The following is a 72,089-nucleotide window of genomic DNA, read 5'->3' on the forward strand; positions in this document are numbered from 1 at the left end:
TATTCCTAGTTAGTTCATCATTACTAAAGTAAAAAGATAAGGACTCAAAGTAAAACCTTGATACACACCAATTGTGATTGGAAACTCTCTAAAATCTCCTCCTGCAGTCCTAACGCTAGTCACTTCGCTATTGTACCTATCCTTATTGACCTCCGTATATCTACTACGAACTCCCTTCTTTTCTAAAACCCACCAAAAAACTTCCCTAGATACTCTATCATAAGCTTTCTCTAGGTCAATAAAAATCATATACAAATCCCAATTCTTGTCCCTAAACTTCTTCTCAAAAGATAAATAGCTTCTATTGTTGATCTCCTAAACATAAACCAAATTGATTTTCTGAAATCTTCATTTCTAATCTTATTCTATGTTCAATTACCCTTTCCCATAATTTCATCATATGACTCCTAATTATAATTCCACGATAGTTATTACAACTTTTAATATCGCTTTTGTTTTTGCACAAACGTACTAACATTCTTTTCCTCCATTCTTCTAACATGTTCTTGATTTTTATAATAGTATTGAATAGATTAGTTAACCTAATAATTCTTTTATCTCCTAAACATTTCCAAACTTTAATTTGTATTTTATCCAATTCTATAGATTTCCCACTCTTCGTATTTTTTAATGTCATCTTAACTTCAAAGACTTTAATTTTGCAAATAAATCTCCTATTTTTAACCTTCTCCTCATTTGCCACTTCCAAGTTCAATATTTCATTTTGGTTTTCATTAAACAACTTATCAAAGTATCTCCGTCGCCTCTCTTTCATATCTTATTCTCTAATTAAGATATTATCATTCTCATCCTTTATACATTTTACATCACCTAAATCTTTACATTTTCTTTCTCTAGCGGTAGCAAATTTATAAATATCTTTTTCTCCTTCTTTTGTATCAAGTTTAGTATATAAAGTATCATAAGCACTATGTTTAGCTTCATTGATAACCTTTTTTACATTTTTTCTCACTTCTATGTGTCTTTCAAGATTTTCTATATTTCTACAATTTTTCCATATTTTATACCAATTTCTTTTTGTCTTAACAGCTTTTTGGACTTCTTGATCCCACCACTAACTTTCTTTAGTACCCAAGTATCTCCCATTGGATTCACCTAAAACCTCATTTGCTATCATTTTGATAGAATTTGCTATTTTATTCCAAACAGTATTTGCATCAACCTTATCCCCTACAGTCCAATAACACTCACTGTTCATTTTATCTTTGAATTTTACTATATTATCTCCCTTCAAGTTCCACCATCTAGTCCTCTTGTGCTGATTTATACTACTTCTTATCTTCCATTTTTTAATATGCATATCTAGTACTAAAACTCTATGTAGTGTAGCCAAATTTTTATCTGGAATAACTTTACAATCCTTGCAAGATAGACGATCCCCATTCTTAGTTAAGAAGAAATTTATTTGACTTTTATTATACCTACTCTTAAAAGCTATTAAGTGTTCTCCTCTTTTTATAAACCAAGTATTCAATATAACCAAATTGAGAGACATGCAAAATCTAAGATTGTATCACCGGCTTCATTTTTATCTCTATATCCATGGCCTCTATGTATCTTCTCCTATATTATCCTTGTCAATGTGACCATTCAAAGCAGCTCCTATGAATGTCTTTTTAGACATTGGTATCCCCTGTAAAATACTATCCATATCTTCCCAAAATTATCTTTTCAGATTTTCTGCTAAACCTATTTGGGGATCATATGCACTAATGGCATTCATCAATCTATCCTGATTTTAATGATCCATCCCCTATTCTTATAACACCTACTACATTATCTTTTATGTCTTTATCTACAATAATACACACCCCGTTTTTATGTTTCTCTTTACAAGTGTACTATAGTTTAAATCCTGATTTTTCAATTTCTTTTTCTCCTACCCATTTCATCTCTCGAAGACAGATTAAGTTAATTTTTATCCCAAACATTATTTCCACTAATTCCATATTTTTTTTCCCATAAGAAGCCCTATATTCCAAATTGCTAATCTCATCTTAGTTTCTTGAGCTACCCTCTTCCTTTTATACTGACCCATTTTACTCCCTTGAACCAAGTGAATTTGGTAAGAACTCATGATAATAAGATCTGATAAAGTTTTATGCTAACTGTCAACTACCTAACACAACCCTACTCCTTTATCCCGGCTTAAGACCAGCTGTGTGTACAAAGAATTTGTGTTACATGGGCAAAGTACACATTTGTGGTTTTTTTTTTTTTTTTTTTTTTTTTGCAAACTTATTTCACATAGACAACTTTCTAAGTCTCACCCTACAACTAATAGAAACCACACACAAAATACGGTGGATTAAAAAAAAATTATAGCGTACAATTTTGGGTGTTAACCAAGCTAGACTAAAATTAAAAACCATGCAATAGTACTTTTTGAAAAAATTTGTATATTCTAATACTTGCAAATGAAAAACACAAAAATGCATATACTAAGCCTACAAATCAAAAACACAAATCTCCACTACTAACCAACTATTGGAAAAAAATTTAATAATTGTAATAAGAAAAAAAATAACAAGAGAGGAGAAGATCTCACTGGTGGCTGAAACTAAAAAAGGTAACGACAACTGCTTAAAAAATACTATCATAAGTACCTTTGATGCAAGAAATTTGATGCTGCTAACAAAAATCAATTCGAATAATATTAAAGCAACAAGGGATTGCAAGAATTCTTCAAACCTAAATTCAATTCAAATCCAAGAAAACTGAAGAAACAAGATTCTTCAACCCATAAATCTTTATTGCTTCTTCGTGATTTTAAGGCTGAAGAAACAAGAATCTTTGGATTTGTTTGAGTCTTTAGGAGAAAAGAAAGGAAAGGAAAGGAAAGGAAAGGAAAAGGAAAGAAAGGAAGTTCAGAAAGCAGATCTGTTTGATTGGTGAGAAACAAAACCAGAAAAGAGAATAGGATACAAGAAAATCTTGTTTCGAAAAATGGAAACTACTGGAATTTTCTGAAAAGCTCAGAAACTGCAGAACTACTTTTTGGTTTTTCTTTTTTTAACAGAAATTTCGGAACAGAGATGATGAGATGAAATGCTCAAAGCGAAGGAGAGATTAATGAAGAGACTGGAAGATGATGAAGAGGAAGAAAGGAGAAAGACAGAACAGAGGAGAAGGGAGGATTGATACAGAACATAATAGTGAAAGAATAGAACAGGGGCAGAACAGAAAACTAGAGAAGAAGAAGAGAAGAAAGAAGTAGCAGCAGCAGAGAGGGAGCGAGAAGTAAAAGAACAGAGGAGAGAAGGAAAGAAGAAGAAGAGAGTTTTTGGTTGGAAAAGACCAGAAAAAGAAACAAAGGTTGAAAATAAAAGAAAGTCTTAAGGTTGCCATGATGGAAGATTCAATAGTAGATTCAATTTCATATGTGAGTCTGCTATGGCATGATCAGGTTGGGCTGTCATGAATGACATAGCTGCCAATAGATTTTAAATATGTAGCTCCAGCCTAGACTGTCCAATAAGAGTCACTGATCATGCAATTGGAAATTCAAATAGAAACAAGTGAATAAGGTCAATAGCTTATTAGCTCACGGCATGTGTTTCCACTGTTCAAGGGCATTGTGGTAAGAATTTTTAAGCCTCAAAAGATAAACACCTTCTTAAATCTGATAATGTTAGGATGCCTCAAAGATCATAATGTTAGGATGCCTCAAAGATCTATGGTTTATTATTTCCCTCAGAATATTCTCATCAATCTGGAGCCAGAAACAGAATTTTTATTAATAACACTATCAACCAAAAGAAATTATAAATAAAATAGTTCTGAGTTTTGTCGATGATACGTAAAATATAGAAAAAGGAACTGATTTAAACTAACTCAATCCCTGGTCTTAACATGATATAACACACGTTCTTTGATGTATAACACAGAATGTGTCAAAAATCCCAAAATGCAATCAAGTATGAAATTGAAGATTTGACTGTCAATAAAGACACTCTTGTTTTCAAAAAATCTGCACATCCAATATAAATTGAAAATAAAAGACTCTTTAATAATGGTCAAGTACCACAACTTCCAAGGACACGACCAATTGATTTCACTTTGTATGCAGGAGCTTTGTGCACTGAGCCATCCTTTTTTTTTTTTTAATATATATAATTATGGAGAAAGGTTGAATAACTTGGGGCCTTGATGGCCCAGAATTCAGCCACTAGTTTAGTGGATTCAGTATGTGAATGTGATGGTGGCTTGGGTTGAAATCCATGTCTATATATAATCATTAGTGCATATTTAAGGAACCTTTGATTGATCATATTTGTTCTTATTCTTATATATGCAGGCATGAAAAAGGAAATTTCGAAGGGAAAGGCAGAATACATAAAAGAAGTAAATAAGATTAAGTATACGAGAAGTATATAGGTCCAGGAAGAGAGCACCTAATACTCATAAACACTGTGACTTATTATGCACATACTAAGTATAATTGCATAGATTTGAAAGATATTATTGGGAATGTTCATATCATAGAAGAAGGACGGGCCATATAATTGCATTGCGTAGATTTAAAAGATATCATTGGGAACGTTCATATCATATAAGAACAAGCCATTGGCAAGTTCTACAAGATTCTGTTCAAAGAGACCTCCAACTTCAGACCAAGACTTCATGATCTGGAAATTGAGGTAATCCATGGAAAGTAAGCTGGTAGGACATGGATCCTATTTTTCGCTTGTTGGAATGGATATGGAAGGTTAAAATTGGAGTTAGAAAATTGAAATAACTCGCCATCAGGAAACAAAAAAAAAATGAACAGAAAACTGAGAATCAAATTAGCTCTTTGATGATTGATTAAAGCCAAACCCTCAGTACCTCTTGTTTCAAGCAATACAGATTTAACAAACATGCTTCATAATATAAGGCATATATTATTTGAGAATGATATAGTAAGTATTGGAAATTTTTATATAAAGGTATGCAAAGAATTATATGAGAATGATAGTGAGTACTGGTTTCAAGAAATATGCTACTATTCAAGTATTAGGATAACACCCAGCAAGGGGGCAAACAGCAAGCATAAAATGAAGCAAAGAGTACTCTTCTTTCTGCAATAACAAACAGTAAGATTACATGAATCAAGCAGAAAAATTTATAGATAATATAAACTTAAAGAAAGCCACTCTCCAACAATTTTTGCAAATTAGATAGGCAACAAGTAAGGAAATAGTTTATCTATTAAACAGAATCAAGCAGGATATCAGAATCAGAAGGCATAAACAAAGAACATTTCTGCCATGTACCTCGGAAACACTCATGTTGCTACACTGCGTTTCCTCTGAATGATTTTTTTGGGTATTTAATTAGTGAATATGGATTCCTGCAATTTCACTCAAGTAGAAACTGTAGCCTCTTGCAAACGCTGAAATACCAATGCTTTTCAATATGATTTTCCTCATTGATATTTCACAGAGTCATGTTGAAGTAGTTCATAAGAACCACAAAGTTCTGAATAAAAATATAAGAGATAACAATTTGGGGAATTTTTTAAAATAAAGAAGCTAATGGTTGTGCATAAATTAGAATAAAATAATCCAAAAATTAAAAAATAAAAACATAAACATGCACACAGCCATAGTCTCCAAACCAGATCTGTCAGAGAGAGAGAGAGAGAGAGACCCAAGGCTCCTTAGTGTCTCGAGATTTCCAGAGTATTGACCTAATTCCCACACACAACCTTGTGCAACTAGGGTTTGTAGAGAAATCTGAAGAATTTGGGTTTGGAGATGCAAAGGGAGTTGTGTGGAGAGAGGGATTTGAGAGGGAATTGGATACTCAAATACATGGGGAGAGAATGATTTTTGAATACATGAATTTGGGTGAATGAAATTCACCGTGAATTTTACTCAAATGCAAATACACACTCTCAAATGTTATCCCAAACAGTGTATTTGAATTTCAACTTCCCAAATTCAAATACACAGCACCAAATTCAAGTTCCCAAACAGACCAAAAACAACATCTCTAATGAGAAATTTGAACTTCTATAGGAGTAAATGTAACACAACTAGATTCTAACGTATATGTAATAAAATGGCACATCTATGTTGTGCACACTCTATTAAAACTTTTGATAAAAGAAAGGTTGAGGAGAATAATAAGAAAACTTAAAAAAAAGTCTCTTCACAAACTCTACAACAAAATACTTATCAAACTAAGAACTCATAAAAATTCAACCAACATCACTAAAAGAGCCACTGCTCTCACCAATATGCTCTTTTGCCTCTTTTCTAGATGCATGATGTTTTTCCTTTTTTAACAACACACTTCACTCATAAATGGATGTCAACTGCAATTTTGGAATTTGTAAGATATTTTCTCTAGCTTTTCTTAACAATGAAAATGACAATAACAACACAAACCAAAGTAATTCTATATCTACTCCCTTTCTACCATTAAGAACAACTCACACCTCCACACACATGCATTATTCGGTATCTTATCTTCTATAGATTTTATGCTGAGTCCATTCCTTTATCTTTTATGTCATGCTTGACTCGCTAAATGGAATGTGATGGGAATGGATTGGAATATAAAATTAGATAGAAAGCATGAAAAATCAAGTGAAAGCACAAAAAATACAAACTCTATTAGATTCCATTTGATTTCACTTCATTCCTATGCATCAATCATATAGTTCGAGTAAAACCATTCATGCATCTTAGCATTCGCTTTTCTATAATTTCTAACTTATGGCTATTTTGTGTCTTAGTTGCCCAACATTGTAATCCACATGCATAATAGGTCTTATAGTTGTCCGAACATTTTTTTAAGAAAACTTTAATGGCATTCTGCAATCACCACAACACACCTAAAGCACTTCTCCATTTTTCCAAACCTATTTTAATTCGATGTATTACATCTTCAATTTTTCCTTCAACTTGCACAGTGGATCCAAGATATCAAAATCACTAGTACATAGTTTCTTAACAAATAACAATTAAATATTTTCTTCATTATTCTTCTTAGAATGATCCAACTTGCATTTGTGTAGTTGGTCTCGCTTCCACTTGTCTTTAAATCCCTAAGTTCTAAAAATTCTCTCCATAAATTCAACCTAAATTCTACTTCACTTCTAGTACCATCAACCAAGATAATATCTAGGCATCTACAAACAACATTCGCCATGAACTTTGCATATACCCATTAGGTTCATCCATAACTAAAGCAAAAATATTATGAATCAAGGCAGGATTTTGTGTATATCTATCGCAATTGGAAATTATTTAGACTATCAACTAATCATTGTGTGCGAGGCTACCTTCTTTTCCCTAAATCTTCTAGTCATAAAAACCAAACTGACCATCATTTCTACAGTTTCTAATCTTAGTCTCTGTCCAATTATCCTCTCCTAGCTGCTTATGTTCATCCTTTCTTTGTTTGTATTTTGGAAAGATATGATGATATGATATTACATTTGAAGCGGACGCATTTCCATTGGTAAAGACAAAGTCTGATAGACAAGCTATAATGACATGTTTTCATTCAGAAAAAGCAATTGAGCAACAATCTAAGCTCATCAAGGCAACATTTTTTAAAACCATGTAATCAAAATAGCTAAGTTCTAATTTCTTTTATTCCTCTCTAACATGAAAAAAGTTTCAACTCACCTTTTAGTATTGCAATAGTTCTTCCAAACACTCCACCTCTAAACACAGTAACGCTTCTTCAGACTCCGTTTTTTTTCTGCAGATAAACAAAGTAAAAGAAAAGTTATGCATGGAGACCGAAATCCCATCAAACCCATCTTCTTATCACATCATAAACAGAGAGAATTCAACTACCTTGAAGCTTCTGGCCCATCGAGATCCCTAAATCAACCAAAGTTCAAATAAAGATTATTAGAAAACTGATAAACCCAAATATTAAAGAAAATTTTAACAAACCAGAAACAGAAATAGAAATCAAAGGATCAGACCTTTAGGTTTCAGGGCCGTCATGATCTTTTCCTTACCAATCTTGCATGATCGAGTAAGTTATAAATTATGTCTCCCCCAAAACATTTCCGCTAGCAATAAGAATTAAACCAATAAGCAGCAAAAATAACTGGGAAAACAAGAGATTTCTACATTGGATGTTGTGATTGGTGAGCAGGATGGAGCAAGCCATGCGAAGATCTAGAAGAAAAAAAAAAGCGGATAAAGTTAAAATTTGGAATATCTGAGCCGAGAACGATAAAAAAAAAAAATTAATAAAAATTAATATATTTTGTAAAAATAAATAATCCATAAAATATGTATATTTTCTATTGTTTTAAATTGTATTAAATCTATTTTTTTTTATTTTCAAAACTTTTATCAAATCAAGATATTCGTAAAAGAAAATTTGGGTTCTTTTATTAAAAAAATTTTAAAATAAGAGCTTGATATTTGAATTGATTGATTTTGATTGTTTATAATTGAATAACTAATTCATATAAGTTATTCTTATGGGGTAATTTTTAATGGTTTTGCGCAATTTTTTAGTCTCCATTTTTAATTTATTTTTGAAATATTTATAAATCAAACTTAAATTTTAATTGGAAATTATTATTATCACTTTGCGATAATTTTCTAACAACTTAAAGAATTAATGATATAAACAAGCATAGAATCTAATGAAAATTTCTTATACTATTTGATAATTTTATTTAATAATTTACAATAATTTAAGATGAAAAACACTTAACCTCGCAAAATTTGTTAAAAATATGTGAACTCTTCTCGAGGTTTTAAAATTTTCATACATATCTAAAGAAATGATAGAGCTTTTCTATGGATTTTAAAAATCTTATAAAAGTTTATTGAGATTTGGTGAAAAGACAATTTTGTCATAATTTTTTTTGTAAAAATGAACATCTAAAAGGGGGTATAATTGTCTCAAATCAAATGTTAAATTAAGTGTGACTTGTGAAATTTTTGAAATTATCATAAAAGTTCAGTCTTTTTTATTGTACTAGTAAGCATTACAAAATTTAATAAAGCATAATATTTTCCTAAAAGAAATGCACATAAATTTATCAAGCTATGAATTATATCAAAGACTTCAAAGCTGTGAATTATTATTTTCAAGATTAATTCATCACAATAAAGGCTTTGTGAACTATATCAAACTATGAGAACTATTTAAATTAATTTAATGCATGAAACAAAATAGATTTTAATCCAACCATTTGATTCTAGTAAATGGCACACTCTTCTTTTGTTAAATATATGGAGAGGCTTTCCGTTCATTTGAAATCATTTGAAAAATCTAAAAGTAATGCCCCGTGGATGATAATACCTTTGATGACATTCAAGAAATAGCTAAGACCAAAAACACTTTCTTCTCAATATTCATATAGTCGACATAATGGAGGGTGTGTGAGAGAGAGCAAAGAGTAGAGAGGGAGAGGAAGAGAAAGGGCAAGGGTTGAGATGACACCGTTTGTGTGACGCCTCGACTTTCGTATCAATTTTATAAAAGTATAGAAAAAAAAATTCAAGAAACTAGTTTTAGAAAAGGAGTTTAGCCATAAAAATACAAAATTAATGGTGCAAAAATAGCCATTTATTCACTTCAAATTAGGGTTTGACTCAAAAGCTCTCAAAACTTTCCAAAATTTTCATAACTTTAGGAATATTAATTCAAATTCCACAAAATTATCAAAAACAAATGACAAAAAGAGCATTTTATATTGTACATGAGGGCTAAATTTTTGCAAAATTGAAATCAAATTTGAATAGATAATGAATCTGAGGACAAATGTAACATGTAGTCGTGCATGTGAGGTCGTGAGTGAAAGGGACTATCATAGTAAAGGTAAATATGAAGAAGAAGAAGACAAGATGGAGATGGTAAAGATATGAGAAAAAGAAAGAATGTTGTTCAAACTTTAGCTTTGCCTTTCCAAATTACTTCTTTTAATTTTTTAGAATTCTAAAATACACCCTACAAGTATAACTGTCTCAAAAATTTTGAAACCAATCATATAAAAGTATTTTTTTTAAATAATCTTTTTTAGAAAAAAAAATTATTTAAAAAAAGTAATTTAAGAAGTAAGTACTTATTAAGTGTAAACCAAATACTACTTATCATTAACATAAATACTTATAAAAAATACATTTAAAAAAATCCTATTTTTTAAGACATTCCAAACTGTGAGAGGAGGTTTGTGTAATTTTTCACAATCTGAAAAAGGTCTGTATTTTTATACAAACTTCAAAAAATAAAAATAAATAAATAATCTGTCTTCTGTCTTATTTTATTAGCTCACTTGTTTAACATTAATTGCCGGTTTACAGTAGAAATAAGGCTTAATTTGTATAATTACCACTCGAATATTTTCAGCTTGTAGAAAGGATTGAAAAACATGCTTATCCGAACGGCCCGTGCAGGAGCTCACCCTCGCCATTGCCGCTCCAGGGGTGTGGCAATGGCTGCAGCACTTGCTCAATGCATTTTCTTCTCTAAGCCCTCAGTCTTCCTTCGGACCAATAACTCGAGAGGCTTCACTTTCTCTGTACGTTTCTCTTCCTCTTCTCCCTGCTCTTCTACTCTCTCTGCAGATAAGCTTCACCGCCAGAAATGGAGACAACCGGCGGTTTCGGTACTGGATATTGGCGGAGTCAAGATTTCTAAAGAAGGTAACTTACCCGCCTCACAAAATCGCACTTTAAGAGCTGGGTCGGTCTTATTTTCACATCGCGAGTGTTTAAAATGTTGCAATTTGTTGGTATAATTTGAAATACTAGCGTTGGATTTGCATTTTTCCAATTTATGTGTTGGTTCATTTTGTATCGTTTTATTCTATTGCTATAAGCTATTTGGCGAAATTGCAGTTCTCTGTAATGGTTCCGCATTTTTTTACTATCGTGGGTGTTTGAATTTCCACGTTTTGTAGGTTAAATTAATCGGGGTTTATCGGGCAATAGAAGTCATGTGCTGGTTATTTTGAATTTTAGTTATTAATTGATATATTTGGATAGCGGGTTTAGAATGTCTTCTAGCTTAATTTTCTTTAGGAAGTTTGAATTTATCCTGTAAAATTGTCTGGGTTTTGGTTTAGTTAAATTTCATTATTAGTTGGTTAAATTTAATGGAATGGCTTAGTGTATTTGGATAATGGGGCTTTTAGGAGGTGGAATGACACGCAGTGTATGAGATGCTGGTCCTTGGAACTTGGAGCGGTGTGTTTGCACGTGCGTGTGTATGTTGTCTGTATTTTCAAGATCTGCGGACTAGTTTTGATGAATTTTTCTAGGATGGGCCAAGTGAGCAATGCGGTAGATGCAGATTTCACGAAATATGTCAGCTTTGCATTTTTATTTTTTATTTTTGGTTTAAGCAAAGTATAGATTTTCCAAAATATGTCAGCTTTGTATTTTATTTTATTTTTGTTTAAACAGAGAATTATGCTGAGAGAAAAGACAACATCAGATAATTGCCTTTTTTGTTTTTTTAAGTTTTGTATATTTTGTGAATTTGGAATCCATGTACTGGTTTTCATTGGTTTAGTAATGGGTTTGTAGATTTGGTGAGGGATGACCCAACAAACAATGTACCAGATGCTATTTTTTCAAAACTAGGGATGCAACTTCACATGAGGGATCGACATCCAATCGGGATTTTGAAGAATGCGATATATGACTATTTTGATAAAAATTACTCCAACAAATTTGATAAGTTCGATGATCTCTGCCCAATTGTATCTGTAAAAGAGGTGCGATCATCAGTTCATTCTAGAATGTGTAACAATTCCATGCTTGTTTCATTGTTGTGCTCTAATGTGCCTGTGCCTGTTCCACTCATGGGTAAGTGCATATCCTTGTCAATTTTTTGATCTATTTCTCAGTGTGCTGTCTGCATATAGTTACCCTTTTGATATTTACTCCTTGATGGCGTAGTCCTTATGTTTGGTGTTGAACATTGAAAATCAAATTAGGGTTTGCATGTGATACCAATTTATGTTAGGGCAGCATAAGAGTCTATGAGCCAAGCATAAGCAAAGAGAGCCACTAAAGCCGCCGAATCTCTCAGCTTGGTTAAATTATTGACTTTCTAGTTTTTATCTGACACATTTTTTGCTAGTTCTTGATAGTGCACAGTAAATTAGAAAATCATTTTGAACAATAGGATTTGGCTCTTTTAGAGGTTATCTTAGTTGTAGATTTTTCTTTGAACTAGATTTCATGGAGACAAAGGGGGATTGTATGACAGGGCTCACTATTTTCTAATTTAATTAAGAAACTCTAAACCAAGCATTTTTCCCCTGAAATTCCGTGGGATTATTTCATATAAAATTTAATAATGGCTTGTAAAGAAGCAGGTCATGTGGTGCGTAAGGTTCCCATGCCACATTAAGGATTGGGGAGAGCATGATGCGTGCTGCCTTAACCCTACATTATGGAGAGGCTGTTTTCATGGTTTCAACATGTGACCTGTAGATTTTGTTGCAGCACCCTTACCATTAGGACAAGGTTGGCAGATGGCCTCTAAAACAGTGAAAAGAAAGGGAAGAGAGATTCTTCTATTTTGAGCCTCCAAATAAGCCATGAGGAGATCAATTAAGAACCATTAAGAAGGATATAAAGGTTCTGACAGTTCCACTAAATTTCTCTTTGGAACCTATTCTTTTGAGAAGTTATGGGAGTATTCAAATAAGATGGTAACTCTTACGGCTCTGACAAATTGGTATGCTGTTCTGATATGCAGCCTCGTTATGCTTGAGTTACCTAGACTACAACTTTTAACGGTGCATGAAATTGGAAGAGACTCATTGAACTCTATTTAGCCTAAAGTAAATGGGGTAGCTTATCCATACATATGACACATACGTATGCATGTATGTGAATACATGCACAACAGCACAAGTGTTAAGAAATGCCTTTGATTTAGTTTAGCTGGTGGTTTTCAAGAATTTGGAATGATTGCAAGAGAAGGAATAAAGAAATAATCTATGATGTGCAGACTCAAACATGCATGAGATGGAAGATGCCCTTTGTCAACGACTTGTAACGACCCCCGTAATCCCCAGTCCATTCTCTCTTGCTTGGAAGAAAAGAAAAAATAAACCGAGAGAGTAGATGCACAGGCACATGATTTATTTGTGGGGCCTGACTGCACTTATGCATGCTTGAGTTTGGTTGGTGTGTATATGTATGTGAAAGAACAATGGAAGGGAATAACACAGTGTTATCTCCACAATGGAAATACATAATATATTTATTTTTATTTGCACATTGAAATAAATAAAGATAGGCACCTTGCCAGTTTCCAGGCAAGTAATAAGATGGAGGTGGACACAGTTGGTGTGTCAACTAGGCTGAACACCCCAATAGTTGATAAGAGGTGTACATAGCAAGCAATTTACTTAATATAATGGTAAAACATTGCATTTCTCAGCACATTTATTGAATATTTATGTATTTACAAAATATGAAACAGAAGGAAAGACTTTGTTTTATTAATCATTTAAGATAAATACAGTGCATAAATGTGCACTGCCAGGAGAAGAAAATGAACATTCACTTAATTGATATAAAGGAAGGCTAACAATAGTGTATATTTGTAGTTTGATGCCAAAATCATAGTAGAATTCTTCATAGAGCAGTTATTAAAAGAAATAAAAGATACTTTACAGATATCCACAAGGACCCTAATCTTTGAAGATGTCTCTACTGGAAATTTCTGCATTCTCCCTCAATGCCTATGCTCCATAAAAGATGGGTTGTACCTTCCACATTATTGATCTTTAGAGCTCTAAAAAGTTTCTTAGCTCCTGAAGTATGAAACTTATCCTTTCTTTTGAATTGAAGTGGGGTGCGCAGAGTGTATTCTTATGCATAGACGGAAACAAAAGGCCTATCTTTTGTTTCTTTTACTTTTTTTTATTTTTAATGGAAAATAGAAGATGGTTGCAAGTGTTTATTTTTTCCCGTTGGGGAAAAAGCTGTGTTTTCTAGTACAAAAACTGATCTCTGCTCCTAACTGAAAAACTGCTTATCTTAACCATCTTTGCTTTGTGCTCATATATAGAAAATCTATCAGTTATTTTATTAAATTCTATAGTGATGAATTATACAATTTCTTGTTCACTGTCACTGCACATTTTATTTTGTGATGTTTGAATTTTGTCAGAATGTTGTTTGCATTCCTGTGATTGTGAACATACTTATTGCAGAACTTTGATGGTGTCCTGGTACCTGCTGATCATGTGAGCAGGAGTTATAACGACACATATTATGTGGACTCTGGAACTGTCTTAAGGTGCCATACAAGTGCACATCAAGCTGAACTGTTAAGGAAGGGGCACTCCCATTTCCTTGTAACTGGAGATGTTTATCGTAGAGATTCTATTGATTCAACTCATTACCCAGTGTTCCATCAGGTTTCGTGTTCTTGATTGTTGAAGTCATAATTCTATAGCAACAGATTCAGTTTCCATTGCCATCTTATTGGTGAATTTGAGTCCTGATCATGCAGATGGAAGGGGTTTGTGTTTTTACACCACATGATTGGGAGGCATCTGGCATGGAACCTACATCTTATGCAGCAGGAGATTTAAAGAAATGCCTAGAGGGTTTGGCGCGGCATTTATTTGGTAAATATGGAGTGGGAGCTTGACTTGAGCAACCGCATATTTTTGTTACTTGCTGGCATAGTGAAAAAATATTGTATTTAACATTTATTTCGACACTGCATAAAATTGTGAATAAAGTGGAAATAACGAAATGATGAATTGCAGAGTGTGGCTTGTTTTTGTTTAGTGTTATATTAGGATAATATTGGAATGCACATGATTCAATGCATTTGTTAAGCGTTTGATTAGCAAATTGCTTGCAAGAAATTTCTGTTCTGATACAGACTGGCAACCAATGTAATAGTCAAGAATATTCTTGACCTTCTCCAGAAAAGCAGAATTAATGATTGCAAATTCTGGTGGAATATGTAGCAGATTGTGTTAGTGAAATCCTTTTTTGTGTGTCAGCCTAATTTTTTGAAATATTTAACTTAGGTGCTGTGGAAATGCGCTGGATTGACACCTATTTTCCATTCACTAATCCATCATTCGAACTTGAGATATATTTCCAGGTATGCATGCAGTCTTCATTATTTCCATGTATTGGTTGGTGGCTAATTTGACTTTATTATGTGGTTGGGTTGTGAATTTCTTTTTGTAAGATCCCGACACTTTTGGTTTAGCTGTTTTGAAAACATTCTTTAGTTGTTCTCATGAGAAGCAGAGGACTAATGAACACCATCAAGAAATTAGCAAGGGTGGGGTTTTAATCCTATATGACACATTTCTAATTTCATTATTTGGAAATATCTTTGAAAGGATACAAGGAAGTTTATCTTCTCAAAGATTATCTTATTTCTAGATACATGCACACACCCACACAAGGCACTAAATTTGACAGTTTGAGTGCTATAAATCTACTGAGATTGTCAATTTAAATGCTAAATAAAGTAGTTAAGATATCCTTGAATGAATTTAAACAATGCAATACAAATAATATACCACACATTATTCAAAAACTTCCTTTTTCTTTTTAGATTATCTACATCACAACCGTCACTACAACTTGTAAGTGGCAGGTTGCCACTTAGTATGGCAAGTGAGTCACTGTTTGAAGTAGTGTTTATAAGGTGTACTTGTGGAATAATATTGTGATAGGTGAGGGTTTGAAGGTGGACAATTTATGAAATAAGCTGTTGATTCTGACTATTTACTATTTTGGGCTCTGAACCTTGGGTCTAGGGCTTAACGTCCGGAGAAGGATTAGGTAATAAAAAATGAGTCTGACATGTCAAACTAAGCATGATAGGACCCATGGACAATTAACTGATTCATGCCTAGAAATAAGCTGTTGAAAATTCTGAATATTTACTACATCACATGGAGGAGGATTAAGTTGAATAAAGTAAGAATTCCAGAAGTGCAACTACTGCTGCTGCCTGCAGACATGAATGGGAATTTTCATATTTATTCAGAGAACTATTTGTATTGGGATTTATAATCCCATACGATGGGTATTTTGTAGATTTTTTGTTTTATTACCTATATACAAAAATAAAAGAGATATTCAAAATTGTAATAACTATCATGGAATTAAACTTATAAGTCATACGATGAAACTATGGGAAAGGGTAGTTGAACAAAGATTAAGGTTAGAAACGAAGGTCTCAAAAAATCAATTTGGTTTTATGCCTGGGAGATCTACCACAGAGACTATTTATCTTTTAAGAAGATTAATGGAAAAGTTTAGGGAAAAGGAGAGGGACTTGTAAATGATATTTATTGACCTTGAGAAAGCATATGATAGGATACCTAGGGAAGTTCTGTGGTGGGTTTTAGAAAAAAAGGGTATATGTAGTAGGTATGCCGATGTCATTAAGGATATGTACGATGAAGTAATGACTAGTGTAAGGACTATATATGGAGAAACTAGAGAATTTCCAATCACCATAAGTGTACATCAAGGATCTGCTTTGAGTCCTTATCTTTTTGCTTTAGTGATGGACCAATTGACTAAGAGTCTTCAAAAGGAGGTTCCATGGTGTATGTTGTTTGCAATTGATATTGTATTAATTTACGAAACTAGAGACGGAGTAAAGGCTGAGTTAGAATTATGGAGAGAAGCTTTGGAATTTAGAGGCTTTAGGATAAGTAGAAATAAGACAGAATATATGAAATAATGAAATGTAATTTTAGTAATGATAGGAGGAATATTGGAGATAAAGTTAAACTTGATGATGAAGAAATAAATAGCACTTGTAGATTTCGATACCTTGGATCTATTATGCAAGTTGAAAGAGAAATTGAAGATGATGTTATGCATAGAGTTAAAGCAGGTTGGGTAAAATGGAGAAGTGCTTCAAGTATGCTCTGTGATCGTAGAATATCCTTAAAATTGAAAGGGAAGTTTTATAGGATAGCTATAAAACTAGTCATGCTATATGGATCAGAATGTTGGGCGACGAAAAAACATAATATCCAAAAAGTAAAAGTTGCCGAAATGAGAATGCTTAGATGGATGAGTGGTATAACATTGAAAGACAAATTAAGGAATGAACTTATTCGTGGTTAGTTAGGTGTAGCTCCTATAGAAGATAAGATAAGGGAGGGACAACTCAGATGGTATGGATACTTGCAATGTAGGCCACATAGTGCACTTGTGAGGAAAAGTGACTTAGTTACTATGGGAGGGCAGTAGAAGGGGTAGGGGTAGACCTAAGATAACTTGGGAAGAAATAGTGAGTAAGGATTTAATATCCTTGAATCTATCAATAGAAATGGTCCATGATTGCATAAATTGACAGAAAATGATTCATATAACCGACCCCGCCTAGTGGGACTAAGACTTGGTTTTGTTGTTGTGTTTATTGAATTCAGTGGTCATTTGGTACTAATAATTTAGATTTTTCATTGAAGTTTTCTATCTTTGTGGTTGTTTTTTCTTGGGGCAAGGTTGAAGAGGTGGAAATTTATTTTGCATTTCATGGAAAAGATTCAAGGAGCCCAAATTAGCATGTCTATGCTTTCAGCATAGAGGCCATTTTGATCTTATCAGTTGGATTTCATTGTTCGTTTTTTATGGCTTTAGTTGGTTCATTTTTTATCACGTGTCACATTCACTTCCATTCAGAGCGTGGTTTTTAAACCCGCATGGGGCTGGCCGGTCCAACCAGGTTTGACCAGAACTCCAGCAGGCCAGTCTGGTAAAGTCCCCAAAACCCAGAAATCTACAGAACCAGTGTTGGACTAGCTGATCCAGCCGAACCAATCTGAACCAGGGTCAACAACAGTCAACCTGGCCACTTACAAAATAAAAATAAAACAAATAAAACGTTTAAGAGTATAAGCTTCTGCTGAAGAAGAGCCTGAACCTGGAACCTCCCATTGTTTTCGGACTGCTGATTACCACTAGAAAACTTAATGCATGTGCTTAAATACCAACTAAATAATACATTTGCCAATAAGTAATGTATATTAGACACAACGCTCTTATATTTCAATATCTTTTTGACTCTTAATAAATGGAAATAATAGTATTAGTAATATTAGTGTGATAATAATAAATTTCAAGAATATTTTAGTATTTATTTTATCTAAAATGTATCATGCCAGTTCAACCACTGGTTTAAGTCACCTGCCTGATCGATCCAGTGTCTTTTCTGGGTTGGACACTATTCAGTGTTTTAAAACCACGATGCGGAGTACCTATCATCTTTTCTCTTCATATAATATCAACTGTCTTTTCCCCCTTTACCTGCCAAAATATTGCAAATGGAGAATGCCTACTTTGTTGAAGTTGGTCATGGACAGATCCTAAATATTCTTCCCCTTACATATTCCATTTTTCTTTTACCTACTAACTCATATTTTCAATTGAAATTTCTACATAAAGCTCATAATAATGAAAGCTGCTGCTGGTCTCTTACAATGTGGGCTCATAAATTTGTGTGGCCTTGAAATAAGGAGTGCAACTTTGTAGTTTATGAACCTTAATGGTTTTTTTACCATTTATCTCCTCAGTGCCTGGTTGAGTTTTTTTTTTTTCTTTTCCATATAATTTTCTTGAACTGATAACAAAATACCTTGTTAGTTTTTACTGCAAGTGTTACAAAATCAAAATCAGCATTTGTATTAATAAATAATAAGAAAAACAAGGCCTTAAAATTATTATATAGATATTCTCATGGCAATCGTATATCAGTGAGTATTGAGTAGTATGCTAATATTTTGTTGTTGTTGTATTATTTATAAGTAAATAAATATTGAGAGCCGTCATCTTTTTCAGGAAAAGTGGTTGGAGGTTTTGGGTTGTGGGGTGACAGAGCAGGAAATATTGAAGAGAAGTGGTAAAATGAATAATGTTGCTTGGGCTTTTGGGCTTGGATTGGAGCGGCTAGCAATGGTTTTATTTGAGATACCTGATATCCGTCTTTTCTGGTCAACTGATGAGCGGTTTTCCTCCCAAGTAATTTCCGAGTACATCATAATATGCTGTGCTTTCCTCTCCTTTGCTTGTTCTCTCTGTTTCATAATGTTGAACCCCTCATGAAATAAGGCAATTCCTTGGAACCTTTAACATAGTGGTAGACCTAATTTTCATCATCTATCTCTCTCCTTCTCAATGCAGTTTTCCAAAGGTCAGCTTGGCATCAAGTTCAAACCATTTTCAAAGGTATGAATAATGCTGACTGTTAAGTGGATTAGTATATTTTTCCACGCAGAATTGTTTTCCTCTGTGGCTTGAGCTTAATTGAGAGAGGCACAGAGTTTTTTGTTAATGTCTCTTTGATGTCTATTGAACCCCAGCTACTTAAGTTTAACCTTAGAAAATATTTCATCATTACACTTGTTATATTGAAGTTTTATTTCTGCATATATTATATTATGAAATTCACTAGTGAAATCTCTAATTAGGTACATAAATTATTCTCTTTTTGCAGTATCCTCCTTGTTACAAAGACATGAGCTTCTGGATAAACAAATCATTCACCGAGAACAATCTATGTGAAATTGTGAGAGGAGTTGCAGGGGATCTTGTGGAGGAGGTATTCCTTCATGTATACTAGTAATACTGCCCTCAAACAATAGTCCTTGAGTATTTATGATGAATTGTTTTGTCCTCTCTACTAATATCTTTACTATTTTATTGACCATAATATTTTTTTGGATAAAAGCTGATGTGATAATTATTTGTAAAGCAACATGGGTTTGGTATGAGGCTTTGAGAAAATTAAAAGAAACTGGAGGCAATAAAATGATTAATTTACTGATGATAGGAATAGGACGTTTAGCGTTTAATTTTCTTGTATATGTTAGTGTTCCATATCATTATCCATACCCATTTAATAATTGAAAAGAAAACAAAAATTCTTATAAATAATTTTAGTACTCAATACTTTTTAAACTCAATTATGATAACTTATTATCAATTTATTTTAAAAAACATCTAAAGTCTGTAATTTATTTAGATATATTACTCGAGATTACTTGTAATCATGTGCAACACATGTTAATATTTACTTGGTGGCATATTTATTATATATGTGCGTGTGTGTGTGTATATATATCATATGGAAGCATGAACAATGTAAATCATCTGATGGACAAAATATACTAATATATATATATATCATATGGAAGAGAGGGAGTTAGTTACTGTGGAGGGCAGTAGAAGGGGTAGAGATAGACCTAAAATAACTTGGGAGGAAATAGTGAGTAAGGAACTAGGGATTTAATATCCCTGAATCTATCAAAAGAAATGGTCCATGATCGCGTAAATTGGCGGAAAATGATTCATATAGCCGACCCCACCTAGTGGGACTAAGGCTTGGTTTTGTTTTTGTTGTTGTTGTTTTCTGGTCTTTAATTTGTTCCTTGGGGCTGATGAATGTGCAAGCTACTTGTGAAAACACATTATCCAAGTTTTAACAAGCTCACTTGAACCTGTTTCCTAGCCACACAAACCAAGCTCAATCCTAGTGCTTGGCTCAGTTGGTAATGAGGCCCTGAATAAACATGGTGTGGCTTAATTATGCTTATGAACATTTTATCTTGGTCTTGTGCAGAATTGGACCAAATCATTAAGCACCATGACCTAACAATGTACAGCACATGCATGGGCACGTGCCCACGCAATACAAATAAGAAAAGAAAGAAAACAAGCAAGTCTCCGTATTAAAGGCTAAATGTCACATAAAGCCAATTAGGAGTTGTTAAGAGGTGAGTTATTAGATAATTGCAGCAGTAGTCGAGAAGTCGCGTTCAAGAGTCACAGCCTTCTTGCCAAAGAAGATAAATGTGAATGTTTTAATATGATGTTCTTGTACTGCTCAATAGTTATTATTTAATGTTTACTTTTTAAATAGATAAACACGCTTTAGTAGGAGGCACTAAAAAGAGTGCAACCCATGTACACGCATAGTATAAAATATGAAAGAAAAATCCACCTCAACAACAATACGATTCCTTTCAAATTGAAAAATATACGTACATGCATATACATAGATATCGTTTGTTTGTAGTTTTACAGAAGCATGCATCAGTGCATGAATGAATCATGTATGTATGTACCAGTTTGAAACAATAATGTAATTCCATGTGGTGTGGCATAGTAATGGGTATTTTTGAAGTATACAGAAGTGTGCAATATGCATTGATATTATTTGTTTTATGTTACATATACACATGGCTTTTTTATATAAATGTCAATGCAGATTAAGATCATAATAACTCTGCAATACCAAGCTATGCTTATAAAAGAGAATGGTAATAATCTGCAACAAAAGCTGGTCTATTATTCCCCCAGCCCTCTTGGGAATTGCTTTGCTCACTGTCCAATGATCAATTTTCAAAATTTGGAGTTTTCGCCTGATCACTTTGAAGCAATTAAATCAATATCTCCACTAGTAAAATTGGAACCCCATCTAAATCTATTGTTGGGCTTTTTTAAACGCATGAACATCTGTCCAGTGAAGAATTGCAGCCATACTGAGCTTGAATTCCATCCACTAATAAATCATCAGCAAATCCCAAAACATCACCAAATCCAGACAATTCATTTTACCCAGATGACTTTCCACCAGTGAGAAACTCACTTTCAACACTACTGTTTTTTTTTTTTTTTTTTCCTTTTTTCCCGAGTACATGGTTCGGGATGGAGCCATTGCTCCTAAAAAATCTTCACACATCTCAATCCCTGATTGTATCACCCTCAGATGAGCAGCTTCCTTCTCAAAGAGAGCATTCGAAAGTCTTAAATCTCTCAAACCCATTCTGAAGAACCAGTCTTCCAACTTACCTGCCCTTCTGGATTTGTGCCATATTCTGAGTTGGCTTCTTGTCAGCATGAACCTGTACCTTTGCTGGAGAAAACATCAACTAAAGCCCCCTTGATTTGTCCCCTTTCAAGCTTATGAGGCTGAATATGTAGTACCCTTTCTCATTCAAAATCAACCATCCTTTAAATTGAGAAACTCACTTTCAACATTAGTGTTTTCTCTCTTTCTTTGTTTTTTTCGGGTTCATGGTTCTGGGTGGAGCCATTGCTCGAAAAAAATCTTAACACGCCTCAATCCCTGATTGTATCACCCTCAGATGAGCACTCGAAAGTCTTGAATCTCTCAAACCCGTTCTGAAGAACCCGAGCCTTCCAACTTACCTACCCTTCTGAATTTGTGCCATATTCTGAGTTGGCTTCTTGTCAACATGAACCTCTGCCTTCACTGGAGAAAACATCAACTAAAGCCCCTTGATTTATCCCCTATCAAGCTCCTGAGGATGAAGATGTAGTACCCTTTATCATTCAAAATCAACCATCCTTTGTGTTAGTTGATCCATCACCCGATAAATAACCTCTCACACCTTCACCCCTGAACAAAATGCTGTAGGTGATCAAAAACTGTACAGCAGCATATTGACTTTGCTACTACTTAAAAAACCCTAATCCAGAGAAAGAGTAGAAACAAAGGATATGCTCTCTCAAGTCCATCACAGGTACTTCTCTAGGAAACAAGTGAAGCCCCTTACATGTGCCTTCTATCTGAATTCCCAGAGGGATTTCTTTGTCATCCCCCCAATTGGTGCTCATATCCATTTGAAGTCAGAAAAGAGAGGAAGAAAGGACATGAGAAATAAATGAGGCACAGCACCAGAACAGTCTGGTTGGAATTAATATTTCATTTGTTGAAACCGGTCTTTGCAATTCCTTACCAACACCTCTTGAAAAGGTTTTCACTGCAAACTTCTTCTCTTTAGGAACTCTCCCAAAAAGCACCCATGGTGGTAGTCCCTGATTCTAACTCCAAAGAGCATGCCGAGGAAAAGTAAGTATGCACAGCCCTAAACTTTGGAATTCCACAGTAATAAAAATAGCATGCCAAGTAAAAGTAAGCATGCATAGCCACCTCCTTTAGAAGGCTTAGAGGGAATTAATATGTTTGATGATGAGGTTACTAAAGTTGAACATAAAGGTAAGGATGGAATTCTGCCAACTCTAGTCCTAGAAATATCTCAGGAAGACATTGAAACTCAGTGTCTGTGGGATGAATTGGGCTGTAGCCGTAAGTTGTCTGATCAAGGAGGACATGAAGTTAGGCTTGACGGGGGGGAAAATCAAAGGTGAAGAAGGGTCAAAGGGAACTAGCTAATTTAAAGTGTTCAGGGAACCATTGATGGGAGGGGATTAAGAGGGGATTTCCAGGCTGATAATATATATTATTTTTTTTGCTTTTATTTTTTCCTTTTTCTTATTTGAGTTTTTAATTTTTTTTTTGGTCTGAGGATTTAGTATCCTCGTTATGATTGTACAATCGCTTTCTTAATTTATTTTCTTTTGTTATAAAAAAAAAAAAAAAAGACACATTTCCTTGCTTGCACAAATAAACCACTGGAGTTTTGCTGTCCTAGATATGATGATATAGGAGAACGTCATCTGCATTGTCAATGAATCTGCTTAAAAACCTCCATGAAAGGGATAATGAGGGATAAGGAACTCTCTGATGAAGGTAGCTTCCCATTGCATTTTCAAAGCCTATTTGGATGGGTACCACCATAGACCGCACATGTCATCATTATATTATTAGAGAAATGGTTGAGTTTACTAGGTTTTTACATTAACTTATTCACATAAAATTGCCATATTCATGGTTTTTTTTTTTTTTTTGGTTGTATTACATAATTGATTGTTTTGTAGGCAGTTGGTTATGACTCTTAAGAGATATATCGATTTGATTCTTGTTTAAGTTTTGTTTGTGTATTGTTCAATTATGAGGAAGTTCTTCATTTTTAATTAGAGCTTTAGAAGGCTCTTCCCAATTTGAATTGGATAAAATTTTAAGAAGTAAGGCTTACGGCTCTTTAATATGACCTAATCTTGTAAACAGAAATGATTAATTAGAATTCTTCGCCGGTTCTTCCAGAACTCCATTAATTTCTTTTAGTTAACACTCCTAGGAGGCTTTTTAATGAGATTCTGAATCTTCTCTTTCTTTATTATTCTCCTCTTTGCTCTTTCTTCTTCTGCATTCTATTCTCAGCATTAAAGTTCATCCTTCAGTAGAATCAGTACCATATTTTTGTTTTTGAAACCGTAGGCCATTGAACCTGAATTGAAACCTTATCCAGTCATTCTAGTGTTAGAATCTTTCCTTTTCCATGACATTTTTCTCCTAAATCTATGACCATCCATCCCATAATATTAAAACCCTTTTTTCCTTCCACAACGTGAAAGCAAATCCTAGACTGCCTATAAAGGGGCTGCCCTGTTCACAAAGCGCATTAGAGTTTTCCTACATAACTACCTGCTTTAGAAAACCTATTGATCTAGTTTAAGCTTGACTGGTCTTGCATGAATCAAGCTGGACGGAGGTTGGTTGAGCTGCGGGCAAGCGTGAGCTCTGTGAGTGCTCACTTTAATGGAGGGCGAAAAGCTTAAATGGTCTAGTACTCAGCTTGTATACTCTCATTCTGGCCATGCTAGTTGTTGGAGAATCCAGTATATTTTTTCTTTGAGAAGAGAAACAAAATGGTTTGTTTAACTTTTTTTCTTTGGCAATATTTTTCTTGCACCTACGAATGTATTACATGGACGGTGCCCTCAGGCGTTTCCCTGTCGTGATCAAAAGTACACATTGACTCCCTCAACCCTGATCCACTGATAAGTCCTTGATGACAGTGAGACAGGAACTCGTTTTTGTTGTCTTGGAAACTGCATTTCCCCAATGCTCTACTCTATGATTGTGTGGCTAATTGTCAAAAAGTATACCATGTACTCTTCCTTTGGTGCTTTGGATGCTTTTGCCTTCTTATTTTTTGAGAAGACTCTGCATGATGTAATGATGAAGCCTAGGAATTCAGTCAATCTTTTTGGATTTTGTAGAGGTTGAGAGAAAAAAATTATGAATTTATCCTGCCTTTGTTCACATGCAGCAGAATGTTTAAATTTGTTGATAAAGGAAGATGTTAAAAATTGGTGTAGTTAGTTTTCTATGAAGGTGGTTCCCTATTGAAGAGATGAATGTTTTTAGTGTCATCAAAACTTAAAACCTTGCTGTCAATATAGATTTGTTTCAGAAATTTGCAGAAAATCTGTTCTCTGAAACTTCTAAATCTTCATCCTGATGATTGAATACATTTTAATTGCCAGGTGACACTGATCGACGATTTCACAAACGAGAAAGGAATGACCAGTCATTGTTACAGGATAGCATATCGGTCCATGGAACGTTCACTAACAGATGAGGAAATAAATGAGTTCCAGGCTCGTCCCCTCTCCTTTTGTCTCGCTCCCCATTTGGCAGGGGTTTTACTCACCTGATTGCTGCCCTTTTTCTTCCCTTTTTCCCATGCTGACTAGTTATAACCTAACTTTGTTCATAATTGTGGCTGCAGTGGAATGTAAGAGAACGGGTGCAAAATAAGCTGAATGTCGTCCTACGATAAGAATTTTGGGCGCTACCGCATGAATTTGGCAACTTTTTGAATCTAAATTACTTCCCATCAAGTTCTCGACTTCTCTGACATTGAGGCTTTTCCTTTTAGAAATTTCAAGCATCTGTTGGAAAGAGCAATGCATGCATCAAAGCCAGATTTGAAGAGAAAAAATGTTCCAATATTGCAAAGAAAATATATATCAAATATTCTGTGTCAATTGATCAACTGCTGTGGATTTTTGTCAGTAAAAACTGCTGTCTGAATTTTGCTGTTCTTTTTCTTTCTTTCTTTCTTTTTTTATTTCAAATTATCATCAGGAAGATTTGTAAAGAGGTCCCTTTATCTTGAGCCTAACCCTGCCTTTACCATTTCCCTTTTCTTCGTGCTCCCATCTCAAGTTTCTTTTTTGCCAAAGGGAGTTCTGTTTCTCACAATGTCCATTTTGTGAGGAACATGAATGAGAAGGGGATTTGATCCATTTGCTTGAAGTTTGGTTTCCATTTCTCCAGTAGACATGATGGGAGAATTTGGAGTTTGGATTCTCTAAAGAAGTGTTTGTATGATGATTACCTTTTCTCCTGTATTCTTCTTGGAAAACCAAGTGTTTGCTTAGTTGTGAAAAATAATTTTTTTTATATAAAGTTTTTAAAATTACAAAGATATCACTTTATTTTTCTGCTTTTGAGCATTTATTTGTATAAGTTTTTCAATATTTGTTTTCCAAGTTCAAGTAAATGTTGAAATTTTGGGAAAAAGATGTGTTTTTGTATTTCTTTGAAAACCTATAAATAAAAAAATGAGAATTATTTTCCACAATGCTGAACTCCTTGTTTGGAATTTTAAAAATTTTAAAGAAATAAAGTAAAAATATTTTTTAAAAATTTTACTTTTAACATGCTTAGCCATCAAAGGAAGTGGAAAATAAAATTTAAAATTAAAATAAATTTTAATTTTTTGACATAATTAACAATTTACTTTTTTGAAAAAAAAAAAAAATTAAACATATTATGACAATTTTTTCACTTTTAATGACAGAAAATGTTTTTTTCAAATTAAAAAAAAAAATGATTTTCTTGTGTACCTTTTTGTTATTTTCCTATAATAAAAGTCTTGATTTAAAAACACCACACTTGTTTTTACCTAATCTAGAATTCTTAAGAGACCCCACACGAACAATTTGCTATAAAGGAAGCCTAGTAAAGCTTCACCTCCATATGAAACATGTTCTACAAGTGAAATAATCCTTTGTTTGGGAAATATCTTGTGTTTGAATATGTAGATTTGAAAAAAAATATAATATAAAATTATTTTAAATTTATCTAAATTCACTTAAATTTAAATTTAATATCTGGAAAATTCATATTCCAAACACAATATAAAGTTAATTTGCCATTGAATTGTCATTTTCCTCTTGGGGTATCTGGAATAACATTGTTTGAAATAATGGAAAGTGGGTTTATGCTCTTCCTTTGATGGGATTGTCTTCAAGCAAATATTGAGGGGGAGGTTCTTTGGAAATGTGCGACCTTAACTCCAGACAACATTCACTCTCGTCTTTCTCCATGCAGTCGATGCCCTGCCTTTATTTCTACAAAGTTGGATTGGCAGAATATACAATTCCTTTTACCTTCTTGTTGGTACACTGAAGTTAAATTATGCGGTGGGAAAAAACCGTTTTTCCTACATTTCTGGTCAATTTATCATAAGGATCTCTCCAACAGATTTCCCATCTTCAAACGGTTCCCTTGTAATAGCTGAAGGCGTGAGGAGAGGGAGAGGGAGAGGGAGAGGAAGAGGGATCTTTCTTCAATCGTTAACTTGGGACACATCCATACATTAACAAGATAATTTCACAATTTTGAGTCTCTTGCTCCCACAAGTGATAACACAAATGACAGGTCTAATGTTCACCAGTCATTCATTCATGCCTACAAAATTGCATTGGAGTAATAGTGCCTTAAAATTACTCATGCCTTCAATCCACCACAGAGCTCAAAGAATGGTACCAGTTATGAATCGATGGTTGAGTACAGCTTCTGCAATCGGCCGCTTCCGATGGTCAGGGTTCAGCATTGCCTGCAGCAACCCAGCAAGAGAAATGGAAAGAGTAATAAAAATTTTTGTCCACTACCCGAAAAAACAGAACCTTTAGCTGCAAAATTAATAGGTAATATTTGATTGGAGACATTTAGCTGCAAATGATAGGGAAACCAGTCCCATAAAAAAAAATGTATAAGTAATGCAAAACTTTAGCAACAGTTGCAAAACCTAGTGAAACAATTATAGAGAGAGAGAGAGAGAGAGAGAGAGAGATTTTGTTCCAGCTGATTTTTTTAAAAAAATAATAAATAAATAAAAAGTAGAGTTCATGCACACATGATCAACATTGGGGTTAATACAAATCAATTAACAGTAGTGAAATATCATAAGCAGAAATTTTGGAAACTGATTTCATTATTTAAAAAAGAAAAAAGGCACAAAGAATATGCTATAAGAATAAGATGCACTTGGACAAAAGAATGACATCAAAACAAACATCACCCTGGTGTTTTCAAGGTTTGAAAATTTGCAACCTGCATCTTAAATGAGGCAAAAAAAAAAAAAAAAATTCATAGACAAAAGGTAGCATCCATGTTTGCCATGGCCAAAAGAACATGTTCAAGATGCCTTCGTGACAATCTTTTCTAATGAAGCAAGTAGGGCCAAGAAGGTATTCAAACATAGAATCATATGCAAAATATTTGATCCAATTCTCTAGTACAACTACCAATTAACTTTGCTACTAAGCAATCAAGCAGTCAGTTTGCTGTCCTGGTAGAAACACCACTGACAGCATAGAGCAAACCACAGAGGTTAATATACATCCAAGCACCTTACAAATATAAAAACTCCTTTGACAAGTATTGTCATATATATCCCATGGCACCTTATATATATATATATATATATATATAAACTCCGTCAATCATTATTATGGCAAGCAGCCAATTCCTCAAAGAAGTTTTCTCATGCAATTACCATATTTTCAAAACCTCAAGTGCCAATACAAACAATTAAGGTTTTCAGATCATAAGATTATGTATATATTCCCATAAAAGCTTTTTTCTTTTGTTGAAAATAACATTAATCCTATTTCATGCACCAACACATGCAAAACACTCTTATAATTCAAATACTTCATATTCATTCTCCATAAACTATCATCATTCACCTCCCCCACAAACAAGCCATCAAAACACTGCATTAGAAAATATCAAGTGTCTGAACACCAAATTATTCTCCTTTCACCCAAAAAACACCACCACCATGACTTCTGAACATGTGTACTAAGAAGAAACGTGAAAAATTTTATTGAACACCAAGAAATGGTTCAGAAAGGACACAGTGATTTATACAAGGGAATTGTGGTGAAGAAATGAAATTTAAGAAATGAACAATCAGATATACCACATTCCATAGGATGATCATAGTAAAAAAAATATCAATATAATAAGTTTCAATTATTATCAGGAATGTTGTTTCCTACTAATTTCAGCTGACAAGAGCTTAAAAAAATTTAAACAAAAATAACAACCAAAGCTTAAGTCACACTAGGTGGGATCATCTATATGAATTATCTTCTGCCAATCCACAGATCTAGGGCAATATCTTTTTCACGATCTCAGTCCAAGTCATTCTAGCCCTACCACCCCTCCTACAGCCACTAACATTAACTAGTCACTCCTCACTGCTGCATTATTAGCTTTCCAAACCAACTTAACCACCCTTCCTTTGTCTTATCTTCTACAGTTGCCACACATAGCTCAAATGTGTTCATTCCTTAATTTATCTTTTGGAATATTCCTCCGCATTAACATTCTCATTTCAGCAACTTTTACTTTTTAGTTATGTTGTCTGTTCCCCAACATTGTGATCCCATATTACATAGCAAATGCAGTAGCGTATAGAACTTCCCTTTCAATTTTAGAACAGTGTTCTATGATCATACAGCAAACCCATAGCACTTCTCCCTCAAAAACTTGATAACAACTCTCAACAACACAGTTAAGTCTTTGATATTCTTGACACATCATCACCTATTCTGAGATGCTCAGTCCACACAGCAAGAATTTATTGCAAATAGCAGTCTAGCAGATACTACTGTGTGAAACTATCCACTTCATAGATTTAAATTTTGATTATGCAACACCAGTGCACAAGGCTCACACGCCATATCAAGGGTTTGGAGAAAGCATGACATCTGCAACCTTACTTCCACATTTGGAGAGGTTATTTTTTTGACTTGGACATGTGACCTTCAGGTTTAGATATAACACCATTACAATTGGGCCAGGCGCACCCTCAAAGATTTCAATTTTTTGATTGATGCATAAAAAAAATGGCTACTGTAGATTTACATGTAAATTTATTTGCCAGAGGATTATAGAAAAATATAGATGAAAGAAATGCTAGACATAATGATTTTTGGGGTTATAATTTCACCTGCAGTAACTCCCAGCCAGCACCATCACCAAGATCCAGAAACTTCACAGCTTCAGACAAGCGATCATCTGCCAAACAATACCTGCCCAAAGAAGTGAAAGTAAACCAAAATGCTTGATGAAACGACAATAGAAAACACAAGTTTTTGGAGAAATCATATGTATAAAGGTAATATAAGAAAATCACAAATCCAAAGTAAGTATCAAAGCAACAAATGTTGTAAATGCAACTTAAAAGATAGTCGTATGTACATGTACACGTGTGCAGGTGCACACAGCAACAACAAAACCCTTACGCTGACTATATGAGGCAGCCCAATTATCATAAATCCTGATGAGCAGAATGCAAGTCAACAATTCAAGGGGACGAACCAGAAGATCATTTAAACCAATAAGGGTGGATTCACCTGTGACAGCATCACTCTTTAACCCATGGTAAATTTAAATTACTTTAGTAATATTTGCATGGTTGTTACTTTACTTTTGCATTAAATAATTTGACACTAACCCTGTTGTGCATTAATTAAGTCATGTTAATTGGTATTGAGAATTTTATTCAGGTCACTAGTTGTTCGGGGGGCATAGATAATAGGTAATTATGAGGGACACACTAAAACATAAATCACATAAGAGTTGGGGCAAAGAGAGAGAGAGAGAGAGAGAGAGAGAGAGAAAGGCTAGGGCACGCCAAACTAGGTGTGGCACCTGGTAGAAATACAGACCAGCAGCTACTCCAGCAGCAGACACCTAGAAGACATCTGCCAGCACTATAGGAACTACTGTGCTAATATATTTTAACCATGAGGAATATCAGGAAAAAATAAAATAAAATAAAAACACACCTCGGCAATTGATGGAAGTCCTAGTTCTAGAGAGAGAGAGAGAGAGAGAGAGAGAGAGAGGAAGAGAGAGAAAACCTTGCAGAAAATCAAGCAGCATCAGGAAAATTCAGGCAAAACCAGGAGAAAATACAAAGAACCCAGAGGAACCTTCAAACAAATTGGGGAAGTCAATAATCAAGGTAGATGCTCTTAATTTTTATTTATTCATCCAGGGATTTTGGGTATTCAAAGGGAATAGGGATTGAAACTTGCATGGAATTGAATACTAATAAGCAAGATTTAAGCTTGTTATTTCTAATCACTTGATAGGGCTACATATATGTTTTCTTTGTTTATCGTAGCTGCATATGTTGTTCAGTTGGAAAATTTTCATGTGATATTTATTCATCTCGTAAGGATGGTGGTTTTACTAGTTGTGGCATAGCTTGTGTATGCATATGTTGAATTGCTATTGTGTGAAATAGCTAGCACCATGTGTTGTTGTGGCTGTGATATTGTGGACTTTGATCAAGTAGGGATTGTCTCCCTTGGGTGAAAGGCCCTAAATCTCGGTGCGCCGGGGGGGGGAGTATTTCTACATGAAGTGTGGTTGGTCGAGCTAGAAAATTGGCACTTGTTGAGACAAGAATTGCGTATATTTTGTAATAGTAACTCCAGATGAAGTGACTGCTTAGATAAGAAGTATGTTCATGCACAATATGTCTATGCATACATATAAGATATCATATTTTAGAGTAATGAAATCTTTATATACTAATTAGGGAAATTAAGAATGTCTACTGAGCTTGTGGTTGCTCTCCTTAGTTCTTAACAATTTCAGGTTTGAACTGAAGGAAAGCTCCATTTGTTCAAAAACATTGCAAATTTTGACACGTAGTACAAGTTGGCAGGAAGATGTTAAGCTTGTGTTTGGTTGGAGTTATGTATTTAATCTAGGAGGGTTGAAAAGTATGTAGCATGTCAATGAAAAAATATTTTTTTTTGTTACTTTATGAAATACATATATGTATGTTTTATCAAATACTCACTCTAAATTTGCCTCTTACAAGTATTCAAATAAAGGCTTTGCAAAACATATTCTTTGCTAGGCCTGGTGTGTCCATCAGATTTTGGATGGAGTCATGGCTACATGCCAAATTAGGGACATTACATCACCAAAGTCAAAAATATTAAGGTAGATCCACCAAGTTTAAAACTACCAAATATATGCGAGATATAAAGAAGTTGCATACAAGGATGCACCGTGCACGGCTCATCAAAAGTTTACAACTACCTGATTTTACAAAACCTCAAGTAGGTGAGTAACTAAAATAGAATTCAACCATTGTATGCTGAATTTGGATCAATTGTGCGTGATAATGTTGCAATTTGTAATAGAATGGGAGAAAAAAAGATCAAAGATCAAACAGACTGGGCAGAATAAGTTCTGTGCATCAGAAGAAAGATGCTAACAGAGTACACATTTTCTGTTGAATATCAACTTATGGCACTGGAGATCCAGTTGGCCCCAGAAATGTGACTCCAACTTCTAATCTATTGTGTCCTGCAATAAATTTAGCAGGCGTGACAATCATTGTACAGTATTTACAACAGCATCTAATATACATAACCACAGGATTACAATTACCCATTTGATTCTGCCCACCATAAACTTTTGCACACTTGATTAAGAAAGACAGCAAGCAAGATCATGAGGCCCAATCAATGAAAGGAACCCAGGAAGGGCCACAGTTTTGCAGACCATGGATGATTGCACTTATCCAATGTGACTTCCATTAGTCAATTTCTTTTTTTGATAAAAAAAAAAAGGAAACTTGAAGAAGAAGTTCTGAAGGCAGTTAAGTGCATACCTTTCATATCAGTGCACCTTTGATGAAGCTCCTTTTCTGTCAACAGATTTTCTTTTGCATATTAAATATTTAAAAAATTATTATTATCATTTTTTTATACAACTGTCTTTATTTGCTGGAGGATCCATGATAAATTTTGAGAGTTTACAGAGCACTTTATTGTTTTCATAAAAATTCTGTATGACTTGGTGAGTTAGTTTCACTTATGGAAGCAGGTACTTAGTTGCTATGTAGACCTTTTGTGCCACCCAGTAAAGACTATTTTATTATAGGTTTGTTAGAAAGCTATTTTCAAATTATTATACGAGAAGCTGAATTCATTTCTGTACAAAACTAAGATTAATCCAAACATTAGAAAGAGAACAAATGAACAAGAATTGTTTACCAACTTGAATTTCAGTATATCCAAATATTGAGATGAGAATTACTCGGGAACATAATACATGCAAGTCCAAAGACCCAACAACCATATCTAGCCTTGGAAATCCCCAGAACTCCAGGTGCTCTGCCCATTTCAGCTTCCTCTTGAACTGATACAAGTGATACTTTATCCCTTGTTTGCACCTGGACTAATACTTTTTTGGGTGTTTATGTAGTGGCTCCACTTGAACCTCTCTAACTAAAACTTTTTGGCTCCACCCTGCTGATAGGGGAGGAAATCATCAAAGAGGATGAAGTTGCATGAGCTACAAGTCTGGTTTTATAGGAGGAATTTTGGTTTTATTTGAATATATTGTAGTTATTGTAACTCATGCAGATTCTATTTTTCTAAATAGGATTACTACTAATACTAATGACTTGCTACAGATCAGGGGGCCTTGTAAGGAAACCAGTCTGGAATTCACATATGTGCTCCAATCCTGGTGAGATGAGTAAGCACATTTTTGGAGTCAATGTGATGTTGCCATGTACAGTGGAGGTATTCCTGATGGTGAATTTTTTGGCTTTTGGGAGGAGTAAGGTACGTGTTGATTGCTCTTTCTTAGACTTTGTGCATGAAAGGAATGTTAGAATTTTTCACATAAAATCTACTTCTGTCCATTTATTGTGGGATAGAGTAGTTTTCCTCCTTTTTTTTAGCACATTCTTTGGGTTTTTTTCAAGGAATGATGCCATTGACAGATATTCTATGGATTAGAGAGCAGTTTATTGTAACTATTTGCATCGGTTCCTTTAGGAGGATGTTTTATTCTCCTTGTAATTCCATCTCTTTTTTGTTAATGATATTTTTTTACTGAAAAAGAAACTTTATTAAATAGCAGGAGAAAAAGATATAGAAAAAGGAAAACGAGTAATCCTATGTCAAAAGAAAATAGAAATTACATCATCTTAATAAGCACTCCAATCTTCGGTGATATCTTGAAAACAACAACCTTTAACAGCAGCACTATAAGCCCAAAGAGAAGCCAAGTATCAAATCCTGTCCCAAATGAACCCCACTGAAAAACTTTTCCCAAACAACTTCCAGTCATATTCCCCAGAACACAATGCAAAGAGTGCATCTCCACAACCTTTTAGCATCCTTCCCTCCCCAAAACCAGCAAAAGATAACCTAGGGATACACCCACATTTTTCCAAGCATCCCAAAAAGAGTATTCTAAAAATCCCAAGCAAAAGAACAATGAATAAACAAATGAGAAACATTGTATGAATTGTTACCACACATGAGACACATCCAGCCACAGCACGTGCTTTGGAGCCTCCTACTAAGCAGCAGATTGTTGGTGTTAACTCTATTAAGGGCCACCAACCAACCAAAGGCCTTTGTATTAGAAGGACCGACAAAGAGGAAAGATCACATCAACCTTAGTAAGATGAGAGAGGAAACATTTATAAGAATAATCCCTCAATGAATCCGAAGATCAAACTCTACCAACACTTCTAGCAGAGAAATGACAACCTTCCAGTAAAATGAGTAAAGAAGACAGCTACTTCACCTTTCCATCAGTCAAATTCCCCCTATAATGGAAGCCCCTAGAAAAAAGATCCATCTTAACTGTAAGAAATGACGAAAACACATCATTATGACAGGAAGGGAGACTATATAACCAAGCCGAAGAAGATAATGCTGCCCCACCCTCCACCCCCTTTTCCTCACTTGAAAAAAAAAAATCCCCCCAAGACCTAATACAATTACCTTTCCCTAATTGAATTTTGTCAAAGGAAGAAAAAGACGATAAACCTGAGAAATGCGCCTCCAAGGACTTCCAGAAGAGTAAAAAAATAAAAATTCTTCCCAAGACCTAATATAATTACCTTTCCCCAATTGAATTTTGTCAAAGGAAGAAAAAGAGGAAAAAATTGAGAAATGTACCTCCAAGGACTTTCAGAAGAGCTTCTAACACCTTGGAGAAACCACCAAGAGAACCTATGCACAATATTTAGAAGTTAATATGGTTTGGTAATGGTTTTGTAGTCATTTGGTGTTAGTATTTGTCTTATATAGAATTTAAATGAGTCTTGTTTGAAATTCAGAAAGTTTGTTTTGGTGGAGATTACTCATTCTAAGGGATTTCTAATTTTTAAAAATTTTCTAATTTCTAAAAATTTTCATTTTTGGTTAGTTTTACTTAGATATCAAGCCATTCTTGGGTTACAAGCCAGTCCATTGCAAGTTCAGTTAACTTTTATTTTAAATAAACCTTTGAGCCCTGCTTGGTTTCTATATTACCTGGGTTTGTTTAAGAATGTCTTGCTCAATGTCAGAAATTCCTAAGAATTTATCAGTAAGGTCCACTTCAAAATTTAAGACTTTTTTTTTTCTTTAAGTTCGTTGGAGCTTGATATCCATTGTTTGCCCACCATGTAACAGCCAAGGCCTTGTTCACTTGTAGAGAACAGGTTTATTTCCCATTTCAAGTTTTCCAAATAATTACAAAAACTCCAACTTGTTTTTCTGTTTTCCAAATTTGTTTAGGAAAGTTGGAAAGCATTTTTTTTTTTTTCTGTTTTCTAGATTTCCCATACAAATCTTGAAAACTGAAAAACAAGGTGCATTTTTGTAATTTTTTGGGAATTTGAAAAAATAGAATGAAAAATATTTTTCACAAGTAAAAAGGCCCCAAGCTTTTTGGAAAATTCAAGATGTAACATGACATAAGAGCTCTAATTTTAGGACAACTTGGGTTTAACTCTTGTTTTCTATGTTTTCCCTCATTATGTTGGTTGTAGTACACTTTTTCAATTTGTGTTTGTGCACTTACCCAAGTTCGAGTTGTTAGTCTTCACGAGCAAGATGGAATCTCACAAGGAGGAGAGTTGGATGGCTTGATATATATTGTTAGCCGACCACCTAAGAGCTTAAACAGTAAAGCTTTTAGCTATCTTCATTTTGTGTACCATTTATATAACCACCTAAGTAACATAAACAGCATGGTAGGATTATAATACATAATCAATGATGAGAACATAATAAGGGCCAGAAGACAACTCCCATGTTGCAGACTTGCAGTCAAAGTGACTCAACAGCAAATCATAATTCCAGGAAGGATCAAGCAAAAATCAGTGGATTTCAAAAAGTTATTATTCTATAGTCCTATGCATAAGAAAACATGGAGCATGACACTTCTACACATCTGCATGCAAATAACATCAATGAATAAACAATTAAAAAGAATGTCCTTTGCCACAATAACATTTAAGGAACCATATTTTATCAAATATAATCTCAACAAGGAAAGCTAAAAAACTTTCCTTGTCATATTCACTTCAGAATATTCTTGGCTCTATTGATTTCAGTAATATGTTACTAATATTTTACAGTACATGCACACATAAACTACAGTGAGAAACAGACACAAAACAGCATTCCTATCCAAAGAAAAGCGATAGCGGAACATGTTAAACTCAAGGGCAAGCTGCTCAGATTATTAAGTGCTTATGAGATCTATATAATGAATCAATAAAATGATTAAAGATATCACAAAATCTAGTATTCTAGTCTAAGAAAAGGAGTTTTTTCTTGGGGGCAGGGGGTGGTTGTGGTGCTAAGAAAAGGAATTGAAGACCCCTAAAAGTATTTTTCTGAAAGAATCAAGCTAAGAGTCAATCGCAGCCCAAGGATTGCCCATAAATAAAAGGAGTCCAACAATGGCTCTTATAAACTTAAGTCTTTTACCCATAAAATAGTAGCAAAAGGGGTCTGTGAGCTTTAATAAAAATGTTAGCATTTAAAAATAGGAAACAGAAGGACTCTTACTCTCTTGCAGCTTCAAGATCAAGTTTAAAAGTGCTTTCAAGAAGCCTCTGCAAGTTCATGGCATAAAGAGTTGCCATGGACAAAAAACTTACTTCAGTCAATCACAATGAAGACAAAAGCATGAGTGAACAGACATACGAAACAAATTTTATTGGTTAAATTGTAACACACTTGTAAAGAAAGGCCATCCATGATGCCGGCTTCACAGAATGGGACAAAAGCCAAGTATGCAAGGAGGAGACCTGCTTCATAACTGCAGAACAGGAAAGAAATAAATGTTTTTTAAGTGTATAAGATAAATAGCCAGTGAGTGGGTGATCTCAACTGATGAAATGAATTAAATTTAAAATTCAGATAATTACATGTCATCAGATATTCCAAAGGCTCTTTTCTCCATGGGACTGAAGGCACCAGCAGCAGATGCTCGTCTCCAAAGTCCATCTGATAATGTTCCAGGAATTTCTTCCAGGCTTGAGTACCTGGGAAGCCTTGTGGTTGAATTACTTGAATATACAGCCGCTTTAAGGGTATATTAAACTTAGCAAGTCATTGTAGATTACTGTTATAGTGTTACGTAACATTTCAATAAGAAAGAAATACCACATTTTTTTCCTTTTCCAAGAAATACCACATTTTTTACTTTTTTCGTTGTTCTTTTGCACTATTATAATAGATGAATGAGGAAGTCACAATTTTTCATACAGGAATTGAAAGTTAGCACAATATGATTGCTTCAATAATGTTTTAGAACGAAGACTCCTACGTCTCACTGAAAAGGAATGTCCACGACATCCATTTAGATATGGGAATGTGATACTCAATAGGTTCAGCTCATAACAGAAGGCTAAGAATTGTCTACTTCAATCTGCTCTGGTAACAAAAGCTTCATCTTCTGAGATTAGATGGCATGAAGTTTACCAGATAAACATAGTAACGTGAATAGCATCTTTAGAAAAAGAAAAATAAAAAAAAAACAAAATATCTGTCATTTCAAGAAGAAATTTATATTTTCTTATTTTATGACCAGGAACACAATTAAAAGTAACAGCATCGACTAGTAACAAATGTCGAATTATGAAAGCAGAATTTTCTGCCCCATGGTTATTAATCAATGCTTCCATGAACTTTAGTCTGATTTTTCCTGATACTACAGAAAAGGAAATTATAGGATATGGCACTGCAGGCACTGATATGTACGAGTTTCAAAAATGTATAGAAAGAGCAATACACTAAAACCCAAAGAACCCAAGATATACTCATTATTCAATATATTAGCAACTTCAGCAGTTTAGCACAAGTATTGAGGATTGAGAAAATAAAAATTAGAGTAAAAGATACTCACCTCCCCTGAGGTTTGGCAAAAAGACAAATACCTCCCCTAAGGTTTCAAAATGTCATAAACCTTCCCTAAGGTTTGCCAAAAAGACAGACTTTCCCTCAAAAAACTTGTTTTTTTGCAAGATATAAGAGGAGGTTTGTGTCTTTTTGGCAAACCTACAATATTTTTAATTCATGCACAATTTCTAAAATAGCATTAATAAATTTTAAACCTTCAAAGACACTATGAAGAACAGTCAAAGTATCCTAAAAGATATAAAATTCCATACCTTATATCAACTGAAAAGGCAAGGTCACGGAGCCGTGGAACCAAGTACGTGGCATCTCTCTCAACCATAGTGCTGCCAATTTTAAAGAGAATTTTTAATAGTCTTGATGGCGTAAAATTCTAAGGGCTACATCTGCACGGTAACATAGCAAAACAAACTGCAAAATCCCAGAGCATACTTGAGAACGACTGAAGATGGTCCAAGACTCTGGTGCAACCTGTCATGGTCATGCATGTAGGCTAGACCACTCAAAGCACCTTGAAGCAACTTAATAACAAAATATCTTCTATACTTTATTGTTTGCTCATGTTCAAAAGGATTCCAAAACTGCTGTTCTCCCCCGGGACGCGCTCTTGACAGCTTTTCACTCATGACCTTTGCATAGTCAGCAGCACTATATTTCCCACCATCGCGAAAAGCAAGCCACTGTAAGGGATAATTTTCTTTAAATCGTATTTACCAAAAGATCTCAATTTTAATATAATAAACCTGCTTTAACAGTTCCTATTTAAGATAACAAACCTGCTCTCCAGTTTTTGTCTCAAAACCACCAAGGAGTACCAGGAGATTCTGACAAGGATCTTTTGAACTGCTCTGCAGGATGTTTGCTTATGAAATTATAACAATGATATTCCCTAACCACTTCCTTACCATATCATATTAGGGAGAAAGCAACCTTCAGTCAGTTTAGGGGTATTTAGGTAATTTAACATGAGTTATTATCATACTTGAAGGAAAGCATGCGCATTCAGCTCATTTGCAGCCATCATATCAGCCTCAGCACCACCTGCTCGCTGTCCAGGATACACCTTCAGAATTAAAATTGTTAAAAACTCAGTTGAACTCAAGTTGGAGCAATATTTTTGCAGGATTTCACCACTAATGCGTTATTAAACAATTAAATGTTAGTTACAAAATTGCTCACTCAAAAATTATTCAAATGCATTAAATACTCTCGTTGAATTTTAGTAGCCAATGTTTTCCAAAATTTGATCACTGAAAACTTAAGGCTTCAATGGGTGAAGCTAGGAACCATTTCCTCATCTGAAAATCAGGCCCTTAGCCAAATCTATTCATTATTCAAAACATAACAAAAACAATATTGAAAAAAAAAACAATAAAAAGAGCGTCCTGGGCCATAAGACTCCCTGTTTCACAAGGGTAAGGGAGACTCATCACAGTGTACGCAGCCTTATCCTACTTTTAGGCAGAGAGACTGTTTCCTTGGAATCGAACCCATGACCAACCAGTCACAAAGGAGCAACCTTACTGTTGATCCAAGGCCCGCCCTCTTTAAAAAATAATAATAATAATAATGTTATAAAAAATTATAAGAGATTATTTTTTTTGGAGGGTGGGGAGGAGAGAGTGTAAATGATAGCATAAGAAGAAAGAGACGGTGGAGATCACTTGATAACAAAAGGGAAACTGATGCGCATCTGCACTAATAGAACATTCATGACAGATGGTCATACTTAAGTAAGTGCAACTGTTCTAGATTAATTAGCAACCCGTGGAAGAGACAAGACAACCTCAGCTTAGCGGTACTCCCTTTATATTATTTTACACGAGTTTAACCAGATACTAGCTCTCATATTGTGAGGCTATCAACACTTCTTCCCCCAACTACTTACAAAGTTCCTTACCCAGTAGCATTCCAGTGTCAAGGTTCCTATACATAGAATACGTCTCCATCTCATAACCATTTGATAGATGCCTCACTCAATAGAACTTACCACACATAAGTTTGACCCACATTGGAAAATTGAGTGGAGGATAAGTGGCTTATATATGCATGGATGGGCTTAAAACCTAATGGCTTAAGCTTTTGGGTCAAGTTGGTGCTCACTCATGCATATAAAGCCTGCTCACAAGGACTCCCCAGTGCTAACGCTAACCAAAGAAAGGAACACCTAACCAAAGAAGCGAACACACTTTCTTTTGTAGGATAATATACCTAAAATATCCAAATGCAATGCATCTCCATATTCAGATAACATATCAGACATGGAAGGTTATGATAGGTAAACTAGCAACTTGCACATTGGTAAGATGAAAAGTGTTGTTAACTTCTGCCCATGTGAATTTCCTGCACTGGCAAGTACAAATCAGTCTTAAAATAAAGGATGTACCGAAGTGTTGCCAATCTAAAGGAAATCGGCTCTAAAGACATTTAGCAGGCAGGGCACTCTAGGGATATCAGAAGGAAAACTCAAAGAAAAACTGAAAATAGATTCCTTTTTATAGAATTTTGAGCTTTTTCTTTGCAAGATCCAAACAATGCCAAAGACCTAAAGTTATCTCAACCACATTTCCAATGAAATCCACAACACCAGTTGATAAGATCCTCATGTTCAAGAATTAACAATCTCCATTTGGTTTTGAAGACATGGTAAGGAAGGAAGGAGGAAACAAGCAAAGTCAGATAGCGCAGTACAATAGAGAGTTGCACCTTCTTACTTGTAGTATAATATTATATACAAGAATATTGACAGAACGAAAAAAAAAAAAAGGGGGGGGGCAGGGGGGGGAAGGACCACCCTTTTTGCATACTTAAAAGTCTTTAGTTATGAAGACATAAATCTGTCAGTAAATTGTCCAATGCAATCAATCAATTGCAAGAGAGTACAAGGTGCATTAGTTAATCCAGTGGGCCTCAGACTCCCTTCATATTACCCTTCTTCAGTTTTAAATTTTTCTCCACTTGTCGTTAATGATCCAATGAGAAAATAATAAAATAATCAGACTACATCTCTATCAACAATATACTTTCAATTTTGGGGAGGCCAGTACCAAGAGATTAGCCAAATGAACCCACAAAACCTAGAAGCCTGGTAGAAACTCATGCCAAAGCATCAGAACCAAGTGAAGGTTTTAAAATGAAATTGTGTACTTCATATCATCCTCACGGCTTTTATTCACATAATACACAAGCGGAAAAGTCAAAAGGATCACCTTAAAGATAACTGGAGTCCCTCTAAATGGACCCTGAGTTATTCTTCCTTCATAAAGCCTGCAAAGGAACTGCCAGGAATAGTACTAGTAACAAGAAAGCAACAAATGGCAATTATAATCATGTGCATCTCACCAACACAACTGCATTAAAAGATCTCAATCTTTTCATTTGACAAAGAATAAATACAAATGTCAATTTTAATCATCAAGATAATTGCACTGCCCATCTATTATCTAGAAATTTGCTAACACAAATATGCATGAAATGCACCTGATCTTTACACTGCCTTCCCCCACATCTTGAACTCTCAATCTCCCCATATTATCTGACAAATATTCTGTATCTTCTGCTGATTGGAACCCCGTATAGCTGAAAGCAGAATAACTTTATTCAATCAAAGATAAATCAAGTTCACATTATAAAAAATAAATAAATTTTAAATAAAGAATAAACAAAAGCAAGACCCTCCTTTAAACCCCAAAATTCTGCTCGCTGGAAAAATTGCATGAAATGAAACTAAATTTTTTTTAACCTTTTTCATCATTCTCGATAATGTGGAACCTTGCCAAAAACACTGAATGAAATTTAGTGAAAACATTTAAATTTTTTTTAAAAAATCCTCATCAAGTACCCAGCACAAGGATAGACACCAGAAGAGAACATTTACAATTTTTCAATATTTAAAACCTATTAAAACCAAAACTTTCACTAAACTGAGGAAACAACTACAAGGATAAAGGATTAGCAGGATTGAGGCTTATGAAACAAAATTAAATGAAAGCACAAGAGCCCAAATTTATTTTCTTCATTTCCCCAGCAAACTGGCAGAATATAGTAAGCTTGAAAAACAACTTTGTGCAGTAAAAATTAGAAACAAAGAGTTCAAAATTCAAAATTAGCAAGTAATTAAGCACAAAGAAAAGCAAGAGAAATTAATCATGTCAGATGCAGGGGAAGTTCTTGTGTAAAAACAAGTGGTGTCTTATGAGGAGAAACAGTAGCGGAAATAAATTTCAAAGCCGGAAACAACATTCCTTTTTTTTTTTTTTTTTTGATAAAAAAATAAGGGGGTAAACAAGACTATTTACCCTCTTATTCTGCCCAAGTTTCTTATTCTCATCTGAGAAAACACCAATCTGCTGCACTGGAACCTAATCTTTCACCAGTTCAACAACTGGCTTCAATGCCACCACAAAATCTCCCCATTAAAAACCCTCCACCACCCTAGGTATTAAAAATAGAATGACCTTTTCCTCTTAGAATCCACCGTCTCCAAGAACTAAACTGCTCCTAGTCAAGCAGAGCACCACCTAATACCTACAATTCCGAAATCTCTTCCAATAATAAAATCATTCAAAAACCATAGAACAGCCAATAACAATACCCCAAGCTCCACTTGGTTAAAGATCCAAAATTTTGTGTCCAGACTCTTGTCTTCAAAATGAAAACAGTAATTTGTATTGTGCCATTGGGTAATTAAATTCAAGTTTAGTTTTCTGAAAATGAAAATAGGGAAAAAAAAATTGTGTTTGTATAATCTAAAAGCAAATTTTTCTTCTTTTTCTTATTCATTTGTTTTCAGAGTGGCTAGCATTCAACATTTCACAGTGGCGGGGTCAGTAGTGACAGTCAGCGAGCTTGCGGTCAGCAAAGATGGGCAGTGTTGGATGGCAGTAGCGAGCTGCAGCATTGGGCAACAAAGACTAGCAATGATGGGTGATGGTGGTTACCAGTGGCAGTGGCAGCGGCAGCAGTTAGTGGTGGTTGGTGGGCAGCGGCAGTTGGCGACAGTGGGTGGTGGTGGTGGTTGGTGACAATGAGTAGCGGTGTAAGGAGGTGGTTGGATGCAACAGGAGTTGGTGATGACAATGGTGACGAGCAGCGGTGGGTAGTTGTGGAAATGTTCTGAACATGTGAGTGATGGAATTAGAAAGGGCTGGAGTTTTAGATTGTATCCAAATTCATGGAAAACTTTATTTTATGGCATCCTAAAAATTGGTGTACTTTTTTGGATTGCAGTTCTGCACAGAAGGACTAATCAAATGCCTCCTTTGTTCTAAAAAACTTAGCCAAACATGCCCTAATCCATCAATTTGCTCGAGGGTTTCACAAGAATAAGAACACAAAATCATCTCTGCCAAACTTGTCCATTGGAGTCCATCCTTCATCTGCACTATTTTTTCACAAAAATCCTTTTGCATTATGTTTGAAAATTATAACACAAGGCAATCATTAAGAGTGTTGGTGGAGAGAGCTGCAAGAACAAGAGCATCACCCTTTGTTTTCTGCAGAAAATCTGGCATAGCCAGATGTAGACTGATCAAAAAATAAATGTGTATAAATGTGTGGTCACAGGATGCTACAGTTGCCCTGTAGTAAAATTTTTGAGAAGCAAGGTAAGAGATTACCAACCATAAAATACAACATCATCGCTTTTGTGAAAAAAACTTACGAAATAGTATTTAACTGAAATAGTAACTTTGAAAGTGATCCTTTGGCAGACTTTTATAGCGAATTCTGTGCAAAAATTTTCACAAAACTACAGCATTTACCAAACAAAGCCTTAAACATCCAATTTTCCTCTTATCACTCACGATTTTGCTCCCACTCTGTGTCCTTTTGTCATGATTTTCACTAATTCCTCACTTTAAGCAATATATCTCATTGTGCCACACTAAATCTAAATCTGTGTCATAGTTACCTGGGTCACTCCCCTGGGAACTGTGATCCAGATCACCCATACTGATAGTGGCTCAATAGTGTCCCAGATTGATGGGGACCAGGATACAAATCCCCAAAGTAGCGTCCCAGATTTGCTAACCATTTTCAAATGAAAAAGCATATAAAAATATTGACAAATTTCAAAAATAATGCAAAAATATTCGCTGCTGCTGCAAGCCTGCCAGGGAGAGAGAGTTTCCCTTGGCTGCAAAGCCTGCAACAAGAGAGAGAAAGGGGCCTCCTGTGGCTGTGAAGCCTGCCACAGGAGAAAGAAGAGGGCTTCCTTCTGCTTCAAAGTCGCGACAAGAGAGAAGAGGGCTCAGACTATGATAGAGAGATAAAAGAGGGCTTTTGACTGCTGCTATGGTGGATGGATTCAGAGAGAGAGAGAGAGAGAGTGGTCTGTGGTTTGAGTCACTGAGAATTTTGTTTGAGTACATCTGGTAATTATCTCATCCTAAGCAAATAATTCAAAACATACTGCAATCCAACATAGCGTATCAACTAATCGACCAAATAAGTCGTTCATGCGCATACCACGATCTGAAATGTTGTACCCACTAAGCATACCCTCCCCCCAAACCACCACCAAAAGAACTGCATATCTCTTAAGTACTGTACCCATAACCTGTTCATGTACCACCACCCGAAAGTTTAAAATGCACAGCATTCCAGGTAACTATGTTCTCTCTTAATTTTCCTAAAGATATCCAATTTCTAATTTCATCTCCTGCAATTCTCAAGTTGCTCTCTTCGATTGAAATACTAAGTATCCTTTTAGAATACCTTTGATTTAGAAGAGATTTTATAGCACAACTTTTGTTTTGGGCTAGTCTTTAACAACTTGGTGGATAAGTCATATTCTTTGAGTTTGGAAATGATTTTGAGCCTAAAATCACTATTTAAGAGTGAGTTGGTTGTTGAAGCTTCTTACAGTGTTCATTTTTATATTATCACTTACTAATTGAATTTCTCAATATTATCATAGAAATAATTTTATACAATATAATCACTTTCACCTAAAATTGTTTTGATCAAGCCCTAACACCGTGTATGGAAGCTAGGGAAGCAAGGGGAAGGGAAGGGAATGGAGCGAGGGGCTTAATAATACTTTGAGAGTTTTATTTTTTAGGAAGGGAAGGGATTGGTGGGTCCCTCATTCCCTTTCATTGAAACCCCAGGATATAAACCCCTCCAATTGAGGGGCTTCAAAGGAAACCAGATATTTAATAATTACCCTTCTGTTTGTTTCTTGGATACTGGTTGGTATTTTATTCAAGCTTCGATCGTCAAATATGGCTACTCATCCATAAGTCGAATATACTCTCATTTGGTTCGGTGGAATAACTATTCATTGAAATAAGATGAAATATAGTTTAAATTTTGGGAATCAAAGGACTAGTTCTTTCTTATATATTCTGAATTATTTCATTCAACATGTAACAAAAAAGGAATAGACATCCCCATGAAGAAATTAGGGAACAGTTATTCCTTATCTACTCCTTATTATGAACTCATAAAATTCACATTGCTATTTGCTTTATAGTAATAATAAAATTTCTTGTCTAACTATTTGTAACTAACCAACTAAAACTAATCTATTCCTGAGACTAGATATTCCGCAAACCAAACGTGACCTTAGTTATTGTTACTAGAAGAATGACCTTGGTTAAAAAAAAATGAGTAATAATAGCAACCTCAAATGAAGATCAAATGATAGATTGTGAAAATATTCAGATGAATAATGACTTGCTGCAGAAGATTCATTTTAGAACAAGATGCACAGCAGGAAGAAAGCTTTGTAAATTAGTAATTGACATTGACAACTGCAAAAATCTGCTGGCTGAATTAGTGGTGTAAAAATTGAGGCTCAAAGTGATGGAACACCTGCAACCGTATCACATTGTCGGGCCTAATAAAGAGAAGGAATTACTTGTGACAACAAGGCTCACAGTCAATTTTTCGATTGGAAGCTCTCATAAAGAATGAGTTTGATGTGACATAGTACCAATGGAAAAGATGCCATATTCTACTTGGTCATCCTTGGCAAAGGAATCAATGTGCTGTCCACAATGAACATGCCAATGCCTACTCTTTCTATGGTGATGAGGAGAAGAAGCTAGTTTTAAAGCCTAAACAGGATGCTGATGCTAAAAACAAAAAGGATGAGATGCAAGCCAATAGTTTTGATAAAACAAGCCAACATGTCACTTAAAATGACAAGGGCTTGATGGAATTACCAAGTGCTCCTCAACTGAAAATCAAGTTATAGAACATGAGGCTCTTAGTACATTTACTGTTACTCAACATAAAGATATGGGTGGTGTTACAAGTCACAACAAAAGCAAGCTGTGTCATTAATGTTGATTCCGTTCCCATGAATAATCAGCATATTCTGCAAGAAATTAATGAAGTAGTTGCTGTCACCAAAGTCAGATCAAGAGTGAGACAGCAAAAACAAGTTTTGGAGTCAAAGAACACTGGAAATGTGCAAGATGTTCAACAAGGAAAACCTGTGGACAGAAGCAGAAAAGAATATAATCATTGCAAGTTTAGAAAGGATGAAGAGAGGATTTAGGCTCTGAATTGCAAGCACAAAGAGTTCCTAATAGGAAAAAATCTCCACCCAAAAGGTAGAAGATGTGGCAAAGAAAGCAATTCAGGTGCAGGAAATTAAAGAAAAAAAATTGTCATTGTTTTTTATTTCTGGCAATTTGGAAAGGAAAGCCCAACCATCGGAATTCTTGGAGGCAAAGTGGAGCTTCTAGGGGTGATGCCCAAATGTGTGAACCATTAAAGATAGCAACTCAGACATTGATGCAGGACTGCCGCACCAGTGGAATATAATTAGTATTGTTGGTTGGTTGCTACAATATTCATTTGTTGTTGTTCTCTAGGTGTCAATGTGTCATAATTATGGTCTACTCAAAAGTGTGTAATTTTCTAATTCCGACTTCATTTACCAAGTTCATTTATGAGTCTAGTTCTAAAGATATTTATGAGGTCTTTCAAGCCTTGAGAAGTCAACACAGCTTTAATCAGCAATAATCTTTTCCCCAGACACATTATATGTGCAAGGCTTACTCACATATATGTTAGTCCAGAAAATGAAGAAGCAGTACAGATTTTTCCCTTTCATTTGCCTATCAATTCTGATCTGCTCAGAATTTTCCTGAGATCTGGAAGTGTGGTTGAAGATTCACCTAGGGCTCCTTCCTAGCCTCCAATACTTGTTTCCACATGAGAGGATCTCTCTTTTGTTATATCTCACCGTAATTATCCTAATATGTCCGATTTCTAATCTGGCAGATTCTACATGGTCTTTCCTCCATGCACAGTGCAATTGGGGGTTACAAGTTACAACCCCTTATTATATTGGACCACGTTTGAATGTATTTTTGCCCCCATCAGATGCCCCCCCACTCTCAAGCCTTGGAAGGCGCTTTTCAGGTTTAGGAGTACGTTTTTTAAAATTTAACAAATGCAAAAAGGTCATGTTTCTTTTTATTTTAATTTTATTTATTATTTTTTTTGTTTCTTGCATGCTTGGACCCCCCCCCCCCCTTTTTTCTTTTCAGATGCTTGGATGGAAGGGGACGAAGGAGTCCTTCGAGTACAAGCAATGGTAACAGTCGCAGCGTAACGACCGCAGCTGTTGCGGATGTTACATAGCAGGTAACAGGCACCGTGCTAGTGAATTCATTTTTTGCATTTGCAAACTTCTTAAAACCATATAGACTCATGTTGATCCCAAAATCCTACATAATAATGTTTTAAATGATTTTTTCAGGAAATTTTAATCAATTTAAATATAACATATGCTACAAGTACTGGACATCATCTTGGCTTCTTTAGCTGCTATTGGCGAGAAGAAGCATGCATTTGCTACCTTTCACAACTTTATTGATTATAAGTGAAATTCAAACTAAAAAATCATAAATATAAAGAAATATAAAATATATGATGCCATTTTTATACTCTTTTAGTCTTTAGTGGAATTTTTAATATCCCAAAAATAAAATATAGAACGTTCATACGTTAAACAAGAACAAAAAAATGCACTTAGAATGTGTTTTAGTTTCCAAACTAGATGTAAGAAAAACAGAAAAAAATAGAAATATAATTGGAAGAACTTATAATACGAACATACGTAATTTTATGGGAGAAAAAGTTGGGTTTATTTGGATGGTAGTTATTAAGAAAATGCATGCTGAATGTAAGGAAAATAAACCCAAAAAAGAATTTTTTTAATAAAAAATTCATTAACTAAATAACCTACTTAAAATTGAGTTTGCTAAGCTTCAATAAAGGGAACAGGGCAAATGTGAAAAAAAAGGACTCAAAAAACTTGTTTTAGTCATTCGCAGCCAATCTAGCATTGTAACAGCCAATAACGTACTCTGACGGCCATTATGATACCATACTGGAGCCTAATATCCATTACGATTATGATTGCATCGCAATCGAGATATTGCCTCATAATTGTCTCAAAAGCCACTAACACCATTATATAATGTTCGTAATAGCCATTAAGCACCACCGATTTTTGAAACTATGCTTTAAGCCATTTCTTTGTATCTCAGATGCCTGGATTGAGGTGGCCTTTGGGACTTTTTCAAGAGTACTTCTCAAGGTTATCCCCTCCTGCCTTAACAACATTGGAGACTAGTTCATCAAGGACATTTCCCAAGATTACCACCTCGGGCCCAAGGTGACCCATTTCCCAGGGTTGCCACCTCCTATCTTAACGATAGTAATGACCTACTCATCAAAGAATTTTGCTCAGGTTACCACCTCAGATTCTCTGACTGAGGCAGCCTTGTTCATGGGTATATCCCAAAGTTACTACCTCAAGAGGTGGCCTGCTCTCCAAGGCAATTAGCAAAGGTTAATTTTGGCCAGTAGTTGAACCATTTTCCCAAATGTGTCTACTTGACCTTTTGTGGTTGGTCTTTCTACCAAGTGGGCCTTGTTAGATTACCACTTTACTTAAAAGCTTAAGCTATTAGGTCATGGGCCAACAATGTATATCAAGCCTATAACACTCCCCCGCACGTGCAGCCCAACAATACGTGAAAAGGTAAACAAACAATAAATAACACCCATTACAAGGAGTATAATAATTTTTAAACATCACACAATAAACACGGGCAACAAGACTAGAACCCAAGACCTCCTAGTAACCAACTTTGATATCATGTTAGATTACCAACAACAACAACAACAACAAAACCAAGCCTTAAGTCCCACAAGGTGGGGTCGGCTATATGAATCATTTTCCGCCAATTTATGCCATCATGGAGCATTTCTTTTGACAAATTCAAGACTATTAAATCATTACTCACTATCTCATTCCAAGTTATTTATAGGTCTACCCCTACCCATTCTACTATCCCCAAAAGTAACTAACTCACTCTTCCCCATTGGCGCACAATATAGCCTACGTTGCATGCACCCAAACCATATGAGTCATCCCTCCCGTATCTTATCTTCTATAGGAGCTATACCTAACTTACCACGAATATGTTCATTCCTTAATTTATCTTTCAGTGTTATACCATTCATCCATCTAAGCATTCTCATCTCGGCAACTAATAATTTTTGGATATTCTGTTTTTTCGTCACCCAAAATTCTGATCCATATAGCATAGCTAGTCTTATAGCCGTCCTATAAAATTTTATAGGTATTCTACGATCACAAAGCACACTTTGAAGAACTTCTCCATTTTACCCAACCTGCTTTAACTCTATGCATTACATCATCTTCAATTTCTCCTTCAGCTTGCATATTAGATCCAAGGTATCGAAATCTACAAGTGCTATTTATTTTTCATCATCAAGTTTAACTTTGTCTCCAATATTCCTCCTACCATTACTGAAATTACATTATATATTCTGTCTTATTTCTACTTATCTTAAAGTCTCCAAATTCCAAAATTTCTCTCCATAATTCTAACTAAGCCTCTACTCCGCCCCTAATTTCATCAATCAATACAATATCATCTGCAAACAACATACACGATAGAACCTCATTTTGAATGCTTTTAGTCAGATGATCTATCACTAAAACAAAAAGATAAGGGCTCAAAGCAAATCCTTGATGTACACCTATGGTGATTGGAAATTCTCTAGTTTCTCCATCTATAGTTCTTACACTAGTCATTACTCCATTGTACATATCCTTAATGACATCAGTATACCTACTACATACACTTTTTTTCCCTAAAACCTACCAAAGAACTTCCCTAGGTACCCTATCATATGCTTTCTCTAAGTCAATAAATACCATATGCAAGTCCCTCTTCTTTTTCCTAAACTTTTCCATTAATCTTCTTAAAAGATATATAACTTCTGTGGTAGATCTCCCAAGCATAAAACCAATTTGATTTTCTGAGATCTTCGTTTCTAACCTTAATCTTTGTTCAACAACCCTTTCCCACAGTCATCGTATGACTCATAAATTTAATTCCACGATAGTTATTACAGTTTTGAATATCTCCTTTGTTTTTGTATATAGGTATTAAAGTATTTTTCCTCCATTTATCTGGTATTTTCTTAGTTTTTATAATTATGTTAAATAAATTAGTTAACCATATAATTCCATTATCACCTAAGCATTTCCAAACTTCAATTGGGATGTTATTCGGTCCTATAACTTTTCCATTTTTCATTTTTTTTAGTGCAAACTTAACTTCGTTAACTATAATTTTGCGAATAAATCAATTGCTCTTATAGATTTAGGAGCAGACTTGAACTATATCCAAGAAGGGTTCTTTTCCTCATTTGTCAAATCTAAGTTAAAGCTTTCTATTTGATTTTCATTAAACAACTTACTAAAGTAACTTCATCATCTATCTTTTATGTCTTCGTCCTTAAGCAAGACAATATCATCCTCACATTTTATACATTTTACATTTTCTAAGTCCTTACTCTTCCTTTCTCTAACTATAGCAAGTTTAAATATATCTCTTTCCCATTTCTTTCTATCTAATCTATCATACAAACTATTAAATGATCTGTGTTTAGCTTCACTAACGGCCTTTTTTGCATCTTTTCTCACCTTTATACTTTTCAAAATTATCCATGTTTCTACATTTTTATCACGTTTTATACCAAATTCTTTTTGTCTTTACAACTTTTTGGACATCTTTATCCCACCACCAACTTTCTTTGTTATTCGAGAATCTTCCCCTTGATTCACCTAAAATCTCTTTTGCTATATTTTTAATAAAGCTAGTTAATCTACTCCAAAGAGTATTTGTATCTATCCCATCCTCTATAGCCCGATCCCCATCTTTGATCATTTTATCTTTAAATTTTATTATATTTTCTCCCTTTAGGTTCCACCACCTAGTCTTACACTGGTCTATTTTTTTTATCATTTTTCTTCCATTTTTTAATACATATATGTAACGCTAAGACTCTCTAGTTAGACTTTCGCCTAGAATAACTTTACAATCTTTGCATGATAAACGATCTACCCTCCTAGTTAAAAAATAAAATAAAATCTATTTGACTTTTATTTTGTCCACTTTTAAAGGTTATTAAGTGTTTTTCTCTCTCCTTAAAGCAAGCATTCATTGTACTAAAATCATATGGCATAGCAAAGTCTAAGATCATCTCCTCATACTCATTTTTGTCTCCACATCCATATCCTCTATGTATCCTCTCGTAACCTTTATTATCCCTTCTAATGTGTCCATTCACATCTCCTCCTATGAATATTTTTCCAATCCTTGATATGTCTTGTATAATAATCTACATCTTCCTAAAAGTGTCTCTTAAGATTTTCTGCTAAGCTTACTTGAGGAGCATAAGCACTAATGATATTTATTATCTCTTGGCCTAATACCATCTTGAATTTTATAATTCTATCCCCTACTATGTTTACATTTACAACGCTATATTTTAAGTTTTTGTCTACAATAATTCCTACTCCATTCTTATGTTTTTCTTTTCTAGTGTACAAAATTCTAAATCCTGATTTATCTATTTCTCTAGCTTTCTCCCCCATCCACTGAGTTTCTTGAAGGCAAATTATATTAATTTTTCTTCTAATCATTGTGTCCACAATTTCCGTACGTTTACCCATAAGTGTCCCTATATTCCAAGTTGCTAATCTAATCCTAATTTCCTAAACTAACTTCTTCACCTGTCCACATCCAAAGTGATGCAGGAACTCTAGCATATTTGACACCGTACCTGGGCACCGACGGCGCGTTGCTTCAGGGCAACAACCTAACCCCCCACCCTCCCGCACTTTTCGCTACACCAGGTGGTACAAGTACAATGTGTCGCTCGTAGGAGACGCCCCAACAAATATTCGGTAAGGATTCATATCATAGTGGGCCAACAATGTCTATCATATTTTGTCATTTTGTACTTGGGCATTCTACCAAGTAGGCTTTTTTGGCTCTTAAACTTAGCCATCCTACCAAGTAACTATTTGGCCTTTAATAATTGGTTATTCTACCAAATGGGCCTATCAGGCCCTTCTTCTAAATTTAAGTATTTTTGCCAAGTTTCTTTAAGTGGGGCTATTTAGCTTTTGTACTTTTGTACTTCGTGGCATCATAGTGTGGCCCTTTAGAGCTTAATTTTCCCAAAGCAATAAGCAGCCCCGTAGGACTAGGCCTCCTCCTTGGTGTTTTCCTACACATATTCTCACGATATCCGTCAGGGTGTTGTTTGTTTTTATCAATAATTTTTTGTTTGTGTATGATTTTTGCTTTTTTTTTTTTTTGAGAAAATGGAATTAAGGGCACAATGTAAACATACCATCAAATGGTAGGAGTCTAAGTCTAGAATAATTTGCATGTTTCAATCAACCCTGATTATTTTTCATTCTCTCCAAATGATTTACATGGGTCCAAATTAACATTATTACTAAAGACCCTAATTAGCACTAAGTGGGCTAGCTTTGAGATGGTCCATTCGATGTAGGACAAGTGAGAAAATTTAGATATAGAGAGAAAATTGAGAGAATTTGAGAGACAGAACAGATATGGGAGAGAAATAAGGAGGAAAAAGAAGAGGGGAAGCAGGAATCTGCAAGAAGAGAGAAAACAGAGGGGGAACTGCAGCAATCTAATTCAAAGCAATGACTGTACAATTACTAACATGTCCAGCACTTATACCCACTACTAACTAAAATGTATACTTACATAAAAAGCCCCAGTAAAACAAAAAATTACAAAATAACTTCAAGTACTTGAATGCACAAAATAAACCTAAATCAACTAAACTTTTCAAATAAAGTTTTCCCAAACTAAAATATAAAAACCTAGATACAATATGAATTTCTAAAATTCTCCATTGGCGGTTCTCCATCACCATGTTGTCCAAACAGTGATTAGCATAGGTGGCCCTACCGCAATGATTTTTGGTAATACGCTTAATGCAGGTTCTTGCAAACAACCCAAGTTCAAGTAAATGATGGTTGATCATCTAGCAGGAATTCAACATCAATTTAAATAAACGAGTTCAGTATAAAAATGTGGCTTGTTTAAGGGTATACTCAAAAGGATGGTGAGCCAACCATATAATTTGTGACTTTCCTAAGTGCCTATCTAAGTCACACTTGCAAATGTGATTCTAATTCAAATGTATTGATGCAAACTAAGCAAAAGATGTTCATAAATCCATCATGTAGACAAGATATTCTTCTCACATTCTTCTTAACAACATGAGTTGATAAAATCTCCTTAGCAAGAGCACAAAAGACCAAGCAAGCTCTCACTCGCATGTTTGTCCTTCGACAAACTCAATGGGCCCTGAAATTTTTAATTTCCACGCTAGCTTTCACATCATGAGATTGTGCCCACAAACGTGGCCTGGTATACAAAAATGTTGGGCCTTTTTTTCAATTTAATATGGTCAGCTAGTGCACCTGAGAGCATAAACACATGTTATGCTAACAGCCCCAAGAAGCGGCCCAAATCCAATATTATTGTCAAATATTCTGACATACTCCAACCCATCTTCACCTAGCCTTTGTCATCACCCTAACTGCCTCTCAACCCCTACCACCCCTTCAGTTGGTAAACATGATAAATCTTGCAAGGACAGGCTCTAGAATTGAGCTTAAGAATTTGGAGAGAATTTAATTTCACTCTTGGAATTAGACTCAAGAGGGTACAATCGTACAAGTGCACCAGTCAAGGTGAGTGCATCAAATATCAAAGGGGTGCACTAGTGGTGATGGAAGGGATCTCAAGCTGGAAACTTGTATGAGTTAATCAAAGCCACGTTGATGAAAAAAGTGGGAGATTCAAGTGCATAGATATTTTTTCCAAAAAGAAGAAGAAAAATTTGGTGAGAGCAACAAACCAAAAGTCAACTTCGAAGAATTTCCAATATAGAAAGATAGGCCATGTGGAACTTCTCTTCGTTTTAAGCCAATTTAATTTTGGTGGTATTGGTACGTTGTAATTGGTAGTTTTATGTCAAGGTTGGGGTTATGAGCTGGGTAATGACTCTACATGTACATGAGGTGGAGTTTTGTTGGGTTGGGCCACTCACGTGGTAGGACTCGACTTATTGAAATAAATCTAAAAAATAATAATAAAATAAAATAAAATAAAGGAGGGAGAAGGTAGTTATAGAAGTTGAACCTTACACAAGGCATGCATATACCTGATACAAGACTTAGATTTTTGTATCGGCATGGGCATGATTTGCCATGCCAAGCTTGTTTTCAAGACCATGTTGCTTGGGTTTGTATATGCTTTAGTGGAGGCTCCTTTCCAAAGCATGGCAGCTCTTCCCAAACATACAAGAGCATATTTTCAAAGCCATGTCTTAACTTTGAAGACTAAAACATAGATATTCTTTCATGATAATTTAATGGGCAGTTGGTCATCATGCTTAAATCATGGCCATGCTAGAAGAAGAAGAAGAAGAAGAAGAAGAAGAAGAAGAAGAAGAAGAATATATAGAACAAAAGAAATTAGCGTGTTTTATGAAGTGTAAGTTCAAGCCAAAGAAAGAAATTTATAAGTTCACCTTGGGTTCTTACTCCTACACATGTAAGGATTTGTGACTCGTGAATTCTCACAATGTGTGGGGAGAGAAGTATTAAAACTTTTTGTTGCATTTCTGGACTATAACTAAACTCTTGCCTAATTGTCTGTGGAGAGAGAAATTTATAAGGAGTTCACATTGGGTTCTTACTCCTAGACATGCAAGGGTTTGAGAATTCTTACACTGTGTGGGGAGAGAAGTATTAAAACTATCTTGTTGCATTTCTTGATAGTAGCTAAATTCTCGCCCAATTGCCAGTGGACGTAGTCCTGGAGCGGAAATTTCTTGTTTTGTGATTATTTAATTTTCTTTTATTTCCTGCAGCTGCGATTCTATCTTGTGTATTTTCAAATTGCTGTGTAGGCGATTCTTGTGGCTCAATAATTGTTAAGTCTTCCTGCCCCGCTAAAAGAAAATCCTGGATTCTCCCCTGATTTTAGCTCTTGAATTCCAAGGCTCTACTTGATTGTCAATAAAAGTTTCCAAAAAAGCCAACTTATTTTTTCAAATTTAACACCTAAGAAACGCACTCAACGCCTACTCCCATATGGTTTAACTTAATTTACTTGAACATAAAATTTCCAAGTAACAAAAAAATGGAAAAGGACAGACTCAATGTTATCTTCGTCTCTTTTCTTTCGGTTTCTCGGGAACCAGACAGGGATACAAACAAACGTTACAGACTCACAGCAGTACCTTGTGACGTTCATGAATCCGTAGCTTCCGATGAGTCGGCCGACCTGGAAAGAATCCGCATCGGTGATGAGACTCGCTCTGCAGAGGCAAGAAGATCGAGGCTTGGAGTTCAGGCGCTTGAAGCTGCGAAGGAGCCCGTAGTGAAATGGAGCGCATAGAGAACATGAAGAGGAAGAAGAAGAAGAAGAAGCAACGGAGAAAAATGCAGGCGCTGCGAGGAGCATGGTCCGTGTATTTTCGCCTTCCGGCTTCCTGGGGAACGAGAAATGACAATGGCGCTAAAAGGTAGATGATGTACTGAGGAGAGTATTGAGGCTGATATTCGAACATTACGTCAATAAAATGTAATTTAAATTATATATTTATTTCTTTTTCTTTTTTTATATATATATTTGGGAAAATTGCATAAATCTTTTATAGTTTAATAAAAATTAAAATAAAATAACACCTCCCTACAAATAAATTTTCATTTCTAAACATCCGGTCGGACTTATTTTTTTGTTAACTTTGTGAATTTCTCACTTGAAATTTACTCATTCTATATAAATAAAAACTAAATAATAATATACATTGTAATAATTAATATGTTAACATATATACCTCTGTACATTTACATGTTTTACAGTGGATTTGTTTCAAAACAAATATATCTCAAGGGCGAAAATAAAGGAATGTGCATATCTTAATTTATATATGCATTCTTACATTATTAATTATATATCTAGTCACGTATATAATTACATATGTAATTACATGCATGCATTTATTTATGATGGGTGTAGGTTATAATTGAGTCGAGCATAATCGAATTGAGTTCGAGTTTAAAATTATGAAATCAATTAAATTTAATTAAGTTTAGAACTTAACGTTTTTTTAGTAGAATAGAGTCAAGTTTGAGTATTTTACTGTATCAACTCGATTCAACTCAAATACACTTCTAAATATTAGAATCACCGAGTAAATTAATCATGGTAATAAAACCACGAAATGTCTTATTTTTTTATTAAACCGTAATTGGAAATTTATATAGTTTGAAATTTAAGATTTAAATTTTACTATTAGGGTAAAATGGGGGAGACACTTGCCCTTCCCCTGCTTAATAGTTTAAGTGTTGATTAAATTTTTCAATCATACTAGGTATTAAACCATGTGATGTGTGGAAATTTTATTAAAAAAATTTAAAAATATATATATTATTCATTTCAATTGTGTTAAATGAACATAATACATTGTCATAATTTTTATGAATAATATAATTTTTTCTATTAAATATTGTTATCATTTTTTTAACAATAAAATTAATATTACGAAACATCATTTTATAAATTTATACTTTAATGAAACAATGCTACTATCACTTTATATTTATGAAAATAGCATCTCTAGAAGTTATAGTAATAAATTGTTAGTATTATAATTGTAAATAATTATTGAAGCACTTAATATCTAGTGTATGTGTGTATATATTTATCCATTTATGTATCTAGATACACATGGGTCTATTCATTATAAACTATTATTTACATAATTATAAATTCTTTCATCATTACTTAATTCTTCAATTGTGTTGCATTATTTTCATATCAATCAAAAAAAAATTTTAGCTTGCCTCTTGTATCATTTTTATCATTGATCATCGTCATCTCGAGATTTGCTGTTAAAATGATAGGCTTTTCTTTATTATTTTCTTTCTTACTTTTCTAGCTTAAATCTTATATTTGATACACGGTTAGGGTATGTGATTTTCCAAGATATATTTTTAATTACTTTTTATATTAATTTTTAATAATTTATATTCTATATACTGACCTTGCCGTTTGATTTTAAGTTGTTTAATTACTCATTAAATTAAAAACAAAATAGATTAAAATTTTAAACTTAAAATTACAAATCGGTGGTTCTTACAAATGACATAATAAAATTATAATTAAAAGTAGTAATATTATTGATTGACTACTGAAAAGCTAATTATCTATATGCACATATATTTTACAGTACAAACACATTAATCTAACATACACAACTTATTATGTCATACATCCATCATCAATATAATGTATAATACACCCTTTGCCACATGTCTGCACACAACATGATTGTTTAATGTTTAGGGAAATAAGACAAAATAAAGTTTTTGTGATCTAACATGAATGTACAAATGTTGTTGAATCAAATGTTTTCAATTCATCTAACTAATTTAGAAAGCACAAGTTTGGATTCGTTTCAATCTTCAATTTCACATTTTCAAGCTTCTATATTCTCCTTTGATTAGAATAGGCATGTGTTATTGACATATAAAACCTTTCCTTATTAAGAATAAGGGGAAGAGAGTGCCCTAACATCCTTTCTGGTCAAGTTAGTAGAACCTTAGTTGATTTACCTTACAGTCTTAAAACCCAAGAACTTTTGCCTAACAACTCAGTGGAAGCTAATTTCACCATATGTAACCACACCTATGTAAATAAAAGTTTAGTAGTGACTCTGTAAAAAATAAAACACAATTAAACTCTCATACTAAATCATTTATGATTTACCAATTACCACCACCTCTTCAAGGTGTTGGATCTCTAGTCCACACACAGTAACAATAATAATGAAAAATTAAATAGATATCCAGAATAAAAAGTATGAATTTTTTGAATTTTTACCTAATTTTAAAAATATAAAAATAAAAAAAAATAAAAAAGCAATTACATTTCTAAATGAATCAGTTAACCTAGTTCAGTTTCAATTAAAAACCTCATGGACGTTCCTCCCTTTTTACGCCTTTCCTTGCATACAAGGTTCTATATTAGAACCCTAGCTGCACTATAGCTTGGTCTCCAAACACCAATGCGTGTTCTGCTTCTCATCACCCCTCGTTGCAACCTTGGCTCCATCTAATGACATCACTTTGCAACTTTAGTGTTACGGATTTAGGAACAATAATCACACACAAAAGTAAAATAATCACACAAAATAAGAACATCATATTTACGTGGTTCGGTCTAATCTAACCTACGTCCACGAAGCACACCGAATATACTATAATTTGGCAGAAAAATAAGAGGAGGAGACTCACACTCAACTCAACACTTCTCACACTTTTCTCTCTCTCACTTTCAGCACTCTCACACTCCTTGCTCACTCACTTCACTTGCACTCTTCACACAATATAAATGTTCTTATATATAGATACATTGGATAGATATAGAAGGAAATGAGTTATTGCATTCTAATGGATAATGAGCACATGGTTTTTAATGGATTATTTGAGCACGTGATAATTGATTTTTTTGGTGGAATGAATTTGGCATGCTCATTTTCCTCCATTGCAACTCATCCTTTTTAAGGCGTTTCCATTTTCTTTGTTTCCATATTTTCTCCGTTTCCATTTCAGTTTAACAGTCTCCTACTTGGAGACGGAGATACTATCTCAACCAGTATATAGATAATGATATGCTCAAATCTGTCTTCAAGTATGACCAACTAAAGTTGAGCACAATTTCAACTTCTCTATAGTCACCACCTTTGTCAACATATCTGCCGGATTCCTGCTACCTTGGATTTTTTCTAGTATCAACACTCCATCATTTAATAGAGATCTAACAAAATGATAACGTAATCCAATGTGTTTGGTTTTGGAATGAAATGTAGAGTTCTTTCCCAGATGCATTGCACTCTGACTGTTGCTGTGCAAAACATTTCTTTCCTACTTTATTCTGAGTTCTGTTAACAAACCTTGAAGTCAAATCATCTCTTTACTGGCTTCTGTCACTACTATATACTCTGTAACGACCCGAAAAAAAAATGGTATTTAAATAATAAAGAGAGAGGGAAATGGAATCAGTAACAGAAGGAGGCAATTGACTTCGTCGACGACATTGCATTTTGGAGGAAAGAATTCCAAGAAAAATTCTCAGGCTTTGTCAACGAACACAGGGGCTTCGTCAACGAGGGTACAGCAGGACCCCATCGACGAAGCTACGACTCGTCGACGAGAAAATACCGAGAAGAGAATTTGGGCTACTCTGAATTTCGTCGATGAAGGGTAAGGTTTGTCGACGAAATTACTTAAGGACTCGTCGACGAGATGATGTGGCTCGTCGACGAATCCTGCAGTATAAATAGTGAAAACTCATATTTTTATCCTATTTCAGCGCAAATTACCCCCTCTCTCTCTCTCTCTCTCTCTCTCTCTCTCTTACGGCCTCTCCCTTTTCTCTCTTCGATTTCGGCCCCATCAGTCGCCAAATCGACGATCTGAGGCCACCATGACGTTCTTGGCAGAGTTCTCTTCAAGTCTACCTGAACGTATCGTTGGTGAAATGAAGTTGAAATTCATCCCAAATCCAGGATAAGGTTTTTTATTCAATTTTTGGCCTTCTGATAGTTGTAGGAAATGATGTAGGCCTAGAAATATTGATGTTTTGTTCTGAAAAATGTGATTTCCATGGTGTTGAGTGGAGAACCCTGCGGGTGTTGGACCCGTTACAGTATGAGGGTTTAGCAGAAATCGGGTAAGGGAAATATACTATGCTAGGTTATTTGAGTATGTTTTCAATATAAAATTATAAATGTTCCACCAGAGTATTGTTTACAGTAGAGATTTATACAGTTTATCAAATATGATTAATATGTTTTAAAATTACTTTGTGGCTTGAGAATATAGATATAAGACAGAAACATGCTTTACAGTATTTTTCAGAGATGTGTTTTACAGAATATACAGACAGTAAATATATTTTACAGTAATTACAGAAATATCATGATTATACAGTTTTATAGTACCATGACATATAGATTTACATTTAATTACAGAAACACAGTTGATATAGATACAGTTTTCCACAGCGTCATGGTTTATACAGTTATTACAGAATCATGGTAAAACAGATAGTTGTATATAGAGATGTATTATATAGTATCAGACCTTGTTGAACCATACAGTTTACAGAGCACGGTACTGTAGCTACATACAGTTTATAGAGTGCAACCACCTATTCAGATAATACGTGGTATAAAATTCGATCGCATAGAGCCCACAAATGGATAAACTCCCCATCAGATATGGGTTGAGGAGGGCTGATCAGACTATGGAGTATAGTGATTTATTCTTGATTGGCCAGCCAGGGTAAATCCCGCCTACTTGCCGCACAACCTTGTCATGAGGGGTTAAATAATGACACACAATTATCCACATGGAAGTTTACAGTTATTCTTATGTTTATACAGTTTTACAGAAACAGAAAATATATACATATATTAGTAGTATTTTGAATAGAAACCTAAAGTACGGAAATGTTAAGCAACAGGTAAAAAATGAAGATTATATTATTGGTATTGTGCTTTACAGATTCAGTGATACATCACTGTAACGACCTGCTCCTTTTTCACATATTTTTTTTTTATATATATATAAATTATCATCACATCATACATCCCAGCTCAGCAGGTCACAATCCACCTAGGCCCGTGGGCACCAAGGATATAACAAAACATACAGCAGAAGCCTACGCAGCAGAAAGTATAAAATCATATACATCTCATCATAAAGTGCATAACACATACCAGAGTCACTACAATTACTATCTCACAGTATATACATCTCAAAAATGAAATCTAGGGACAATCCCCACAAAACCTAACTGTCCCTACCAAAAACTTACCCTTCCAAAGAGGGCAAACAACTGATCTAGATCAGCGGGGCTTTTCCCGCTCTCCTATCAGGGGCTTCTGAAAAATGTATAAGATTTAGGAGTGAGACACCTCTCAGTAAGGGAAATAAACTAATACCAGTGTGTGGCAACATGAGTATTATGTGTTCTACATATACCATACATAACATATTCAATACTGTTTATCAAATCTGGGAAAACATACATGTCTCATCTCATACACTAATAATAATATAAAACAATCCTGGTAGGTTAGCTGACTGTTGTCATGTATTACCCCCACATGACTGGGTTGTGTGGCCCGAAGGCGGGACCTGACAATGGTTGGCCGACCACTGCCAAGTCAAACAGTAGTCTGTAGGTCCGATGGGTCTACCCAGACTGATCCGTACACCAGGGGCGATAACAGCACACTTCTTGAAAATAACCACATCGACCATCCAATCTCACACCACTCCGTACAGCGGCGTTAACACAGATATCATGATCACGAGGACCATGGACATATAGCAACGGTACCGTGCAAGTGCTAGCCTAGACCAAGCCAACCAGGTTCTGATATCATATACATATACTAAAACCGTGATACATAAATATCTCATATCATTTATTTTCACATCAATCATATCATTTCACATATATACGTGTATCATGAAAATCATCGGCCCGTACGCCGGTATTACACATTTTAACATAGCACGACCCGTACGCCAGCAAATCACATAGCACAGCCCGTACGCTGGCAAACCACATAGCACGGCCCATACGCCGGCAAATCACATAGCACAGCCCGTATGCTGGCAAATCACATAGCACGGCCCATACGCCGGCAAATCTCATCCACATAGCACAGCCCATACGCCGGCAAATCACATATACATATAAAAATATCTCAGCCCGTACGCCGATTTTCCATCATAGAAATCCATATCGTCCCCATTCCCAAAAAAAACAGTATTTCACAACATTTTTATACTCATGTCACACTAAACAAATTTTCTACGTATTCAACATATCATCATTTAAACAGTATTTTCCAAATATAAATCATATATATAAATATATTTATTTTTCCTAAAACCAGATGCTATATATGTATACATACATTTTCTCAAAACAAAACTAACTTAGTTTATCCCCTTACCTGATAATTGAAAAGCCTCTAAGAAAATCTTCCCTGTACCCACAAGGTTCTCAACTCAACACCCTGAAAATGAAAATTTGCAGAATTAAAGTTTAGTATTTTCGTATGTACAACATTTTCTATAACTACCACTAAGTCAAATTCGACTTAAAAAGTCTTACCTCAACTTAGGGATAATTCCCAACGTTCCCAATCAATACCCTAGAACTGAAAATTTCCAGTATTAAAGTTCAATATTTTTATGCGTATATCACTTTCTTCAACTGTCAAAAATCCAAATATTAAATATAAAGTCTTACCTTGGATTTGGGATGAAATCCAACTTCGTTTCCCTGACGATCCGTTCCGGCAGACTTGTAGAGAACTTTGCCAGGAGCGTCGTGGTGGTTTCGATTTGTCGATCCGGCGTAAAACTAGCCCGGAATCGAAGAGAGAGAGAGTCGTAGGAGAGAAAGAGAGAGAGCACTTCCACAAATATCCAATTTAGCTTCTTGAAGAAGCTTCCCACTTTATATATATATATATATATACACACACACACACACACACACATATATATATACATGCTTCAATATATATATATATATATATATATATATATATATATATATTTTCCTTATCATACTATTCATTTTACTATTTAATTTAATTAATTAATTTTATTTAATTATTTTATTATTATTATATATACATATATATATATTTTTTAAATTAAATTTTATTATTATTATTTTTTTTTCCGGATACTACAATCACTATATAGTAATATATTTTCACAGTATTGTAACTCATTTGCCACATACTAGCGATAGCATATTTTGTCTTACTAAGCATTGGCTTATCCCAATTGTTTTAACATTTTTCAAGTGATCCAGGTAGGCGAGCAGATCAAGCTCGCAGATAGAGGGGCCTCGGTACTGCCCTGGTAGAGAAAGTGAGTAAATTTTTGGGAGTATTTTTGTATAGCCCTCACCAGTTGAGGATATTTGAAGAATAGTCATATATGTATATTTTAGGAAACCTGTTAGCACTCTGGTATTGTATATATTTATATATATGGATATGTTTATTTGATTTTCGCTTCTTGCTACTTAGGTTGATGATTGGGTTCAATCCAGTGTGGTATCAGAGCATGTTAAATATTATGATATAAAAAAAATAAAAAAAAAACCCCATTTAAATAGCAGGTCGTTACAATTTGGTATTAGAGCCTAGGTTGCTAGGTTTTGTAGACTTTAGAGTGCAGCAGAAGCAATACCAGAGTGTAGGAAAAGAATTTGAGGTTTGTTTGGTTGTCTGGATACAGGATTTCCGTGGTGGTTTCTGTGTTTTTCCTGGGGTGACGATTTCAAGAAAACCATAGTAAACTTTTGTCGGGTCGTGTGTCTAGGTGACAAAACTAGATATTGAGTTAAGGTCAGGAAAGGTAATTAATTTTGAGTTGGTACAGGATAGGTCCGTATAGGAGATAAAATGCTTAAGTGTGTTTCTTGTTTTCAAGATGGACCCAAGAAGTAGTGACACGAATGCTGGAGATGATAGGCCAGGACCTTCCAGCATAAGGGGAGGAGATACAGATGCTGTACTGCGTAGTGTCACTCAGCAGGTGATGGCTAAGATGGTCAGGAGGTCTGGGGAGCGTAGCTGTTCAATCGAGCAGTTTATGGGTCCAGGATATCGAAGAGACATTGGTGGTGCTTCCATGTATGGATGAGCAGAAGGTAGAATTTGCAACATTTAAGTTGATAGGGGAGGCGAAGCACTGGTGGAGAGCAGCGTGACTGATAGAGGAGCAGAGGCCGGTTCCAGTGCCAGTGACTTGGGATCGATTCAAGGAGTTGTTCTTCAAGCGGTATTTCCCTGCTAGCGTTCGGAGCACGAAGGCACCAGAGTTTATGCATCTGGTACAAGGACAGGTGACCATATCCCAGTACATGGCTCAGTTTGTCGAGTTGTCACGTTTTGGTCTGCATCTAGCACCTGATGAAGAGAAAAAGGCAAGGAAGTTTGAGGAGGGACTGTGGCAGAATTTTTTTGAGCAGGTGATTGGCTTCAGAGCTCAGACATTTAAGGAGATTGTAGACAGAGCTGTGATTATTGAGAGTGGCATTTAGAAGGGTATAGCAGCTCAGAGTCAGAGGAAGAGGCCTACGCCTTAGGGTTTTCAAGTTGGCTCCAGTAGGGGTTTATGGAGAGGAAGTTGAGATATGGGAGACCAGAGGCAGATGGCAAGACCTCGGGGGAATCAAGGTGCGTCGATCGTCCCGGTATGTCAGACATGCGGGAGACGCCATCCGAGGGAGTGCCGGGTAGGGAGCGATGTATGCTATCGATGTGGGAGACCCGGCCACATTGCGCGTGCATGTCCAAATTCGCCAGACCAGGTCCTAGCTCTCAGGCCCTATCGGGGAGGATATCAGGTAGCTCGGGGAGGATATCAGCCGCCACGTGGTGGCCAGCAGAGGAATATGGCCCCAGCGCGAGTATACGCTCCTACGCCAGGTGATGCTGAGGCTGCTACGGATGTGGTGACAGGTACATTTACTATTTTATCATATCCAGTCATTGTTCTTTTTGACTCAGGTGCTACTCATTCTTTCATCTCTGCATCTTATGTTAAATTATCTAAGAGTGAGACCCAGTTATTAGATATAGCGTTGTCAGTAGCTACACCATCAGGGTCAGTGATCAGATGTCAGAGAGTACTTAGGGGCTACCCGATAGAAATTTAGGCAAAAGTGTTACCAACTGACTTGATTGTATTTGATATGTGTGGGTTTGATATAATACTGGGTATGGACTGGTTGGCTGCCAATCACGCCAACATTGATTGTTGTCAGAAATAAGTAATTTTCAGACCTCTTGGTGAGCAAGAATTCAGATTCGTTGGTTCACGGGTACGTGCTCCAACGCAGTTAGTGTCAGCCGTGCAAGCGAGCAGATTACTTCTAGATGGAGGTCAGGGGTTTATAGCGTTTGTGAAAGAAGTATCCGAAAATGAATTGAAGATTGATAGCACCCCAGTGGTACGAGAATTTCTAGATGTTTTTCCAGAAGAGTTACCTGGGTTACCTCCTATGCACGATGTGGATTTTCCTATAGATTTACCTCTAGGGACTACACCGATCTCTAAGGTCCTATATCGTATGGCTCCAGCTAAGTTGGGAGAATAGAAAAATCAGTTGCAAGACTTGCTGAATAGGGGATTTATACGACCCAGTGTATCACCGTGGGGAGCTCCAGTGTTGTTCGTAAAGAAGAAAGACGGGTCTATGAGGATGTGTATCGATTATAGAGAAATCAACAAGGTCTATTAAGAATAAATATCCTCTACCCCGTATAGATGATTTATTTGATCAGTTCCAGGGTACACTGGTATATTCCAAGATCAACCTCAGATCCAAGTATCATCAAATAAGAGTAAAAGTAAAGGACATCGCGAAGACAGCCTTAAGGACCAGGTATGGGCACTACGAGTTCGTCATTATGCCGTTTGGTCTGATGAATGCCCCAGTCGTGTTCATGGACTTGATGAACAAAGTTTTTCACCAATATCTAGATCAGTTTGTAGTAGTTTTCATTAATGACATACTGGTGTACTCAAGGAGTTTTGAGGATCATGAAGTGCATTTGAGGCAGGTGCTGCAGACGCTCAGAGAGGAGAAGCTTTATGTCAAGTTTAGCAAGTGTGAGTTCTGGCTTGAGAAGGTAGCATTTTTGGGTCACGTGATCTCAGGGGACGGTATTTTAGTAGATTCCAGCAAGATCGAGGCGGTGGTAAGTTGGGCCAGGCCGAGGAATGTGCAAGAAGTTAGGAGTTTCTTAGGACTGGCAGGTTATTTCCGCCGATTTGTGGAGGGATTTTCAGCTTTGTCAGAACCTCTCATGTGGTTGACTAGGAAAAATTCCAGATTTGTGTGGGATGAAGAATGCGAGCAGATTTTTCAGGAATTAAAGCAGTGGGTCGTCACTACACCGGTACTAATGATTCCATTGGGAGGTGATGATTATGTTATCTACAGTGACGCATCTTTAAAAGGGCTTGATTGCATGCTGATGCAGCATGGTAGAGTGGTAGCATATGCGTCCAGGCAGTTGAAAGAATATGAAAAGAACTATCCTACTCACGATTTGGAATTGGTTGCGGTTGTACACGCACTGAAAATCTGGAGACATTACTTATATGGTGAGAGGTGTGAGATATTCTCTGATCATAAGAGTCTAAAGTATTTCTTCACCCAAAAAGAGTTGAACAAGCTGTAGACACCCTATTTTTGCCCTAACCAAATAGAACAAGGGGTTCACTCTTATTATTTTCTTATTTTTATTAATTATTATTATTATTATTATTTTATTAGTATTATTTTCCTACATTATTAGTACTTTACTATTATTTTGCTAGTATTTTTATTATCATTATTATTATTATTTTTCATTTTTATTATTATTATTATTTTCTTTATTTTATTTTTACTTTGCTATAATTATTTTTATTTTTCATTTATTTTATTATTTTTGATATATTATTATTATTATTATTATTATTATTATTATTATTATTATTATTATTATTATTATTATTATTATTATTAGCATTAGTATCTTATTTTGGCTATTATTATTTTTAGTAATGTTATCATTATTATTATTACTATTATTTATTACTTTTAATATTAGTATTATTACTTTATTTTTTAATATTATTATTATTATCATTTTACCAATAAGTATCTTAATTTTTATTTTTGCTATAATTATTTATTATTATTTACTATTAGTAGTAGTATTATTATTATTATTACCTTGTTGATACTTATATGATAATTATTATTATTATTATTATTTCCATTTTCATTATTACCATAAGAATAAAAGCATAAAAAAAAGAGAAAAGAAAAATAAAATCAAAAAAGGAAGTTTGTTTTTAGGGTTTTCAAAAAAATTCTTTTATAAAAGAGAGGCCAAGGGGCCAAGGAAGAGGCAGCGCGCAGCCGGAGACCAAAAAGAAGCCAAGAAAAAAAAAAACTCTAAGCCTATTTTCTTTCCCTCTCTCTCTCGCTGCAATAGCAACAGCTTTTTCCGCTCCGTGGCCCCTTGCCACCTCTCCATCACTCTCTGTTTCTCTCCATTCTCCTCCAGCTCCAGCAACCACCATCCCTCCTCTACTCCTCTGCAACCACAGCTCTCGGCCTCCTCCACACCAGCAGGCCACACAGCCGAACTCCAGCCCGAGGATCCCCTTCTGTGCCAGCAGTTCCTCCAGCCTGCAGCAGAACCCCCAGCAGACCACTCCACGGCCACTCCAGCAGAGCAGAACTCACGGCCCCTTGCTGCCACCGTCACAACTCCACGGCCACCATCCTCCAGCAACCTCCGATCCGCCCACACCGCCGTGAGCACCAACCGAGACTCTCATCATCTCCGGCCATCATCAATCTCTCCCCAGGACCTCCGGCCACGCACAGCAATTCTGAATACCAGACCTAAGCTTCCCCTGCTCCAGTCTTCATCACAGCAACCCAGGCTCTACTCCAGCAGATCCTCACAACTCCCTACCACCCTCGGTCACAGTCACCAGTCGAAATCACCAAAAGCAGCAGCCCCAACCTTCTCCAGTAGTCTTGCTACACACAACCCCTCTGGTGAGTCCCTGCAGCAAAAACACACTGCACACACACAAAACACACACACACACACAGCACACACTGCACACCCAAAATACACACTCACAGCACACACAAAAACACATACGCACAGCACACACTGCACACACAAAATACTCACACACAGCACACACAAAAACACACACACACACAGCACACACTGCAACACCCAAACACAGAAACACACACACACACATTCACGTGCCCTTTTTTTTTTTTCTCTTCTATTTCTTTGTTGACTTTTTTTATTTATTTATTTGTTCTAACATCTAATATCTGGTTTTTTTTCTTGTATATGCAGGTATGTAGGTTTTTATTTTTATAGTTAGTTTAATATTTAGCATTCATGGTAAATTTTGGTTGTATTATTTATATAAGTTAATTGTCTTTATTGCGGAATTTTTATAATTGGAATTTGTCTAGATATTTAAAGTTTAATTTCATTTTATTCGTTGGATTGTTAATATTATTATTGCATTGTTTAATACGTAGTTAGAATAGTTATTGTAATTATTTACTTAATCCATATGTTTAGGGCTATTTAGGGTTTTCATCGTTGATGTATGTTCAATTTTAATTACTTAGGGTTTTCTTTATTGTACGTGTTATCTATACTCATATTAATATTTTCTGATATTTAGTATTCGTATTCTAATATTTTATCATGTTTACATATAAAGGTATCAATCATTATGGTAAGTTTAGTATTTTGGTATATATTTTGCTATTATATTTAGTATGATATTGTATATGATATTATGGTATAATTATTATTTAGCTTCACCTATTAAGGCATTTTTTTTTATATAGATGGTATTACCTTGTATAGTATCTTAAGTGTTTTAATATATATATATATATATATATATATATATATATTATTTTTTATTGCCTATTTTGAAAGTTGTAATATTTTAACAGATATGCTTATTATCATTACTATTTTTATATGCATTGTGATAATTTAATATTTTAACTTATTATCTTATCAATATATAGTAAAACCTCCCATACTAGTATTTTCCTATAAAAATTTTATATACAATTTCAAAATTTGGGAGCGTATTTTCTTAGATATTTTATTGATTTTTAATCCTTATGATTTTATTGCGGGGGTATGAGCCTTCGGGCATCACGTACCTTAAGCTCTGAGGGAATATATATGTATATATATATATATTATATTTATTTGTTTATTTATTTATTTATTTTTCATGTGTATTTATAAATTCATAAAAAGGAGTAATGTAAAGACTTATTAGATTAACTTAGGGATAATTTCAAATTAATTAGGTACCGTTCGTAAGAACGGGCGCGTAGGGGGTGCTCGTACCTTCCCCTCGCGTAACCGAACTCCTGACCCTAGCTCTGGTAATGTAGACCGATTCTACCCCTAACGGGGTAGTAATCATGTGTTCTAACCACACTAAAGGTTAGTGGCGACTCCGACATTCACTATTTTTCCTTGAAAATTAAAATTGATTTTTTATTTCGCCGCCTGGGGCACACACGCTCCCGGGACGTCACGACACAAGCGACAGAGGAGGTGGTTGGAACTTATCAAGGATTACGACTGTACCATCAATTACCACCCAGGTAAAGCAAATGTGGTGGCTGATGCTTTGAGCCGTAAATTAGGAGACACGGCACAGTTAGCAGCGGTAGTTCAACATCCAATTTAGATAGACTTGGAAAGACTTGGTGTAGTGTTAGTGGAAGATGATCGTCAGGCGCTTATTTCCAGTTTGCTTGTACAGCCTACATTTTATGAGAGAATTAAAGTTGCACAGAGGGATGATTCGGAATTGGTAGAAGTGATAGCCAGAGTACAGGATGGTCAGGGGGAAGAATTCAGCATTGTTGATGATGGGGCTCTGAGATTTCGCACCAGATTGTGTGTGCCTGCAGATGACAGCATCAAGAGGATGATTCTAGAGGAGGCACACAGATCTCTATACACTGTTCATCCTGACATTATGAAAATGTATAGGAATTTGCGAGAGTATTTCTAGTGGAGTGGCATGAAGAGGGAGATAACAAAGTTTGTACAGCAGTGTTTGACGTACCAGCAGGTTAAAGCTGAGCACTAGAGGTCGGCTGGTCAATTGCAGCCACTTTTCATTCCTGAGTGGAAGTGGGACCACGTATCCATGGATTTTGTTGCTGGGTTGCCGCCAGCGTCGCATGGTCAGAATGCTATTTGGGTGGTGGTTGATAGATTGACGAAGATAGCGCACTTTCTATCTATTAAGGTTAGCTACCCTATGAACAAGTTAGCAGAGATTTACATACAGGAGATTGTTTGGCCCCATGGAGTACCGGTATCCACAGTCTCGGACCGTGATCCCCGTTTTACATCACGGTTCTAAAGGAGCTTATAGGAGGCATTGGGGACTCAGTTAGCATTCAACATTACTTTCCACCCTCATACCGATGGTCAGACTGAGAGAACAATCCAAGTATTAGAAGATATGCTTCGTGCCTGTGTGCTAGATTTTGGAGGTAGCTGGATTTAGTTTTTGCCGTTAGTTGAATTTGCTTATAATAACAGTTATCAGACTAACATCTAAATACTGGTCGGCCAGCTAGTGTAGATCCCGCCTACGGGCTGCACAACCCTGTCATGAGGGGTTAAATCATGTCACACAGTTGTCCGTAGGGAAAGTTTTCAGTTACTATTACGTATATACAAATTTACAGAGACAGAGAATATATTTATGTACATTAGAAGTATTTTGAATAGTAACCTACAATACTGATATGTTAAGCAACACAGAAATGGTGGTGGTTCTTATTATTAGTATTGTATTTACAGATCCAGTTACACATGATTATATAGAAACAGATTTTCATAATATTGTAACTCATTTGCCACACATTAGTAATAGCATATTTCGTCTTACTAAGCATTGACTCATCCCAGTGTTGAATCATTTTTCAAGTGATCCAGGTAGGCGAGCAGACCAGACTCGTAGATAGAGGGGCTTCAATATTGCCTTTTCAGTGAAGTGGGTATTTTTGTTTAGCCCTAACCAGTTGAGGGTATTTTTGGGGAAACAGATATATATATATATATATATATATATATTTTTTGGAAAACATGTTAGCACTCTAATATTATATATAACTACGTATGGTTGTGTTTATTTGATTTCTGTTTCTTGCTTCTTAGGTTGATTGTAACACCCCGACCCCGAGGGGCCTGGGATATTAACTTTTTACTACTGATTTACAGCGGAAGCAAAATAAACTCAACTTTTATTAAACCAGAGCGCTAATCATCCATATTACAATCATTTATTTCAAAAGAAGAAAAATTATACAAACATAAATATCTGAAACCATACTAATATTTCTAATCAATCTTTATTTTTCTAATCCCCACCCGCATGCTTGCTAAGCCTGATTTCCGACATGTCCTTCAGAGTTATCTGAAATAAAATATGATTGGGGTGAGACGACGCTCAATAAGTAAATAAGATTATTATTAATGTGTGGCCAAAATGAGCTTTTAAAGAATTTCGTAAAACAATATTTAATACTATAACTTCAAGACTGCTTTTAGAATAAACATAAATTTAAAAATTTCTGCATAAAACTTTTGTCATCAATTTCAACAGTAGATTTTTACAATCATATACTATAACTGCTAAATTAAACTTTTAACTTTAAAACTGTAAAAATATTTAATGATAAACATACATATACTTTTCCTTATACGTTTTCCTTAGATCGTTATTTAAGCACCAAAATGATTCTTTTCATGTAAACTTACACTTTTCCTTCAAATCATCAGTAACTTTGTACACGT

The 72,089-nt window shown here is 35.0% G+C and overlaps 3 protein-coding genes across 9 annotated transcripts in view; 1 reads left to right on the forward strand and 2 right to left on the reverse strand.

Annotated features, from left to right (window-relative positions):
- LOC131159312 (pentatricopeptide repeat-containing protein DOT4, chloroplastic-like) overlaps positions 1-8,185 on the reverse strand; it is an 11,932-nt gene extending 3,747 nt beyond the window's left edge. For 2 of the 5 annotated variants that reach the window (XM_058114104.1, XM_058114103.1), the window contains exons 1-3: positions 7,952-8,179; positions 7,818-7,844; positions 7,644-7,719 (exon numbers count right to left, since the gene is read on the reverse strand). The gene's annotated coding sequence lies outside the window, so the exon portion shown is untranslated. Of the gene's footprint in view, positions 1-7,643; positions 7,720-7,817; positions 7,845-7,926 lie in introns of all 5 variants that reach the window. The other 3 variants (XM_058114102.1, XM_058114106.1, XM_058114105.1) reach the window with 3 other exon arrangements.
- A 2,140-nt stretch (positions 8,186-10,325) lies between these two features.
- On the forward strand, positions 10,326-25,795 carry LOC131159315 (phenylalanine--tRNA ligase, chloroplastic/mitochondrial). 2 transcript variants are annotated; one of them, XM_058114111.1, is made up of 10 exons: positions 10,326-10,637; positions 11,523-11,713; positions 14,174-14,380; positions 14,476-14,593; positions 15,008-15,084; positions 18,798-18,977; positions 19,140-19,184; positions 19,453-19,557; positions 25,155-25,268; positions 25,400-25,795. In XM_058114111.1, the coding sequence occupies exons 1-10, from the start codon at positions 10,364-10,366 to the stop codon at positions 25,448-25,450; spliced, it is 1,362 nt and encodes a 453-aa protein (XP_057970094.1). In that variant the 5' UTR covers positions 10,326-10,363; the 3' UTR covers positions 25,451-25,795. The 2 variants fall into 2 exon arrangements, with proteins under 2 accessions (XP_057970094.1, XP_057970093.1); XM_058114110.1 differs by having other exon boundaries at positions 10,329-10,637; positions 25,155-25,795.
- Positions 25,796-27,242: 1,447 nt separating this feature from the next.
- LOC131159317 (uncharacterized) lies at positions 27,243-56,134 on the reverse strand. 2 transcript variants are annotated; one of them, XM_058114113.1, is made up of 12 exons: positions 55,815-56,134; positions 41,646-41,744; positions 41,375-41,432; positions 39,148-39,228; positions 38,942-39,013; positions 38,598-38,845; positions 38,420-38,491; positions 37,175-37,291; positions 36,984-37,065; positions 36,813-36,859; positions 29,924-30,005; positions 27,243-27,517 (listed from the first exon to the last, which is right to left on the reverse strand). In XM_058114113.1, exons 1-12 carry the CDS (start codon positions 56,036-56,038, stop codon positions 27,434-27,436), a joined length of 1,266 nt encoding a protein of 421 aa, XP_057970096.1. In that variant the 5' UTR covers positions 56,039-56,134; the 3' UTR covers positions 27,243-27,433. The 2 variants fall into 2 exon arrangements, with proteins under 2 accessions (XP_057970096.1, XP_057970097.1); XM_058114114.1 differs by having other exon boundaries at positions 39,148-39,213; positions 55,815-56,105.
- Between the last annotated feature and the right edge of the window lie 15,955 nt (positions 56,135-72,089).

Source organism: Malania oleifera, chromosome 7, assembly GCF_029873635.1.
Source record: "Malania oleifera isolate guangnan ecotype guangnan chromosome 7, ASM2987363v1, whole genome shotgun sequence".
In the NCBI taxonomy this organism is placed as follows: domain Eukaryota; kingdom Viridiplantae; phylum Streptophyta; class Magnoliopsida; order Santalales; family Ximeniaceae; genus Malania; species Malania oleifera.

Excerpts from the sequence above, each read along its gene's own strand:
- LOC131159315 (XM_058114110.1), top strand. The coding sequence starts at position 10,364 with ATGCTTATCCGAACGGCCCGTGCAGGAGCTCACCCTCGCCATTGCCGC. Across the intron at positions 15,085-18,797 it reads AACTTGAGATATATTTCCAG|GAAAAGTGGTTGGAGGTTTT; the intron begins GTATGCATGCAG and ends CATCTTTTTCAG. Across the intron at positions 19,558-25,154 it reads CAGGGGATCTTGTGGAGGAG|GTGACACTGATCGACGATTT; the intron begins GTATTCCTTCAT and ends TTTAATTGCCAG.
- LOC131159317 (XM_058114113.1), bottom strand. The coding sequence starts at position 56,038 with ATGCTCCTCGCAGCGCCTGCATTTTTCTCCGTTGCTTCTTCTTCTTCT. Across the intron at positions 36,860-36,983 it reads TGGATGGCCTTTCTTTACAA|AGGCTTCTTGAAAGCACTTT; the intron begins GTGTGTTACAAT and ends ATGAACTTGCAG. Across the intron at positions 30,006-36,812 it reads GATCTTGAAGCTGCAAGAGA|GTATTGTTTGGCAGATGATC; the intron begins GTAAGAGTCCTT and ends TTCTTTGGGCAG.